At 38.5% G+C, this 72,089-nt stretch overlaps 2 protein-coding genes, 1 long non-coding RNA gene and 1 pseudogene across 4 annotated transcripts; 2 read left to right on the top strand and 2 right to left on the bottom strand.

Annotated features, from left to right (window-relative positions):
* The first annotated feature begins 43,529 nt into the window (after positions 1-43,529).
* On the top strand, positions 43,530-44,566 carry LOC147473715 (uncharacterized). Its single transcript, XM_086587189.1, has 3 exons — positions 43,530-43,692; positions 43,896-44,114; positions 44,232-44,566. Exons 1-3 carry the CDS (start codon positions 43,530-43,532, stop codon positions 44,564-44,566), a joined length of 717 nt encoding a protein of 238 aa, XP_086443315.1.
* Positions 44,567-50,303: 5,737 nt separating this feature from the next.
* Positions 50,304-51,057, top strand: LOC147473714 (acyl-CoA-binding domain-containing protein 4 pseudogene; annotated as a pseudogene). The gene is made up of 3 exons (XR_015210357.1): positions 50,304-50,702; positions 50,800-50,905; positions 51,007-51,057. The product of XR_015210357.1 is annotated as an acyl-CoA-binding domain-containing protein 4 pseudogene (transcript).
* A 13,289-nt stretch (positions 51,058-64,346) lies between these two features.
* LOC147473713 (chromatin modification-related protein EAF1 B-like) lies at positions 64,347-66,406 on the bottom strand. Its single transcript, XM_086587164.1, has 4 exons — positions 66,346-66,406; positions 65,484-65,564; positions 64,676-65,392; positions 64,347-64,411 (listed from the first exon to the last, which is right to left on the bottom strand). The coding sequence occupies exons 2-3, from the start codon at positions 65,561-65,563 to the stop codon at positions 64,750-64,752; spliced, it is 723 nt and encodes a 240-aa protein (XP_086443290.1). The 5' UTR covers position 65,564; positions 66,346-66,406; the 3' UTR covers positions 64,347-64,411; positions 64,676-64,749.
* Positions 66,407-66,571: 165 nt separating this feature from the next.
* Positions 66,572-67,914, bottom strand: LOC147473712 (uncharacterized). Its single transcript, XR_015210343.1, has 3 exons — positions 67,794-67,914; positions 67,592-67,650; positions 66,572-66,700 (listed from the first exon to the last, which is right to left on the bottom strand). It is a non-coding gene; the product is annotated as an uncharacterized LOC147473712 (long non-coding RNA).
* Between the last annotated feature and the right edge of the window lie 4,175 nt (positions 67,915-72,089).

The raw sequence follows: 72,089 nt of genomic DNA, 5'->3' as shown, positions 1-72,089 counted from the left end.
TCATTTCTTGATCAGAGGGTACAACGCCATTGGATATGTTCTGCAGCAATGCTATTTCATCATCTGTTATACCTTCGGCATCAATAATTACCTAATAAAGTTCAGCATCAACAATCAATGTTCATACTCTTATTGGACTATGAACATTCAGTGTTCATGCCTATTTGGGGGTATGAACAATGATTGTTCATAGCCAGTTTAGTGGTATGACAATATTTGTTCATAACTGTTTTTGGATATTAATAATACAAATACTATAGTATATTTATACACTAATACTATAGTGTGTATTTATACACTTCATATATGTTGAAATCTACCTGATCAGAGGGTACAACGTCACTAGATATGTTTTGCAGCAATGCTATTTCCTCATTTGTTATAGCTTCGGCATAAACAATTACCTGATAAAGTTCAGCATCAACAATTAGTGTTTGAAATTTGCACCATGAACAATCAATGTTCATTCTCTTATTGGACTATGAACATTCAGTGTTCATGCCTATTTAGGGGTATGAACACTGATTATTCATAGCCAATGGAGTATGAACAATGATTGTTCATAGCCAGTTTAGTGGTATGAACAATATTTGTTCATAACTACTATTGGATATTAATAATACTAATACTATAGTATATTTATACACTAATACTATAGTGTGTATTTATACACTTCATATAGGTTGAAATCTACCTGATCAGAGGGTAAAATGTCACTGGATATGTTCTGCAGCAATGTTCTTTCCTCATCTGTTATAGCTTCAGCATCAACAATTACCTGATAAAGTTCAGCATCAACAATTAGTGTTTGAAATTTGGACCATGAACAATCAATGTTCATACTCTTATTGTACTAGTAACATTCAGTGTTCATCCGTGAGCGTAGCGAACTCTTGAGGTCAGTTTCAAAAGCCCCCCTAAAATCCACTTTGTTGGTGTCTGTCTGTACCGTACCCCCCTCTCTAATAGTCTCTCTCTCTCTTATCCACCCTTCATCTTCCTTCTCCCATCTCCTCCCTCCTTCATCTTCCTCCTCTCATCTGCTGATCTTCTCTTCATCTCCCTCCTTCATCTTCCTCCTCTTATCTCCTCCCTTGCTACGCTCACGCCCCCACTACTATATATGCAGTTATTCTAGTTATACACTAATACTATAGTGTGTATTTATACACCTCATATAGGTTGAAATCTACCTGATCAGCTTTTAACATGTTGAGTGCTGTGCTTCAGAATTGTCCAATCAATTTCTTCAGATTCCATCTCGCACACCTTGGGAATTTTCTTTTATGATTTTCCACCTTTTTAATGAGTGCGGTGTGCTCACATATCCAAAACTGCAATGTGTGTGATGAAACCTATATTTAGTGCTAAAAATGTTATACAAACAGGCATTTACAAAGATTTCATATATGAACAATCATTGTTCAAACTCCACCAATTGTTATACAAACATACAAACATATATTAAGGAGATGCAATTGAAATACTATACCATAAACATTATTGTGCATCCACTGATCGTCTTTATCTTCGTTTTTTTGTGCTTTTTGGCTGCAGTAATCAATTCGTCATGTATGGCATTGGGCCAAGACAACTTTCTCAATGATTCCAAGTCTTCTATAGCCTTGATTAAGGGCCAAGTTGCTCTGGAATTGGCGTTAGCAAAGAAGCAAGTGGTAAACATGTAAAGCGACATCAGCCTTGAGAAATCTTCAGTTGCATGTTCATCATTTGTCTCATTCAAGGTCTGCAATATTGCACCCCTTATATCAGCCTTGTTGATTATTGATTTCTTCCCACCACCCAAGTACTTTGATATGAATCTTGTTTGTTTATCTTTAGAACCAATAGTCTCCGTTGGATTAAAAAAACATTTCTGTTACAGGTAGCCCAAACATTAAACTTATCTCCTCATAAGTCAGCTTTAAACTTTTTCCATCTATCTGAAATTCATTAGAGTTGTTATCATATTTGTCCAAGAGATTAAATATTTCTTTGTTGGGCTTGTTTACGTTACCTTCTACAATCTCCCCTTCCCACAATGCTTTAAACAACAACCAGAATGGTGTCTTCTTCATTGCCTCAACATAATTTTCTGGAATTCCCTTTAGAAGTTTTACTAGTTTTATCATATAGGAGAGGCTGCTTCGCAGCTGAGGTGCCTATGCCTTGGTCGATACTAGTTCCTTTCCCTGATCTTCCTTCTCCTCCTCTTCACTCTCCTCTTCTGCCTTCTTTTTAGAAACTGTTTTCCTACTCTTCTTTTTAGGAACTACTTTGCTGCTTGACTCTTTCTTCCTTTTCTTGGTAGGAGTGCTACTCGATTCTGGCTTCTGTTGCTTAGTTGTAGATTTCGAACATGCTCTTTTCCCTGGGGACTTATTTTTCTTTGATTTGTTCTTCCTCTTTGATTTGCTTTTCATCCCTTGGAGTAAGTCCTATAAATAAATGAACGTCAGATATCGAAATTAAAAAATAGCAAAGTACCCTATAAACATTAGTCTGTTGATGTATGGTCAGGTATGAACATTCATTGTTTATAGTTCAATGGTATGAACATTGAATGTTCATAGTCCAACAAGAGTATGATCATTCAATGTTCATAGTCCACTAAGAGTACGAACACTGAATGCTCATAGTCCAACAAGAGTATGAACAATGAATGTTCATACATATATTTCCTAACATTCATATCCTAACATGTAAACTGTGCAAGTTACCATGAAAATCCAAATAGTGATATGAACAAATAATGTTCATATCTTTTTCTAGCAAAAAACTCATGAATTTCAATAATTATAACATGAAAAATATAATTCAACATCATTGAAATGTACCCGTAATGTTAGTTCGCCTTCTTCCCCGTCCTCAAGTTGTGAAAATAACACAATTTGTTGGTCTAATTTATCTTGGTGTTCTTCACAATAAATTTGATTTTGAAGACTTAGATTTGTGCAATTTTCAGTGTTGCATGTGTTCTCTTCAGTCCGCAACGGTGATTTTGACATTTTGTTTTGTTTTGATGGAAATTTGAGATTTTGCTTAGGTTTTCGGTTTGTGGAGAGTTTTTTGCGAGGGTTTGTGGAGCATTTTTTTGCGGGGGTTTTTTATTGTGTTCACGTATTCAAGGGCAAACTTGAACTTTCCCCGTCCCTGTCCTTGAGAGTGATTATGAAATAAGCTTGGGTTTGGGAGTGATTATTTCACTTTCGGTCTCTCATTTATCTTTTAAAACTCTTCTCCAAACTCTACCGGCTTTCAAAAGGTAACAAGTATTCTCTTTAGTCTCTTAATTATTTTTCACTCTTCTTGTTTCTAAACATATATATATATATATATACTTGGAATTAGGGATTTGGAGATATCACCTGCGACCATTCCGAACTCCTTTTTTATTTTTTTATTTTCTTTTGTTGCATTGTTTTTATTAACATACGAAGGCATTAACTTATTAACTTATTTGGTTGATTATTTTTCCTCTTATTTTTGTTTGCCCCTGTTAATGTGTTTTTTGTGTTACATACTTACATATAAGCCTCCAAACTGATCGTTCATTTTAAGATAGTTTCATTGTAGTATACTCAATCTTTTAATTATTATTTATTTGAGGTGGTTGCACAGTTTAAACTATGTTTTTATATAAACAGTAAACACCTACAAATGCGATTATGCATCACAAAATTATTTTAAACGTTCTAGTGATGGGAGATGATCCTCACTTGGTTACAGCTGACATCTAAATGATTACGTTGCAGTGCTTCTACTAGAACCAAAAGAAGTGGTCTGCACGAAATGGGAACGGTCATACCGAGGCGGACCAGCAGTCACTTGTATATGCAAGATGACCATATATCGTCATTACTTGTGGAGGGAGTGGTAATTTATTTCGATTTCTACTCTGCTTTAATTTTATTGCACATATCGATTCACAACCAATAACTCGTGTAAATGATAAACAGGATCGTTTAGTGGTTCGTACCCATGAGCACACTAAAAATTTACATCAGTGGAAGTTATCTGGAAACCAAAAGAAGATGGTTTCAAAAATGGGGTTTCAATACCTTAGAAAAATTCAACATTTCCAAGGGGACAGAGAGTTGATATCTGCTCTGATTGACCGGTGGAGACCTGAAACCAATTCTTTCTACTTCCCGTCGTTTGAACTTACAATTACTCTTTAGGATGTAGGTCACATATTAGGCTTGAACATCTTTGGGAATGCCCTTGTTGACAACTTGGACTGGAGTGCAGAAAAGGCTTGCTCAAAAATTTTGGGCGTTTCACCCCCTAAAGACAAAGTAAGAAGGAAAAGCGTTGATATCCGATGGTTGACAGATACCTTTTCCAATGTTGGATCTGAACATCAGACAAGGGCCACAATTGCATATGTCCTGTACCTCATTGGAAGCACCATATTTTCTGAAGGAGGGGGCAACCGTGTCCATACCAAGTACCTACAATTTCGGAACAATACTGAGTCTTGTGCCATGTATGCTTGGGCTAGTGCTGCTCTTGCGTATTTATTTAAGGCCCTAAAAGGAGCATCAATCCGCCGTACACCAAATGAGTGCAAGAGAGGAACAAAATCAAATTTTCGACTCAACTTGTATGGTTCTTCTACAATGTTGTTGGTACGTATTGTTGGGTATAGTTGAACTTTTTTGGATTAATTGTATATTGTGGAATTGATGTACGTAACTTTTAAAATTTTGACTGTAGAATTGGTTTTATGAGAGGTTCCGCTTGTATCCATTGACTCGTGAACCAAAAGTTGTATTCCCTGCGGCTTGCAGATGGAAATATATCAGGGATTGACCTCACAGAAAGCAATCATATCAAGTTATCAGAGATGAGTTGAACACACTCCGCGAGGATCAGGTTAGCGTCTTATCAGTACCAACAATTTATAAAACACATTATGTCTGGCATACTGTTACTAATATTAATTTGTTTCTTAGGTTGTCTGGCAGCCATGGGATAAGTGGCTGAATACTCCTGATTTTGCCTTTTTGTCTTCACTCTTGGTCCCGACACCTACCTGGCTGATCCACTTCGATTATGTAGTGAAGTATATGCCTGATCGTTGTATGAGGCAATTTGGGTTTCAACAACATATACCAGCCCCGCCAGATAGATGGGACCGTGAAGCGAAATCGGAATTCATGGAAAGATGTGTTAGGGAGTGGAATGATTGGTGGATGGGTCATTGTGAACACGTAGTAGACTACCCTCAGGATACGAGTGAAGTGTATCTGGATTGGTACCTGGATCACTGTTTGACTCGAGTTACACCACTGGCTTCTGGCGAGTTGTTGTTCATGGATAGATGGCATCGAGAGGTGATTTTTTGTGAATCTATTAGTTTGCTCTATACCCCAACTTCTACTATGATGTGACGGATGACTTGAAAAAAAATTAAAATTGGTGTTCAAATAAATAAATAGTCCAGTGGTGACCTACCCATGCCCTATTGTTGTCAATCTATGATGGACTTGTCATTACAATAGTCTCATTATTTTTGTTTACTTATGGTTAGTTCTGTAATTGATGTAATCATTAACAGGTTATTGTAAGTTTCGTCTTTCTTGCAGAGGGAGCGCTCTGTTCAGTTTGCAAAGTTGGTTGAACCAATACTGCTAAATACTCGTGATCAAGAAATCCCTCCACAGTTGCGTTCGATGCTTGCGGAGATATTAAAAGATTCCTCAATACAGCAAAACCCACGACATAGTGAGCAATGTGACTGACCGCGAATCATCCCGATTGGTATCAACTTATACAAGCTCCGATAGTGGCGGTGACACGGACGGAGAGGTCAAGATTACAGTGATGATGATGCTCCAACTAGTGGCACTTTAGCCACTCATCTTGATAGCAAATCCATTAGGGCCCATTATGGAGGGATTTGGGTTGGTAAAAAGATGAGAGGGATGAAAGTGTGGGTGTACAATGGTGGTCAAGTTGTTGATTCTCCGAGATGCGAAATAATGAAATGACAAGAGCGAAGTTGTTTAATTGGATACGAGAAGTTATTGAATGTCCCTCTGATGAAAATGTTATTGTTTGTTGGCTGGTTAGGGGCATGAAAATTACAGTAGAGACTGACGACGCGGTGATAGAGTTCTTTGCCAATTCGGCTCCTCACAAAGATGGGCTCGTTCATATTTATGTGGACTTTGTGCAAGATCTGACAGAGACGGTCCTACCAAGAATTCCACCAACCAGCCAAGACGGTGAGTATTCCTTTTCCATCTTCACTTGTTATTGTCACATGATTTTCCTAAGTTCAGTGAGTGAAACTGAGAAGGACTGAAAGACTAAGAGTCTGAACATTCAGTGTTCATAGTGTATGAACACTGATTGTTCATAGTCCAACAAGAGTATGAACATTCTATGTTCTTAGTCCACTAGGAGTATGAACACTGATTGTTCATAGTCCAACAAGAGTATGAACATTCAATGTTCATAGTCTACTAAGAGTATGAACACTGAATGTTCATAGTCTAACAATAGTATGAACATTCAGTGTTCAAACTCCTAGTGGACTATGAACACTGAGTATGAACAACAAAGGAAAGGAAGGAGAGAGAAGAAATGGGACCCATGATTGTCCTTAACTCATTACTAGTTTCGGCTCTTGAGTTCTCGACTCAAGCTCAAAGCCATATTCCTCTGAACAAAGTACATGGCTGTCCACCTAAGCAAAAAACTGGCCATTAGATTAATTGCTCTGACACGCTATTTAGAGTACAAAAGTGAGTAAACCGATCCCTTCCCTATATCTATATTTCTTCGGCTGTTTGAGAGTCAGTTGACTGTGAATTTGTTCTTTACTTAAATAGTTCAATTTGTTATTTCGGTATATTTGAGGACATCTGATATATTTTACAATATAGCTAAAGACAATATAGTGTTCTTAATTGTATTTTATTGTTTTTCACATATACTGATGTTATGAGGCATCCAACTCCATTGCCTAATTCCACAATTGTCAACGAAACACAAGCAGGTGCAACGACAGTGCAAAGGGCATCAGATTTTCAGCAAGAAGGACCCTCGGTGCAGCAACTACAAAGAGATGTAGTTGACGTTGGCAAACAAAAGAAGGAGAATAAGCGGAAGCTTGGTGTTGAAGAGTCAAATTCCACTCCTAAAGTTGCCAGGATTACAAGATCGATGAAGTGTCTGGAAGGCTGACATTTGTGGAGTTTTACGCCAAAGCAATGTTACATTGGCGTAGTGTTTCTATTCATAAACAGACGAGTGTTTCTCTTCATCAAGTATTTTGGCAATGTAAATAATCAGGTGACAAAGTTATAATCTGAGTTTGAAGTGTGTTAGTTAGCAGCCGATGCAAATCCAGAAGATTGTAAGCTTCTTCAAGACTTGGAAACTAAAGAAAGATGTTTAATCAATGCAGAATCAATTAGATTCCATGGCAGCTTAAGGATAGAATCAAATAGATTCCATGGCAACTATGTCCCAATCGAAATTCAATTCTGTTACTATTGAGACATTTGCACAGCCTAAGCCATGAAAACCTATAATCAATCAATCATCATGTATGCTGAATTGTTTGATTCCCGAAGTTTGAAATGGAGAAGGTTGATCAACTTGGATTCCCTGAGTAAACTCAGCAACTCGGTTAATAGACGAACTGGGGCTTGAGCTTGGCCGTCAGTTCGTTCCTTTGTTTTTGCTAATTGTATGTTTCTTCTTTTTGCTTGGTTTCCTGATGCTTTGAATGTGACATTCCTTATCTTGCTGTAATTGTCTGGCCTTGTATGCAACCCTTGATAAGAGTGGGTGAGGCTAAGTAATCTGTAAGCATGAGTGAGCGTCTATAAGCTGAAGGGTCCTCTATTTTAGAACGTATGAAGCGTCCTCTATTTTAGAGCTGAGGGACGTTAGTATCGTTTAGATGCGTCGGGCACGCGTGTAGGAATATGAACGGCTGGTCTCTTTTTGATGCAGGCATATCGGTATTTAACATTGCCCTTGAATCGTGGACGAGGATTGGGCTACCGCAGACTAAATCCCCACCAAATTTGTACAAACTGTTTCAGTTTAATGGTACTATTGCTATTATGTTCAGGTTCTAGGGTGAGGAGAACAATGCTACTGAGAAATTAGAACTTAGAGTTTTACATGATTACAACAACAGGTTGTGGAGTGAACCGAGGACGTATTGGTTGGACAAATTGTATTCACTACTGTATATGTAGGTTATTTTGGGACTACGACCTGATGATTTGTTGGATAGGGAATGGCTGCACTCTTCTTGGGATAAAAGTTGCCTACGTATCAAGTTTCTCGGGGTCAACTTGAATCAAGCCTTATGTAGTTCATCTCTCTCTATTTATAGATGTGTGCTTGAACCGTTATGGATTGCAGATCCACCTTGTATGCTATCTTGATGATTCACCATTACTCTGATGTTACAAAGTAAATGTCTCCTTGATTGTTGCATTGACTGAGCTCCAGGATTGCGCTAGTTAATATCTTTCCATGAATGGCTGTAACAGTTGCTGGTAACGACTTGGGTGTTGGGTCGTTGCTGAAGTAAGACGTCCTGCCTTGTGGACACATGCTCTGTAGTGTAGAACGGAGGGTACTTGCAACTACATTACCGTCACGGCGTCACTCGTATTTTGTCGACCTACCCACAGAAAATATTGCAGTTTTTAAATGCGACGACAGTATCCTTGGGTACGATTTCAGTGAAGAGAAGTTGCTATTTGTCAATAGAATCCCAACCATCGGCAATCACTCCATTCTCCCATTCATGCCAGAGTTCACTGCAACTCAGTTTAACCTGTATGCTGTTGGTGAGAGCTCTACACAGCGTGCTGGTGACGTGGGGAGCGAGTTCAACTATGTAGTTCTACTTACAACTACAATCTCATCTAAAGTACTTCCCACATGGTCTTCATATAACTAAAGGATGATTTAAGTTACTAGGTCAGGAGATCATTTGGTGCCTGCTGTAGCATATCATTCTATAATTTTGATTGTAATGATTACATGTCCAATTACATACTCCCTATTTTCTGCATATATCAGTTAACTAGAACCAGTTACCACGTCCTAACCTAACGCGCGCCCAAAAAGCCAATCCTTTTGACACACACTCTCTTCCTAGTTGAAATCGTACATATGAATGCTCTACTCTTAGCATAGTTCAGTTTGTAATATGTTGGTGATGGCAAAATAGATACTCATGAGACTAGTCAAAATTGAGTGACCATTTCTTTAGATTAAATCGAAGTTATAAAGCGACTAAGCAAGAGTTAGGCATAAGAGGATCACAGGCATTATCTTAAGTTATGCGCACATACATGCATTCCTTCAAAAATTATACATATACATGACAAAATTCAATTGATAAATTCATTTCGAGAAGTAATCGTGTATAATTCGAGATCGATGCTAGGTTTTCGGTTTGGTTTAGGGCCTATTTACAGTCTATAACCTATAGTCAAAATATCTATATTGTACCCTGATATTTCAGGAAATAATATCTGCAGCGAGTGAAATGTTCCATCGCTCTCCTGAATAAAGTAAGTAACAATTTCAACAGAAATCCTCCCCCACCCTCAAATCAACAGCGTGCTGGTGACGTGGGGAGCGAGTTCTACTATGTTGGGAGGACGGGGAAGAAGCGTATGGTGAAACGTTCTGACTGTAGCTTCCACTCGGCATCCATAGTGACCTGCCTTTTGGAAGGGATAGTACTGGATGGTGATAAAGCAGAAGTTGAAGCTGAAACCCTGGAAACAACTCTGAAGACCACGGATTTGGCCTGTTGTTTGGTGAGTTATTTATTTGTACTGGCTTCTTATTGTTTGATTTTCGAACTTTAACATTGATGTGTTCTTTGTAGTTCCTTGCTGGCTACGATAAGCTGAAGCGAACTGTTCAACGTACTGACGAAGGTGATTGTGACAAGGCTGAGTTGGTAAGAAGGATGCGTGCTGCGTGGGCGGCTGACAAGAAAAAATTGAAAGCTTTGAAGAAAAAACACCAGGACGTTGTTGAGGAGAGGTCGGTGCTGGTCAGTTCATTGATTGACTTGCAAGAAAAGATGGCGGGTGTGACGTGTTGGAATCTCGTGTATTTCTAAAAGCTCATTTCTAAGGCTCCATTTCTAAATACTAGTGTTTGTGTGCAAAGTGGATGAGATGAACAAAGGGTGTTCTCTCCACTTTAGTGCATAGTAGATAGTCCCACATTGTATCAAAAAAAAGAGAGTAGATAGTCCCACATTGGTTATCCACCGGGGGCTTGGGCTTACTGTTGTGGGTAGTGGTTTGACCAATTGCCTAAACTTTTTTTGCTTTTTTCTTGAGCAGCAAGTTTCGGTGTTCTATTAGGAGTCCGACCTAACCTCTATAAATAGGACTGTGAGTCCATAGAGGGATGGACTTGAATAGAAACCCATCTTAGAGAAACAGAAACTCGCACCTGCCCTATTCTTTTTCTCTTCTTCCTGTAGCCGCCAGAGAGAGTTATATTGCTGTTCTAGAGAGTAGTTTATTCTAGTGCAAAGTCAAACTGCTGTACACCATTGAATCCTGTGAGGAAGACGCCACTGCTGCCTTTCTACACCATGGAAAGGGCGAAATCTTTCCTTAAGGACAGTCTAATACGCGCCTTGGTGGTTCCCTGTTACTGCTGTCCTTGTCTACTGTTCCTTCTAGCTGTTCTACTCTAGTTGATGTTTACATACAACTATTCTAACATGATGGAGTACGCCAAGCATTGCCAGGGTGTTGCACGCAAGGCGCATACGACCGGGAGTGCGGAAAATATGCAGAGCTGGAATAGAAGTATTTGCAGCTGAACGAGGCGTGTGCTCGTGGGGCTCTGGGTATGAGTATGCGTGTCGTACCTAGAGATGCGAGGAACGTTCCCTCGACCAGTGCTGCTCCCGCTATGCCTGCTGATGATAAACACATTGTTCCAGGCTCGTGATTGCGGTTGCTGGACTTGTCTTTTCGAAAGTAAGTTGTGAAAAGATTTTGAATGTTTTGTCGATCCTCTTCTTTGTAAGAGAGATAAACTATAGAACCGGTTTCTCAGGCTTGCCTGGGCAGTTCGTCTTGTTTTATAGTTACTTTGCTACAGAATGAACTGGTTTCCACGTAAGTGGCATTTCGATATTTGCAAAAGTTGTAAGAATACCGATCTGAATTTCGGGGTAGTCCCAGCAGATCGGTGGATTCGTGAACTGGTTTCCTGAGTTTATTCAGGCAGTTCAATTGATGGATATCTATAGAATGCATGTCATTTGCTTATGCTTAACTGCTTGTATTTACTATTTTGTTCACAATAAATCGGCAATTTAACAGAAGGGACAAAATCGACAAAGTAGGGAACAAGTTGTTGCACGCCCACCAAATCTTCCCAAGTCCCAACACCCATTGTATACTGTAAGCCAATAACCAGTGGAAACTTTTTCACCCTAGCTTTAACAGAAGGGAGAAATAATGAGGGAGTATTTGGAATGGGTTGAACACTAGGAGGAAGTACTTGAAATGCTCACTATGTATATAAATGAGCATCTTTAGGAGTGATACCAACCTAGCATCAAACACCAAATTTCCAACAATTTGGTGTTTTTTCAACTTCAGGAGAGTCACATGTTGATAAAAACACCAAAAAATCACCAAACCAAACACCAAATCGACCAATATTTGGTTCCAGCTTTGGTGCTGTATCAAATCTCTCACGCGGTTTTGCCAACACCGCTTGGGCTTGGGCTAGATTGTGGGCTTCAAGCACGCGGCAAACAAAACCGCGGGAGAGATTGGGAAAGAAAAAAAAATAAGAAAATTGATCGCGCAGTTTTCGAAAAACCGCGTGGGCTTGGGCTTTTAGGATGGGCTTCACTGGCGCGGTGTTGAGAAAGCCGCGTGGGCTATATGGCACGATTTATCCAAAACCGCGTCATTTGATGTCGAAAATTTGATGTTGCTCCTAAAGTTGCTTGGTGTTTTTTTGGTAGCTCTCTTAAAGATGCTAAGTTTTGAGTGGCTGTCTGATGCGTTGAGGGAGGCAAGACAAAAGACTGAAATAAATGACCCAACAGTTACCATAAAGATGGCACTATCAGACTTTGCAAAAATGAGTCTTAACTCTCAAGTAATGTATGCATGAATAAATCAAGATATGAGTGCGAAATCCCTGTAATGAATAAACATATGAATGCAATTTTCTTAGTTTTTAGCAGTCCTAATCAAATAATGCTCCTAATGAAATAGCCTAATCAATGAAATAACAGTCCCAATCAATTTAGGGTCAATTTATGGTCAATAAATATCTATGGGAAGATCTATATATACTTATTCTATATGAAAACCCAATTTATTCTCTGTCTCTTTGGGAAGTGGGAAACGCAGCTCCCCATAACAAAACACAGACCCGAATACCATTTTGATCACCACACCTTCAGTTAACCAACTTATCAACCACAAATTTGGGTACGACAAAAGTTCCTAAGAAGAACTATACTACCCAAAATGTAATAACCCAATACGACAATGTACAGATTAAGTAACCCAATACGAAAACGGTTACAGTAATCGAGACTTGAGAAAACGGTTACAGTAGCCGAGACTTGAGAAAACGGTTCAGTATAAAATCCTTAAACAGAGTCATGGAAACAGTTTATGCCATACATATTAGAAACAACCAACAGATCAAACATAGAATGGCGGCCTCTTCTTCTACTACTCACAACAACAACAACAGAAAGGAGTTGCATACATATATGTGGGCAGAGGTTCTTAAACGTGCTCCACTCCCATTTGTCTAGAAGTCAAAATTTGTGTCCAGAGAATGGGGAAGCCTTACAAGTCGAAATTCCTTTGTAATGGACAACGCGCTACTGACGACAAAATAACCTAAATCTACCCTCCTTCCTCCTATAAGATTCAAGGTCATTTTCATATTTGAAATCCACCACAGCCATTACAATATGACAGCCACAAAATAAGCTAAAAGATAGACGACAATAAAACTTAATTAGGACGACAAGTACTCCCTAGGCATCATTATACTGTAGATATTTGTCCTTCTCCTTCAGCCTTTTAACTTTCAAGAATCTCATCAGCATGCGTTGATGTCTAGCATGAACATTCTTGCTGAAAAAAGCACTTGATTTGTCTAGACTAACATTTTGCCCATTCTTACTCTTATTTAGCACTGCCCCATGCTTTTCAACCCAAACAAGCTATCGCATTGAAATCCCCAAATAATAACCAAGGACCAGGAACTAAACCAGCAAAGCTCCGCGGGTAATTCTCTTGAAACTTCTCTCTTTTTTTTTTCTTTTTTTTCCCTACAAATTGCCTTCTCGTTGCACACACAGCCCTTAAACAGTAAACAGAGAATCTGAGCCCTCTCGGTCTTGAGTCACCCTAGTTTTGTAAAGGGTTCGCACCTACCCCCTCAGGTTCAGCTATTGTGTCCATCCTTGCATCCGGTTCAGGCTCTACACAATCTTGTACCCATTCCTCCAGATGTAGCCCATCCAGAACAGCTTCAAACCTTGATTTTTGCTTCTTCCAAACACGAGTCTGACTCTTCATGGTGCGAATACATACCCACCAAATTGATATTGATTTTAGCATCTTCCAAATATGACCACCCATTACTGCTACTGAAAGATTTGAATCAAGGTGCAAACAATCGAATCGCGAGCTCTAATTTTGCAACAATGAAGGTAATTTACAATAAATTTTGAACATTTTATTGAGTCTATATGCACATATAGATAATTTTGCAACTTATCTGATTTTGAAATGTGGAATTCTTGTACTTTTTTTTTTAAGTACGAAATCAACGTCTGAAGAAATAGTCTCAGAAATATGATAGACTTTGTTTTGTTTAATAATGTTGCACACTTGTTCATTGGAGTTGATATCAATGTTGCTTCCCTCTCCTCTTTTTATTCTTTTTGTTGGTGAGTCCGGATACTCTGTACTTCTGTAGTATAAGAATTTGAGCTATCACATATCGAATCTGAGTATTTCTTTGGGAATGTGGTGGGCATGGTGGTAGTGGCGTTGATGGTGCTATCACTCGGTGTTGGATCCGAGGTGTCGTGTGTGGAAGTAGTGGAGGTAATGAAAGTTGGACACTAGTCATTGGTCTCTCTAGTACATAACTCATAATATGATAATAGAAGCAGACCCAACACACCTAAGACAGCATATTGGTAGGCAATAAGTTTTGTCTTTCCCTCGCCACCATATTCTAGTTTCATGAAGCCGCGACTACACTACTTAAAACCCGAATGTAGTGACCATTTATCTCTCTTTTTGCACTTTTCTTGAGCTTTCATTGATGTGAAAACTTTGTTGTTTCAACTCTCCTGAATTAGTATATATTTGAGTTGTTGACCGCAGGTTGAATGTCAGTTGTGTGATCAACTTGGACACTCAGCTATTGAGTGCCAATTTCTGTGCTCTCCTTGTAAGGAAGCTGCATGTGATGGTATCCGATTGTTGGGCATATTGCAAACAGAAAATAATCCGGGAAGGAAGTACTTGAAGTGCCAGCATTCGACATGTAGAAGTTATCTGCAATGGTTGGATGAAGCTGTTTGTGAAAAAAAGTCTGGGATTGGATCAAGCTCATCAACAAATGAATGTTCTAAGTGTGGTCAAGCAGGCCATTGGATGGCAGAGTGCCCATGGGTAGGCTGTCATTGCATTCAAAATGACTGTAAGGGAAGGAGTACTATAAAAACTACCGAGAATGGATTAAATGTTGGAAAGAAGTACTTGAAATGCAAGAGCTGCAAAGGATTTGAATGGCTTGAAGATGCACTGAAGAGGGAGTCAAGACAGAAGAAAACCACTTTGACTACGGAACCCATCGTTACCCTAAAAATGACTCTGTCAGAATTTTCAAAACTCAATATAAATGGATGGACATGTACTCAAAATTGTATGTAAGGCTAGTTCATTGTATGCAAGACTAGTTCTTCCCGTGTACTCTATTTGAAACTCAAGTCGGTTTACTCCCTTGTCCTTTTTCCTTAGTTAAATTATTTGAGGAAATTAATTTCCTTAAGTTTGTCAGAAATTTTCCTTGTAAACTAAGGAAACTCGAGTATGTCAGAAAATTTCCATCAATTTTGAGCAACCCTAGTCAGTTTACTCCAATTTGTTGTGGTTTTGGACTTTTGGCTTTTGTTGGATTATTTTGGCCTGTTCAATTACATAGCCTTCTATCGAGTAGACTATGAGCGAGGCAATCTAAGAAGGAAAAGATGGAATTGGAGAAGTATGTCATCGAGCTCCAAGTGCAAAACGAGTTGAGCTCGAGCTATTAGTAGCACTGGACGAGTCGAGCTTCAGCTTCAATGTTAAGCTCGAAGTCTAATTCGAGTCAAGCTTCTGCATGTGTGAGTCGAGCTTCAGTATAGCAAAACTCGACTCGGGTACTCGGGTAGCTCGATGACCAGCCCTATGAATATTCTTTGTTCATACCACAATTGGACTATGAACAATGATTGTTCATAGTCATTAGCTATGAACATTCTTTGTTCATATTCCAAATGGACTATGAACAGTGATTGTTCATAGTTCGGTAGCTATGAACACTCATTGTTCATAGCTATGAACAATGAGTGTTCATTGTCCATATTGTACGTACTATGAACAATCAATGTTCATAGTCATGAACTATGGCCATACGAGGCAATAATTCATAAAATATCGATATCGGTTTGCTAAAAAACCGGCATATATCCTCATATTTTGCGGCAGTGCAGGACGAGCGAAATTTTAAAAGCTTGGCTTTCACACGTAAAATAGGATCTTTTCAAGAAACAAAGGTAAAAATGGTTGTTGTCATCAATCTTCTCACAAGTGATGAGGAGAGTAATAGTGAGACGGAGGAGGACAAAACGAAGGCGAAAAAGGCTAAAGGGAAGGTAGTGGTGGATGATCCTGATACCTTGATGAATCAAGAGGGGGAGTCTGGGGAGGACAAACCATGGGAAGACTGCGAATCTGATACGTTCCAGTGCCCTGAGGATTTTCCCCAAGCCAAGATTCTCGGAAAGCTAGGAGAAGGTAGCCAGAGAGTGGAAAGTGGGGGGACTTTTACAATGGCTATTCCTCAACAGCCGCCTCTGTTTTGTGGCTCAGGTTCACAGCAAACTGGATTGTGTAATAGGTAAGTCGACTATATATTGATCACGTTTATCTTATCATTCAACTTTTCCTCTGTCGTATTGTCATGTAAAGTAATTTTTCACTGTGTGTTTTTATTTTGTTCATTCGTATTTAGATGGCCCAATGAACAAGAAACCAAAGAAAGACCTGCAGAGAGAAACAATTACTACTACGGTTAAAGTAGCTCTCCCCAACAAGATTTGCCTTCGCCGACGAGCGGGTCATGTTTCTGATGGCGTTACTCCAGGTAATTTTTGGTCTAAAAAACCCTATATAAATCATCCTAAATGACTGTTATCTTTAGTACTAACTACTTAGGGCTATTATATGCTACATCAAACTTCCCGGGCATCCATATTGGTAGATTTCTTGACGTGTATTCCAAATCCATGCAGAATTGATTATACCTGACAACAACATCACTGTTGAGTACCGTCGTTTTGGACATACTTACAATCGGAAACAAGTTAGAAAAGCAGGGGTAAATGGAGCTTATGAGGGAACACAATCAGGTGAACTATATTGGAACACAATTAGGTTATGAGGGTTTTTAACCCTTTTTTGTCAATTTATGATGTTTCTGTTTCTCCTGTGTAAGAATTGACACTACCAAAGTTGAAGTGCTTATAGAATTGTATGCATTCATCTGTTACTCTAGCATAACAGACTTTGAAAACTCCTTAATCTACCATACCAAGTCTGCCTTTTATGGTTTGGTCGGGTAGTTTGGTTTGATTGGTTTCTTCGCTTTTCTGTTTTAATATTTTTTCAAGATAGATCGATCAAAGGCCTAACATACATAACTTCGTCAGTCGTAAAGTTGATATGCAATTGTTCGAGATTTATCATGGGCGCCGGTATGTACCAGGATCGAGAAGCCTTGAACAACGACTCTTCGCAGCAAAAGAACTACTATCTCCAATGCCAAGAGCCATCTAATGTGGACAAACAAGTACGACCGTCACTGCAGAAACAAGTTACTATACGAGTGCAGCGACCACGAAGAGGCGTACTAGCAAAAAACGAGACCCATGTTGTGGAAGATGCACAAAAGAGCAGGCCCAAATGTCACATTTGAAGTAGGCACCCAAATGCCAAGGCACATTTGAAGTAGGCACCCAAATTGTTGATGAGTATGTAGATTAGATGTAATATATGTTCAATTGCACGAGTACTGACACGTTGATGTAATGGTGTGATGGAAGTTGTTATGAAGGGGAACGAGGATGACTTCACTTTTTTGAGAGGAGAAGGCGACATGTGTAGGGGCTGTTTCGACAATGTACCAAATTTTGTCATCTTGTTAGCATCAACTGGCTTCATGTCTATGCCCATGTAAATATGTAATGGTTGGTACATGTTCATGTAAACGATGTGTATTGTACTTCTAGCCTTTGATGTAGGGGATGGACTTGTAACAAGGTTTGCCTGAATACTTCCCTGTAGTAAAAGCCCCTATTAGCTAATGATTTACCATGAATTGGGTATAACCAAGACATGGCCCATCTGCCTGAGAATCTGCGGGTCTGGCTTAATTAATTTGCTAATTAAAGAGGCACTAATTAAATTCAATTGCTAACTTAAATAATTACACCTACTGAAAGTATTGCACCCATACATTACTAGTTTACTACTACACTAGTGAGTAAAATATATGGCTCACGTTATTGCTATTTATATCCCGAATCAATTCCATATCATAGTTTACAAAATAATATAGGGGATCAAAGTTGCCCGAATTAAGAAAAGCCCTACCAAGTTGAGATTTTAAAGCTGTACTTTCCCATAATCGGATTTTGTGCTATTGCTTGATCCTAAACCTCGTTGCTAGTTATGATCTTCTGTTCGTCATAACTCCATTCAAACCCTTGCTATATAGCTACACTAGCAATATTGCGTGTTATCCATCGTAATTAAGGTCTTCATTTTCTAAGTTACATGACTAATAGTCAAGTCGATCCTTTTCACGCTCTTTTGGTATTGGAAGAAATCTATTCTCATTCTTATCACCTAGAAGTAGCTTGCTATGGAATGTATCGATAAGAACACTGTCCATCTCATTTGTCCATTGCATTGCCATATCTAATTAATAAGCATACAAGTCGAGTTAAGTGAATCAATATATTCGAATGAAAAATAAATTGGCTTTTGAAATCAAATAGTATATAATCAATGTTCATAGTCCAATTGTGGTATGAACAAAATATATTCATAGCTCATGAGTCATGACTATGAACATTGATTGTTCATAGTATGTACAATATGGACTATGAACACTCATTGTTCATAGCTATGAACAATGAGTGTTCATAGCTACTGAACTATGAACAATCACTGTTCGTAGTTAGCTTCCGGTATGTTTCTATTCAAACTCCCTTTCTCCCCACGCATTACAATCAAGAATTCGTTTCTTAATCTCATTACTGTCATTAGAACTAATCAGGCAAGTCCTCATCCTACGAGGTGGAACCAGCAGGTATATTCAAAATAATTTTAGATCTTCCGAACTCCTAGGATTAAATCAAGAATAAAAAAATTCCAGGTTAATTTTCTTCCATTAACCAACGCAGATTTCCTCACCAGCCCTCTGACACTTGATATTTTGCAAAATTTCCTTCCCTTGGAATCACTGAAATTTCACTCCTCTCTCTCTCCAGTCTCCACCACGCCACCAAACTTCTCGAACACAAAATTGTCTCACTCCAAATGTACAAACCCCCAGTCCCTTCCCACCAACCACTACGCTTTGTCTATCCTCCTCCTTGAGCGAAACACCACTACCTAAAAACGCGTCTTTCCGGTAAAAGTTTGCTTTCATCCGAACTAGAAGTCGAAAAAAGCAGTAGTTTGTAGAGCTTTATTATTTAATTAAGTAATATATCATTATGGAAATCATTTTATTTTGGAGCATTTGTACATCTTTATAGAGCTACAGCTTTATAGAGCTTTAGTAGAGGTAGGGTGGTTGATTGGTACCTTAGAGAGTTATAAAAACTTTTTATCTCCCTCAGCTTCCTGTACATGGCCAGAACCTGACAAACCACAAAATAAGTCACATCGGAAAGATACTTTCAAAACATAAAGAAAACAAACTCAGATCGGAAGGACACTCACAAAGCGTGTTCATCCCTATTGGAGCTATAAACAATCATTGTTCATAGTCCAATTGTGATATGAACAAAAAATATTCATAGCTCATGACTATGAACATGGATTGTTCATAGTACGTACAGTATAGTATAAACCATGGTCCTACCGATCCACGTCTTTCAAAAATGGGTTCAAAAATTATCCTAACACAAATCAGGGCCAACATGTAGAGAACACATATTATGGTGTGCAAACCATCAAACTTACTAAGATCTAGGCTAGAAACCAACCTGCAATCACATCTATATAATTGGTTCAAGGTGTTCAAGTGTGCTAACTAGTACTACGCAGCACAGATCGTCAAACAACAATTCAGTCAAAACAAAAGCCATCAAATGCATGCTTCAAGACGACTTCAACAAGTAATTTAAATATTTCTACTTACAAAATCGGTCAGATACTGAGGTCGTTATCCCGGGAAAATGACCTCAGTATCCCCATCAAAAATAATATTGTATCAGTATGAAGAACAAACAGATGTTTAAATATTGTTCAATACATCCCAACAACAAGACAATCACAAAGCACAAGACGTTCAGAAACAGTTCACACAAAGAGAGTATCCACATTCAAAGGGTCCAGATCACCGCCCTCTACAACACCATAACTGGTAGCCTGATCAACAACGACTTCAGAAACATTCACATCAGACATAACAGAAGGAACAACTTGAGCAGCCGGTGGCACAACGACTTGGTCAGATAGCAGATCAGATGGTCTACTAGCACCTACACCAGCATCTGCAGCAGACACTGTGGCAATCCCACTTTCAATGGCCGTCTTAAGGCGATTATACTTATCACACTCCTCATTATAATCAACCAACAGCTTGTACACATTCCCACTCTCCACATCGTCCACCACGCCGTTGTATGCAGTCTCAGCTTGTTCAGCAATAGAGCGCAGCTTCTTGCACTCAGCGACCAATTGCTGAACGTCCAGCTTTGCAAAGTCCAGAGCGGGTTGCCACAGAGCAACTTTACAACCAAGCTCTTGCACTTGTTCCCTCAGCCCTGCAACCTCCGTTCTCTCCACTTGCTGTTCAGCCACCAGCCTGCTAAAAGCTTGCTTGCTGTCATCTAACTCTTTCTTATAACGGTCGGAGATAGACGCCATATCCTTCAGCTTCCTATACATCGCCAGAACCTAGCAAACAAGATAAGAAATACAGACATTAAAAACGGATCAAAATCAACAAAACCCAAAAGGACCAAGCTCAGAACGGAAGAATACTCACAAAGCACAACGACCTTTCCATTTCCACAAAGTTCACGTCCAGGACCTTACAATCCAGCTTGCGCCTATCCCCAGCAAGCGTAATACTATCCAACAACGCCGCACCAACCAAAGGGGACTTGAAGCTACAGTCACCCTTCACAACAAACTTTGGCAACAAATTGCAGGGGTCCATATAAGTAACCGATCTAACAAGGAAATCACCGTCACTCTTCTTACTTAAATTGTCCGTACTTCCCCTTTGCCCCGCTTCAAGAATGCTGCTCTCGGATCACCAACTTTCTCCTTTCCTCGGGCCTCAACCACCTCAACATCAGCAACCAAATCAATAAGGCACATCCTCTGCAGAGGAAGTCGACCAGAAGACGAACACCCTACAACAGCACCAGGTCGGTCTCCAGATTCAGTTTGGACTTTCTTAGCCCCATCCGACTCAACCATTTTGGAACGCCTTTTCAGATTAGGCTTCCGGAACAAAATGGGAGCATCACCCTCCACACCAAAGATCGCCACCTACAAAGACAACCAAAGCACGACCGACACCAGCATCTCCGAGGGAGCGGTTGGATGCAGAATGATCTGCATCACCAGAGGAGAAGCGGTTGGAAAAAGAGCGCCCTCCGTCCCCAAGCTCAGAACGTTGGGACGCCAACCGATTTGCATCGCCCAAATCAGAACGTGGGGATAGCAAACGATTTGCGTCACCCAGCTCAGAGCGTCTGGATGGTGTCACTCCTCCAACCGTCCTCACCTCCCGACCAGACGTCCTAGCTCCAACAAAACAGCTGTCACCAAAGCACCTCCACTCCTTTTCATTCCAGGAACAGGTACTTTCTTGCGACTCTCCCTCTCTATGGCAGATTCCGAGCTAGAATGAGAAAGTTCAACCACCACCTTTCGAGCCCTAGCCTTCTACTCCAGCCTCTTACGGTTGATTTTATTCCCTCCACGCCTCTTAAAATAATGCGCAACCTCCCCCAAAAAAGCTTGCTTATCCTCCAAACTCAAACAAGCAAACCTTTCAATCACACCATTCCTCGTACGAGAAGGGATAGAAACCTCTGCAAAAGCAAACCCGAATAAATCAGAACGTCCAAATTATAATTCCAAACACACAAATTACGACCTACAACCATCGACCTACCATGAGGTTGTACAACACGTTTATCAATCTCCAAACCAGGAGGACAATATCTACCCACAGCCAACAACGGCCTATGATTCCAGTCCTCCTTGCTCACACCCACAGTAACAGAAGACTTCCCCTTAAAAACGTGAAAACTAAAGTTCGTAACACCCGACTTCCTAAAAACAAAGTGCTCAATCACATTGTTGAGACAGATGTTGTAACCCTGTCATTCAACAAGTCCAACACATGGAGAACCCTCCAACTGTTCCCCACGAGCTGACAGGGGGCTTTCCTCAAAAAGTTCAAAACCTCCACAGTAAGACGGGAAAATGGCAACCTCATCCCAGCCTTCAACTGCCCATAACAAACAACAACTCCTCCACCCCAAGGAACGAAGTCGTTAGTATACAAATTCTTCTCCCCAGCCAAATCGTACATGGTCAGGTTGGATTTCACCCAACCAAACTTCCTCCTCAAAGCGGCATAACAATTCACTGACTTAGGCTTCCTCTTATCTACCGTCTCCAACGAGGAAGACGACGAAGCCTCATCACCACTACGAACCCTCTCCTCAACTTCTTCACTTACAGTTCTCTTTCTCCGTTCGTTAACTTCAACCTCAGCACTCAAACTATCACTACTCATAGACATTGCACAATCAAAGAAAAAAAGAAAGCTCAAAGTTTTAAAATTGAAAGACGAACCTGATCGACAAAGTACGAGAAGTTTTCTTTTTTGTTTTTTCTTCTTTCTTTCTCTTTTTCCTTTTCTTTCACTCTGGATTATTTTTTCGTTTGGTTGAAAAGTGAACAAAAAATCCCTCAACTGCCCAAACATCTCGAGACCATCAAAACATTTCGTGTTCCCAAAACTTAAATCATTACTCGCCCACAAATCGCCGTAACTCTGGGCCCACGAATCCAGCCCAACAGTTCTCGAGACAATCAGACACGTGCTTTCAAACTTTATTTTTTAAACCGTTTTTGTTCCACGCAAAATAAATGTCCCAAAGAATGTATTACACGCTTCTACACTATAGAGCGCGTGTCCACAAAGCAGGACGTCTCACTCCAGCTCGTCCCCACAACATCAGATCGTACCAACGACCTAGCACCCAGAGTCCCTAACAGCATCCCAAAGTCTTCATCTTCAACTTCTGCTTTATATCACCGTCAAGTACTATCCCTTACAGAAGTGTTCATAGTCCACTAGGAGTATGAACACTGAATATTCATAGTTCAACAAGAGTAAGAACAATCAGTGTTCGTAGTCCACTAGGAGTATGAACATTGAATGTTCATAGTCCAACAAGAGTATGAACATTCAGGGTTCATAGTCCACTAGGAGTATGAACACTGAATGTTCATAGTCCAACCGTGATGATGCTGACAACGAAAATATTTGTTTAAAAGTGAAGCACTTTTAAGTATGCTTATAATGTACTTTCCAAATGCAATTATAATTGTGGATCATTATATTTAAGAGTAAACATTACTGCGTGTTACATTTTTGGTTTCAAAACTTGGAGTGGTGGGTAAATTTTAAGTGAGACACTGTATTGTACATATGAGACAATGTAGTGTAGGCTGGTTATGAAGCTATTTGATCGCAGCTATCGTTTCATAGCCGTTGACTCAGTCGAGGGGAAAACAACAGGCTATTCTCATGGATGATTTGTACTACAGGTGAAGTAATGCTACACTTGAAGAACTAGGACGTGATACTATCTCTGTACAATTTGGGAGAAACTCGAAACCAATTGTATATGCAGATAAAATATTTTCTCTTTTCTCAGACAATGTAGTTTAGCTGTGCGACAGTGTAGTATAAGGTCTATTCTACGTGCAACTAACTCACATTTATCTTATATACTGTTGTAATTTTTATCCTTATATTTAAGAATTGAGATAAGAATTATATTTTGTTGATACTAAACACTGTCAGAAGTCCTAATAAGGCTGTATTGGCAAGTATAACCGCTCAAACACCAACGCACGAATCAGGTAGCTTTCAAGAACTGGGAATTATACCAACTAACAATAAATAGGATAAGAGCACAAGAACCTGATGATAAGAAGCTTCTTTCTTTGGACATTTTCTGTTTCTTTTGACGAAAATTAGAAGGGTCAAACACGTCCATTTTGTAAAACCACTGAGGTGGTGGCTCTGTGGATAGACCGGTAAGGAAGGCCACATCGGGTTCCAGTAGAAGCCCGATGAAAAAAGCCCAACTGCCCATCCAAAAAGTCCAGCCGCATTTGTTGACTTCAAACAATGATCCAATACTCCTGTTGCCACTTATTATACTATCCACGCCCCATAAGCCCTAAGATCCGCCACGTCATAAACATTATTGAGTAGATCCAAAGGTTAGGGTTGGTTTCTGGGGCCCCACACCACCCTAATTTGTTATATAGATTGGTGGTTAACAAATTCGGACTTAGTTTCTGCCTACTTCATGGGGACCAGAAATCCCAAATATTTATTAGTTCCTTTCCTTTAGTTTTTGGGGGGAAACAAGACGTTAGTACGTTTCTGTTCCTCTCTCCATCTGTCTTTTCGTAAGTTCTCTCTCGAAAGCTTAACATTGAAGTCAACTTTTCAACCCAAATTTCTGTCATTTAAATCAGATTTAAAATTTTGGAACAACGTGATTTGGTTTTTCCTTAAAGGTATGAACTTTACTGAACTATATCGGTTAATTTGACCATATTTGTTTTCCTTAATTGTACCCTAATTTCTATTGTTGAAAATTTGTAATCGACTCGAATATTCGAAACAGAGTATTCCGTTACTACTTTTAATTTTGGAAATTTTCACAGGGCCGTTCTCATATTTAGGTTACAATGTTCGAAATTGAAAATTTAATTTTCTTGTGTAGAATGAAAAAGGGTGGGGACAAAACGAAAGTAGTGCCCAATTGGAACTATGTGGAGAAAGAGAAGGAGGTGAAGAAGAAGGTTGTTTCGAAGAATAAGGAAAAGCGGAAACCTCCTCAGCGAAGAAACATCAAGGTTACTTGTCGATGTTCTCCAAAAATGCTGGAAGAGCAACTGTTTTCCACATTCGACAAAGATGAAACCACACATTTTAGAAAGTCTACATTTGGTTTTCTCCTTGATATGAATTCAATTGATGTGGAAGGCAGTGAGAAAACTCATTTGGTTACCCACCCAAATTTGATTGTTGAGGTTTTGGAAAAGAAGATTTTGCCAATGACTTTCCACATAGGAAACCGATATTTGACTTTCAATCCTTCCATTGTGGCCCTCCTTACCTGTCTATCCACAGAGCCACCACCTCAGTGGTTTTACAAAATGGACGTGTTTGACCCTTCTGATTTTCGTCTAAGGTATTTTCAGACAGAGGGAAGACGCTCGACTCCGCTTGGGGCCATTATGCTCACCGAGTTTTCGGCAGCAAGGAAAAAAGCTAAGAGAGTTTCTGTACGTAGCGATCTGAACACCTGTGACGACATCCACCGACTTAACCGTTTTCTACTTCTTTGGACGAAAATCAGAAGGGTCAAGGTCTAAGGATTGAGTATTCCCCCATGACAAAGTTATTAATTCATATATTATTTAAAAGATATTATTGAAACAGGAAACTCGAGAAACATTAGATATCGAAGAGATGGTATAATCCATCTCAAATGGTTAAATACTCTAAAATGTAATCAAAGAACATGCATACCCTGAGGTGGACTCCAGTGTATTCATTTTGAATGATAATAATGTTTACGACAAAAATGCTTGAAACTTCATAATTTTATGTCAAAGACGAATACATATGACATGCCTTTTATGCGTGGAGTCAATTTGGATAGACCAAGGACACCCAGGTCGTACATTTGCCTTACAATATCAACCATGAAAGTTGTGAAGAACTTTAGAACTGTTTACCAAAATTTAAATAGTGTCTATATAAAATGACACCAAAAGCCGACATGGGTTACACGTAGCTTAGAACGAAGTGACATGAAGGTATAACCAAGGCAATCCTAACAGTTTTCAACAATAATTTTCCACTAAAAAATGTAATGTAAAGCATCCCAATTAGATTGATGAGTACTTACGTTAGACGGACATGAAAAAGAGGGTCATACTTGCTGAGGCTAATAATGCACTCTGTGAGATCCAGTTGGTGTCTTTTGCTTACTGTAGTTCATCGTAGAAACACATAAGCCAACTCTGAAGAGTGTTTGAACCCCCTAAAGAAAAACTCAAAACAGTGAGAAGGTGTAGGTGCCAATAATAATATGAAACAATTGCATAAAGTATTAATGGTACTCATAAGAAATCAAAAGTTGTGTACCAACTATAAGAGTACAACTAATAATATATACTTCCATAGTTCCATGTTTGTTGTGAAGGTATAATGCATGTTTCAGGCCTTCCATTCATCTTTCTTTCTAATAGACTTCTCCTTTAAGTGATCGATGCATGGCAGAACCAATCATATTACCCTTTTCCCTTGATCAACACATTAATGTCTCGATGCAAGGCAAAACCAATCATATTACCCTTTTCCCTTGATCAACACATTAATGTCTCGAATAGGCTTCACCCCTACAAAATAATGGATGATAAATATTACGTCTAACACTAAGGAAAAACTACTAATGAAACTTGTTCAATACCACTTGTTTTGGTTTGTATGGATATGCAGGAACTGTAGAGTGGAAATGGTGTTGTAACTATTGTCTTGGTTACAGTATAGATTACCTATCAAGAATCATCATATACATAAAAAAAAAAAAAAATGTTCCAAATAAATGTTACTTTTTTATAACATATATATATAACCTTACCAATTTATTCTACACACTGCACACATTACCAATTTGCAAATTATAACCTTCCTACACTTAAATGAGAAAAAGGACAGCATAGATAATACCTAAACAATAGTGGACGACATTGAATCCGATCCTTCACATTCAAATAACTCTACAAAGGCGCATCTTTAACTGGAAACAAAATAAATAAATCTTTCAATCACATAACCTTTCTTTAATAGTTTAATTAAGTACAAAATTGTACCTCCAAATAAGACCCACCAACACGCAACAAAATAATAGTTTTATTCTTTTGTTTTGATTGTAGCATCAATTTCTTTACCGAATACTCGAGTAGGAAACAAAGCTAATTTTGTAACCCATAGACTGACTTTGGAATATTTCATGACTCGATGAAAGTTGAAACTACTCAACATTATGCGCACAAATTATTATCTTGTATGAAAAATATATGATTTTACTTATTTTATTTTTTGGAAAAGCAGATGATTTTTCTGATAACGGTAAAAAAAATACAGTGTATATGATAGTATCATGACTACTCCTAAATAAGATCTAAACCAAATTTGAGTAGTTAATTTAGTTAAAATATTAACATAGTCGATGTCATGGTTATAAAACTGGCATAAGTTTCCTACTTACATAGTACTCCGGCATATTATCTCTGAAAGTGCCACTACCATTTTCTTCTTGCTAACCCTATGAGGACCTGTAAATAATAACCAAACACATCACACTACTTGCCATTTTCTCCTTGTGAATTTCTTAAAATATATGGAAAATCGAGAATCTATATAGAAAATTAAGATGAAATTCTATATACGAAAACTATTTAGCTTGAAATATATGGACTTCCAGCATTGATTAGTGGTCTTTATTTGTTCAATATATTCCATCAACTCATATACAATTCCCACTTAGTAAATAGTTTTATTTGCAAATCCATTGCTCTAGTCAGTATTAGCTCATATTTTAAAGAAAAAAAACGCACGTAGGCAAAAGTTGTCACTAAGCACATTATTGCACGCATATGCAATAAAGAAAACACTTAGGTTTACACACTATCGAAGCTGTATCATTATTAACCCACCAATGCATATATATGAAATAAAATACCTTTACTTTAGTCATAAACTTGTTAACCCCTTGACCCATGTAACATAAACTATTAAAGTATATTCAAACCAAAGACAAAAAAATGGCTCACCATCAACAATAGCCTTACGGTTCTCTTGTACGTATCACATATTCATGCTTTTTAGAAGGAAAAAAAATTGCACTCCTTATTACTGAGCTCTCTTACTGGTCCTACCAAATATCTATGTCACCACTCTCTAAGTCTTAATCTATGAACATTATATCTCCTTACATTCATCTATTCTTTGATATAGAATGATGTAGTGCATCTGTCTTAGTAGAAATTTACATGTCATCCGCGATCTTCCTCCATGTCGTGTGATCTTGGAACCTATAAATAAATGGAGAAGGGATGAGATGATTATGAGTTCAGGGTTGAACCATCTGACAACTGCCTATGTATCTGCTTGTTTATTATGGAGAATCAAACCCTATCTTGCGTAGTTCCTAAGAGCGAATCCCCTTTGTTTATATAGGAAGAGCTACGAGAGTCATAAGGTTAGGGCTGTCTTCACCGCTTGTGAGTTCCCTTCCATCTTTGGACTCTGCCTTCCTATTGGGATTTCTCTTCTTATAAAAGTTTGAATCTAGACCATATCTTATGAGAGGTAAGTTTCCCTTGATGATAATAAAGTCCCATCATATATGGGAATATTATATCTCAGAAAGAAACTCCTATAATATGTCATCACGATTCCTTCCTTATCATCAAAGATTGCCATCTTTAGTTTCCTTTTGTTCAAGAACTGTCTACATCAGTTCCTAACGACTGGGTAACTGTTATGCTTAAAGGCGGTCAGTCATGTGCTTGTCACATGTCCACTAAACACTCATGCTGAGCACGTTTACTCATAGAATTGATCCGATGGTCCTCGCCTCATTCTGGACATCTATAGTCTTAAGCTATTTCCCATACATGTGTCATCTGTTCAATGACGGAAAATCCCCCATACAGATGCCCCCGCTCGTGCCAGCTAGCACGTGGGCGCTAGAAGCGACGCTACTTTTGGAGCAAGAATCCTTTTTCCAAAACTGTTGTTGGGAACTGCTGACATACCCAACTAATTATGGTTCTGAAAAAAATGGCTCAAACAGACACGCCACTTCCCAAAAAAGGTAATGATAGCAGTTAAATCTCGAAAAGACGCACCGCTTGGGCTCATCCTAACCATCCATCTTATCTGTATAAAAAGGATCTGGTGAGAGAAACCTCATTATCTCTTCTGCTATCTTTTTCAGACCACACTTTTTGATCTCCCGCTAGGGTTTAACCAAAACTTGAAACTTTTCCTCTTTTCAGATCATGAATCCCAACTGGTCACTCATAAACTTTGAAGATCTTTCTCTTTGGAACAGATCCGCGAGAAGTTCTACATCCCCGAAGATATCGGACTAGAGTGGGGAAGAGTATCTGGCGAGTTGGCCTACAAGGAGGTGACACTCATCACTATCGGTCAACTTAGGGCCGGACTCACACTTCCCCTCCACCCATTGTTGAGAGAGTGTCTGATCCATTTCAATCTAGCTCTTGGACAGGCTGTGTCTCTGTTTTATAGAACTGTTATGTATTCTGCCCTTCTTGCCAAAAGACATGGATTTTTTCTGAACCGTTGGGTGTTTGGTTATTTTTATGAGGTCAGGCGTATTTGAGACCAGTCATACTATTATCTTATGACCAGAGACAAGAACTCTCTGATTGTCTTTATTGAGGGGAAGCAGAGTGACGAGGGCTGGTCTGACCACCATCTCCGAGTGTTGGGTGATGCTTGGGACGTTCGCCCCTCCGATGCTGATGGGGAGCCAATGGGAATTCATGTTCCCATAAAACACACCCATGCTGCAACCAGTAAGTCACTTTTCTTATGAATTTTGCAATCATAATGAAGGTCTTTCAACTTAGTTTCTTTACTATTCTTTCTTTTTCTTAGATGACTCTTCCCCCTGGAATCAACTAACTGCAACTGATGCTGCTATGGTGGACATTATAAAGAAGATCCCCAAGGAACAGAGGATGCCTTGGATGATAGTTCCTGATCCCACCCGTCTTTTTGAGTATCTCAACATGTCTACTGAAAAACTGCTGCAACTTGTTCCTGGCCATTCTCCCTTTGGGATAAATACTGTGAATTCTGGTAGCACAACCCTTCCTCCTCCTGTTGATCAGAATGCCAGACTTTTTCCTCTTCCAGTTTAGGACAAATCCTCTTTGATTACTAGAAGAAGAGGAAACCGTAAGGAGAAGAGTTTGGAGGCCGTCTCCAGTGATGATGCGGCGTCAGGTTCAGTTCAGGAGCCTACTGTCAGTGATGATTGTGTGATCACCGGCGGAAGGGGCCTTCAACTGCCTCATGAACTACTAATAGCCAGCAACTTTAAGAGGGGATTTTGTGGATCCAACCGTTATAAATTGAAGAGATCTGATATAGCTTCTGATGTTGCCCCCTCTGGTAAGAAAATGAAGTTTCGCCTTTTATCTGTTAGTGACGACCCACTTTTTAGAGTTCCTGCTAGTATTCCCCCACCTGTTCAGTCTTGTGGGAATGTAGCTATACCCCCACCAGTTCCAGATCCTTCTATAGGTTATGAACAAACTGGTTATAATGTCCTTCTAACTGTTGACCCCTCCCTCCCTGATAATCGCAAAGGGAAGGGTATTGCTGAAACCACTAATGTAACAGTCGCTCTCCCCCTCCTCAATCTAGTGATAGGAGGGGGTGAGTGACGACATTCCTTATTCACCAAGATATCCCGATTCCCCTGAGAGGGAGATGATTGTGGAGATGAGGCGTTATGGACGAATTGATGAACTACATGTTACCAATAAGCACTCTATTAAAAATGTTGACATCGCACTGGGAGTTTTGGAAGCTGCACGACTTCCTATTGACAAGGCTGAGGCTAATATAGCTGGGACCTTGGACCTGTCCTATTGCCGATCTGCTATTCATCTTGCCAAGGTAAGACTTTCTTCTTTGTTCACTATTCGGTTTCTCTCATTGCGTTACTTACACATCCTATATTCTTTTCCAGTTAGTGAATAACTTTTTGGCCATGAAAGAACCCATCTTTGCGGCCACTGCAGATAAATCCACTGATGTCATGGCTACCGGTGAGCTAATCTGAGCAAAAGAAGCTGCTGAGCTGCAGATCCAGGTTGACCAGCTCTTGGCGAAAGAGAGGAGATCTAATATTGGCTTCAAGAATATGAGAGATACTATCTCCAATCTTTGAAACTCTCTGGAGAAAGCCCAAAAAGGAGATGGTGATGCTTGTACTTGGAAAGTGAAGTTCTTGGAACTGTGCACCCACTTCACCACCCTACAAGCAAAACATGACCAGGTTCAAGGGGAGCTTCACCGTAGGAACACCAGGATGAAGACCCTTGGCCAAGCCATTTCCCATGCGAATGAGGTCATGTCAGGCTATGAGAGAGCTTTGAAGGAGAAACAACTTCATTCTGGTAAGAAAGTTGATGACCTCCTGGCTGAGACCTCCAAGTTCTATTATAAGGTAGTGCAGGAGGTGAAGAAGAGATCAGCCGAAAATGCCATTCGTTTTGCTTTGATGGTACTGGATGTTTCTCAGGAGTCCTTCGATGTGGCCAAGCAAGTTAAGTTTGAGGAGGCAATTGAGGCTACTAGGTACGTTTCTCAGCTGGATGATTAAGGGCAGGTAACCAACCCTTTTGTCTTGTTCCCTGATTTGAAAACCAGCATCTCTACTATTCAAGCTGAACTTATGCATGATGTCGACGATGACCTCCCTCCAGTTCAGCTTCCTTTTCTGCCAGTTCCAGCTTCAGGTGAATGTTCTGTTCAGCCAACCGTTCCAGCTAATCCTACTACATAGTCTGATGGTGCAGCAACAAGCACTGATGGTGAACCAAAGTTTGATCCTACCCCTACTTCATAAGCCTTTCAATTGATGATTCACATAAACAATTTTTAAACAATTATTCTATGGGTCTCTAATTATTGAGCTATGTAGCTCACATACAATTTACTTTACTGAGCTCTATAGCTCTTATATTTTGTGCATGCTATTTACTTACTGAACTCTGCAACTCTTCTATTTTATGTATGCCTTAGAAATATTATGTGCTACATTACATGTACTTGTTGCCCCCAAAGTCCATTTGAAACAACAATAGGTGATCCTAGTATGCTAAACAGATTAAGATGAGGCATAGCCAGAATCTGATCAGGATATCATGGGAGCTGTTTCAACTTAACTGTAACTGAAAGTTCGATCGCATAGAGGCTTATGCCTTTGCGAAAGCAACTTAGTGCCATGAGCACAACACTGTGTTTAATAATGATAGGTCCAATTTATTTATTTTTAAATAAAAAGGGTATCGCATGCACAGCAGTGGAGGAGTCTTCCTTAGCACCATCATGCCGATGCAGTTCCAGGCCGATGATGGTGTGCTAGGATCTGGATCCCACCCAGATCTTGCTAGTAACCCCTGTGTTTGATGTTTTGAGAGTGCCCAGAACTGGCATACAGTTCAGGCTTGCAAGAACACTATCTCTTATTCCAAGTCAAACCGGCATACAGTTTACTGAACAGTTAGCGTGATTATATTCCCTAACGGCTTAACCCATCTAGGATATTTGCAGTTTAAAAGAACTGGCATACAGTTCCAGCTACATGTGGCTGAGAAAAGAACTATCAGCTCGACTTTCCCTTACTCAGTATCCCTGGTTCCAAAGCAAATTGGCATACAATATTCTTGAATAGATAGTGAGCAAGCAAATCCCTAAAAGCTTAGTCCATTGAGGATAATAAAGAACGTGCAAAGAATATATTCGATTGCAAAGTGAAGAACTTTATTGATGGTAAAATATGCATAACAAAGCATGAAATAACAATTTACTGATAGTACTTGCAAAGGTGTTGTCCGTTCCTTGGTTTGACAAGAACGTCACCTTCAACAGTGCGTAGGTAGTAAAAACTAGTTCGACCAACCTTGTCGATGATGTATAGTCCTTCCCAGTTAGGTCCAAGTTTGTCGTTGGGCTCTGGGATCTCACGGAGAACCAGATCACCAGTTTTGAAAGATCGGATCCGGACTCTCTAGTCGTATGATCTCTTCAAAGTCTATTGGTTAGCAGCTAAGCGAAGTGCGGCACCCTCTCGCTTTTCATTTAGGAGATCCATTTCTCTACATAATAGCTCCTCGTTGTCCAGAGTGTGCACCATATATGACTTCTGAGTTGGAGCTACCAGTTCTGGAGGTATGACAGCTACAATTCCGTAGGTCAGTGAAAAGGGAGACTCACCAATTGACCGCCTGGGTGTAGCTCGATACGCCCATAGGACCTTAGGCAGTTCTTCGACCCATAAACCTTTTGTGTCATCTAATTTATGCTTCATGTTATCCAAGATGACCCTGTTAGCGGCTTCAGCCTGGCCATTACCTTGTGGATACCTTGGAGTTGAGAACAGATGGGTGATGTGAAACTCCTCACACAGTTCAGCAACCAGTCCTCCAACGAACTGTTGCCCATTATCTAAAATGATAACTTTGGATATGCCAAACCTACAAACAATGTTGTTCCAAATGAACATTTTGACGTCCTATTCTCGAATGAAGATAAGGGGAACTGCTTCTATCCACTTGGTGAAGTAATCCGTTGCGACCAAGAAAAATCTAACATTACCAATAGTGGGTGGTAGGGGTCCTACAATGTCAGTTCCTGGCCAGTGGGTGCAGTTCTGCTGCTGGAGCATGGATGAAGGGAGTGAATCGTTGACACTTTTCGCACTTGCGGGAAAAAACTTGCGCAACCTTTTGCATATAAGGCCAAAAGTATCCTTGCCTTAGGATTTTGAGAGCTTGAGTTATGCCCCCAGCATGGTTGCCACAAATTCCTTCATGAACTTCTCGCATAACCTGTTCAGCGAGATCTGGGGAGAGACATCTGAGATGGGGTCCCAGAAAGGACTTCTTGTATAGAACATCTCCAATGAGGGTGTATCTTTGTATCTTTGCAAGCAGACGCCTTGCTACATTTTTATCCTCTGGGAGTGTCCCTTCATTGAGGTAGGACTTATATGGATCTATCCAAGTTGGAGTAATGGTTGGAATGACACAAACCGTTGTAATTGGGACCTAAATGTTAGATTTCCCTTGGAACTTGATGGGGATTGAATGAGACTCACTGTTGCCCAACATTGAGGCAACATATGCTAAGGCTTCTACATGTCTATTGGCTGACTAAGGCAGCTGATAGAACTGAATGTTCTCAAACTTGCTCTGAAGGCCCCTTACCAGTTCCAGGTATTTTTCCATTCGACCATCCCTGGCCTCATATCCACCATCGACTTGAAAAACAACCAACTGTGAGTCACTAAAAACTGTGAGGTGTGTTAGTCCCAGATCGAGAGCCATTGTTAGGCCAGCAAGTGTGGCTTCATATTCTACCTCGTTGTTGGAAGCATTCTAACCTAACCGTATGGATTTCTCCAATCGCATATTGTCAGGAGTGACTAACACAGCACCAATTCCTGTGCCTTTGTCATTCGAAGATCCATCCACAAACAACCGCCACCCGGAGCTAGGCTCCCAGGGATCCAATTAGTTTTCTAGAGATTCAGGATGGATGTGATCATTCGAACTGGGGGTAGTTGAGTCGTACCCAGTGTAAGTTATTGGAAAATCTCCCAAGAATTCTGCTAGTACCTGTCCCTTCTCTGAGATTCTGGAGACGTAAATAATATCATATTCTGACAGTTACACAGACCATTTTGCTAGCCTCCCTGACCTGTTCGGTATTTCTAGAACTAACCAAAATTGGTACTCTGCGATTACTCTGATAGGGTGGGGGCATCTGGATGGTCACAACTTCTCTGCTGCAAAAACAAGTGCTAGAGCGACTCTTTCGAGTTTTGGGTACCTTGTTTCTGCTGGAAGAAGTGTGCGACTCAAGAAATAGACAGGCTTTTCAACCTTCTTTTTATCCACGCGTATTAGTACAGAACTGATTCCATAGTCTGACGAACAAAGAAAAAGACCCAAAACTTCTCCCTCAACTGGCTTAAAGAGGATTGGTGGTGCCCCCAGGTATGTTTTGAGTTGATCAAATGCTTTATGGCATTCTTCTGTCCATGCAAATGAGGTATTCTTTCACAGTAACTGAAAGAGGGGTTTGCACTTATCTGAACTCTTGGAGATGAACCTGTTCAGAGCTGCTAACATGCCCGTAACTTTTTGTACCTCTTTCATATTTTTAGATGAGGGCATACCTAGGAGTGCCCGTATTTGATCTGGGTTTGCCTCAATTCCTCTTTTTGTAACTAGATGCCCTAAAAGCTTTCCTGATGAGAGAGCGGAAGCACACTTTGTAGGGTTGAGCTTCATGCGATACTCCCTGAGAATGTCGAATGCACGTACGCTTCAGGTAGAAGAGATGATCTTCTCGTCTTAGGCTTTTTATTAAAAGATCATCTACATACACCTCCACAATGTCACCTATCAATTCTTTGAACATCTTGTTCACCAATCGCTGGTATGTAGCCCCTACATTTTTCAGTCCGAATGGCATGACCTGATAGCAGTACAGGCCATCCTCGGTTGTGAAACTGGCATGCTTGTGGTCATCCTCATGCAAGGGGATCTGGTTGTAACCATATGACCCATCTGTGAAAGACAACAGTTCATGTCCAGCCGTTGCATCCACCAATTTATCAATTCATGGCAGAGGGTAGCTATCCTTGGGACATACGCAGTTCAGATCCGTGAAGTTGATACAAAATCTCCATGACCCATTTTTCTTTCTTACTGGGACAATATTAGAGATCCAAGTGTGAAAATTGATTTCTCTGACAAATTTAGCCGCTTTCAGCTTTTCAACTTTGGCTTTTACAGCTTTGGATCTATCATCACCTATTTTCCTTGGTTTCTGCTTTACTACTACTGCATCACTGCGGACATTGAGTCGGTGACATGCCACATAGGGATCAATTCCTGGCATCTCTACAAACGACCAAGTAAACACATTTTTGTGCTCTCGGAGAAACTGTATCAGAGCCATGCGCTCTTTAGAACTCAATATGGTGCTGATGAAAGTGGTTTTTAGCGAGCTTCCTCCCCCAATATCCACTTCCTCCAACGGCTCCAGTGAGGGGAGATCCTCCCTCTCTCTTGGGACCAGGTTTGGGAGAGAGGGATCTTACTATAATTGTTATTTGGCAGGTGGCCCCACCTCTATTAGTTTAAAAGGGAGTGGGGACCGCTTTGTTACCAAAGCATAGTATGTCTTGGCAGCCACCTGATCTCCTCTGATTGTCTCAATTTTCCCATGATGTGGGAATTTTAGACATTGGTGATAGGTGCTGGGAACGGCTCTGAGTCTGTGTAGTCAGGTCCTGCCTAAAATCATGTGATATGGTGTGTTAGCTTTTACCACAACAAAATTTATGATAAGGGTTACCGGACCAGTGGCTACAGGTAACTGGATCTCCCCAACTGTGAGAGCTTTGTCCTCACTGAATCCATACAGGTTGGAGCTGGTGGCAACCATCTCCGCATCTGGGATCTACAGTTTCTTAAATGCATCATAATATATTACATCTGCTGAACTGCCGGGGTCCACCAATATGCGGTGCAAATCATAATCTCCAAAAGGGAGTGTGAGAACCAATGCATCCTCATGTGGGCTTTGGATGTTGAGGCAGTCAGCTTCAGTGAAAAGAATGAGGGATCTTTCTGGGGTACTGAGTTCACCTGAGCTCCTGTAACGCTCGTTGTTCATGATCCTCATCTGCTTGGCGATGCGCATTTGATATCGTGCACCCTTGTCAGTGACCTGTCCACTTCGTTTACTTGTTTTACCAAAAATCATATTTATTTGGAGTCAGCCATTGAGCGGTCTAGTACCTTGGGGGTCCTGAACTGATGTGCTGATCTCCTCAGGTTGTACTGCATTTGCCTGTTTGTTTGCCACAAATTGCTTCAAATACCCCCTTTCAATCAGATACTGTAGTTCATTTTTTAGGGTCCTGCAGGCTCTGGTGTTGTGACCCTTACTCTTAAGGAAATTGTAGTAGGTTCTTTGGTCCCTGGTACCCAAGGAACTCCGGGCCGCGGCGAGCCATTTGAGGTAACTTTGGTTTTATCGAGTCCGAACCTCATCCGCATTTTGTTCGAGGGGGCAAGTTTCGGCCATTGAGGGAAGAGCTTCTTCAGTTCCTTCCACACGTGGCTTCTTCTGTTGCTTTTTATCTGCACTACTGCCTACATTCTGGTATTGTCCCCTGGGGATTCGGCCCTTTGGCGACCGCGATTGTGGTCCCTCTTTGATTTTCGAGGGGAAGAATTTCCATTCCCCTCTTGAGGAACTCCAGGGACTGTTCGACTAGCTTTATTTTCCTCTTGATGTCTGTTCAAGACATCTTCTTCCCACCCTGCATGAGTTTCAACTCTGTCAAGGAGTTCCTCTAAATCACGGGGTGGTTTCCTAGAGAGAGATCCGAATAAGGTGTTGTTTTCATCCAACCCTTGTTTAAAAGCTATTATAGCAGTCTGTTCATCACAAGACTCTATTTGGATGGAAATTTCCATGAACCGTTGCATGTAGGATCTCAGTGCCTCTCCATCCTTTTTATTGATGTTGAACAATGCATCGATCCATTTAGGTTGATGCTTATTGCATGAGTACATATCTATGAAGGTCCTAAATAGTTCTTCTGAGGACCTGATCTAACGTTCAGGTAATCTATGATACCACTGGAACATAGATCCAGACAATGAGGCTTTGAATACTTGACACATGACATGGTCATATCTCTTGTATTGTTCCATAGTGGCACGATACTTGAATACGTGATCCACCGGACATGACTTGCCACTAAAGACACTAAACTTCGGTTGTCTATAACCACGGGGATATGGTTTCCTCATCACCCGTGATGTGAAAGGAGATCTGCCTACCCCCATTATGGCGGGTTGAACAAGGGAGTCTTGCATTTTTCTCCCCTTGCCTATCATCTGATGCATCTAACGGATCAGGTCATTCTTCTCAGTTTCCCATGCAGTTTCTTTGGTAGAATGCTTCTTGGTCTGAGCCCTTTTTTCTCTGCCGAGGATCGACATCAAGATCTTAGTCTGTCGACGCTGGTTCGGATGTTGTATCCAAGTCCTCATTTGAGTTGCTGTATTCTGACTCAGATGTCTCGCATCGAGCTGGATCCCCATGCCTTGGGTTCTTTGCATGACCACTTTCTAGAAGGTCCTCATCCTCGAGATCGATGAGTGGCTCATTCCCTGTGTTAGACTGATACAAATGCCTCAGTAGCTGTACTTCTCGTTCAAGATTGCTCCTTTGTTGTTCCAGAGCATGTACTGCCTGGCTTGCCTGAACAGACTCTGGGTTAGTGAGGATAGCATTTTCACCATCTTGATGCTCTTCTTGAGTGTTATTCCTGGGACCTGCACCTGGAATTACTGGTGCATCGGTGCTGGTAATGGGTCTCTGGAGGGGGTTGGTTGCGTTGTCGTGACCAGCGTTGTCCCCTCTTTTAGGTGTATCATGCTCTTCTTCTCTCACAGCGACACTGCGTGTGGTAGCGCCACCCTTTGTTTTCTTTGCTCCTGCCATCACAACAATAAGAGTTTTTAGGCTAAATCAATCGTCTGAAACGAATATTTTACCTGTTTTTGTCCCCACAGATGACGCCACTAGATGTAGGGGATTTTTCGAGTTTTCCATGATCTTCCTCCACACCGTGTGATCTTGGAACCTGTAAATGAATGGAGAAGGGATGAGATGATTATGAGTTTAGGGTTGAACCGTCTGATGGCTGCCTACGTATCTCCTTGTTTATTATGGAGAATCAAACCCTATCTTGCGTAGTTCTTAAGAGCGAATCCCCTTTGTTTATATTGGAAGAGCTACGAGAGTCTTAGGGTTAGGGTTGTCTTCACCACTTGTGAGTTCCCTTCCATCTTTGGACTCTGCCTTCCTATTGGGATTCCTCTTCTTATGAAAGTCTGAATCTAGACCATATCTTACAAGAGGTAAGTTTCCTTGTTGATAATAACGTCCCATCATATATGGGAAGATTATATCTCATAAGGAAACTCCTAAGATATGTCATCATGATTCCTTCCTTATCATCAAAGATCGCCATCTTTAGTTTCCTTCTGTTCAGGAACTGTCTACATCAGTTCCTAACGACTGGGTAACTGTTATGTTTGAAAGCAGTCAGTCATGTGCTTGGGCACATGTCCACTAAACACTCATGCTGAGCACAAGATCACTTACTCACATAACTGATCTGATGGTCCTCGTCTCATTCTGGACTTCTATAGTCTTAGGCTATTTCCCATACACGTGTCATCTGTTCAATAACGGGAAATCCCCCATACATAGTAATAGACTGGACTGTCAGGGTAATATTGACGAACCTAGCTTGTTGTACGTCTCAAATATAATAATCAATAATCAATAATCAATAATCAATAATCAACTCATTGTTGTAAGATAATCAATCCACCACTTAGGCTGAAAATCACTTATTTATATAAGTACCAATATAAGCTTAAAAAATTGCACTTACCGTAGGTAAATTTAAGATTCCTTTGCCCATTTCGTTTGTTTTTCAGCAATAGTCTTCCTCATTTGTTTTAACTTGAAAATGCAAAGACTGAAAACAATGATGATCTAAAACTCTCAAAGATACCTAACTGAAAAACAATGGGAAAATAATAACATGAACACACAGAAATTGGAACTTTTGCTGAAATATGAGAGATTTATGAATCAAAATTTGACCATATAACTACAACAAAAGTACAATATCAAAACTACCTATGATAACTAAAAGATCAGTTTAGCCATTATAGCAACTAACCTCACACTCACAACCACTTGCACGTGATCACCACTCCTTATGATATACAGAGGAACACCAAGCAACTTAGAACCTCTAGGTAATTCAAGCTCCAAAAAGCAACATAACTGAACTGGCTATGGATAGGTAGTTTAAATTATAATGACACTGCAAGTGCCCAAAAAATGTCACTCATGTAATTTGAAAGTTGTAAATAAAGAGGTGTAACATTATTAGATGACATGCGAAACTATGCACAAACAAACACATTAAGTTTGTGATGTTTGAATTACACCTCCCATGCATACTAATTTTTTTAACTGTTGGCTTAACTTTTCTAGCAACTCTCCAACAGAATAACGTATATGCTTTAGTAAGGAATGTATATTAAAAAAAATAAATAACATGACTTTATATGGGGGAAAAAATGGTACAGAAACATTCGTTACCTCAAATATTTTAAAAGAATGCTTTCAAATAAGTCTTTCAGCAGAACGACTTCTTTCACAGATGTTGAGAGAGTAATGTGTACCTAGGTAAAAATGCCCGTAGCAATAATGGCCACATTACATAAAAAAAATCAATATTAAGCAACAAATCCACTTCTTTAATCATAGAAAATTGGCATCAAGTAAATACATTCTAAACTCCCTTGCAGCATATTATTGAATCCAATGGAAAATTTATTTTTGTTATCAATTTGTTGTAATTTTGCATTTATCTACCAATGTGGCACGTAAATTTTTAATGTTCATTGTAAACTATCATGAAGAGATTGTCATAATAACCAAACATTGTAAATCCCCTGGTGAATGCTTGCATGACATAAAAGGACATAGTGCCTATTTCTTCAAGGTAAAATACTTCTTTGATGCAGCTCAAAAACATTCTTATGAGATGAAACATAAGCCGAAGCTGACAAATCAAATCTACTTGAACATAAAAGAAATCTCATCTTTTCGATTAGCAATAGATAGTGTGACAAAATCCTTTCGATCAGGAAGAAAGTGCTGAAGAGAAGATCAATCGTGGATTTTTTAAGAAGGGTTTTTGTTTTGGGTAAGTTATTATACGCCAATCGGAATTCTTTTTGGGTTATAGTTGGATCCTAATTAATCGACTTGAATTTGGGATTTTCCAGTTTCCTAACAAATCACTCTTTCTATAAATTTGTTCCTATAGTAGGTGGTTGAAAAAATTCACACAGGTTACTGGATATAACCATCGGCATGTTGAACATCCTTTCTTATCTAATAAACCCCTTGTGATACAAATGAATCATTTAATAAAGCTTATAATGCCAAATAATTGACAGTTAAATCTAACATTCTAACACACATAGCTCAATCAAAATAGATGTAGAAAACATATTATTTATCAAAGCAATTAATGGTGCACTTATTTTTACCTCAAGCAAATAAAAGAAAATGTTTTAGCCAAACCCAAACACTCCAATACTCTTTTGACCTTCAATGCTTCAATAATAAACAACATATTTTATATTGTACTGAGATGCTTAAAATCTTTAGTTCTAGAAGAGCTCCAACAACTCAACTGTTAATAGTTGAGAAATTTGAGTCCTCTTCTTAAAGTTTTGTATTTATTACAAATATATTGAAGTGGCAATTTAAGTACCACTTGTGTAGGTAAAATTTCCTCAGACAGATGATGGTACCCACTGACAGAAAGTTCTTGATAGGGTGTATCTATACATAGAAGGTCCTCCAAAATTAGTGTTGCAAGATATGAACCACTAAACTTAATTCTAGTCACGACATCAAATCCTTATAGTCCTTGTATGTTTATGCCTATATAATGCAAAGGTTGAACTCAAGCAATAAGTTGTATAGTAACAATAGTTAAAAACCATAATAGACCTAAAGCTATATATTCAAGCTTAAAATTGCCATCAAGGTCTATTAACTAATAGTCACACTGCACCAACAATACTTTATATGGTATTTAACACACGCAAAGCTTTTGATGATAAATTCACAATTGCTATAACATGTTAAACTCAAGCAATTAATGTCAAAAACATGTCATTATTTTTATTAATCGTAGTAATGGAGCACTTACATAAGCATCAGGAAAACTCAAACGTCTTATAGTCAATTCCAATTCTATGTCATGATAGAAAGGCGAAGTCCAGCATGCTTGCTCAATTAAGTCACCAAGTCACCACTTCAAACTCTGAAAATTAATTTCTTTGGGCTCCAATTCATGTGTCGAGTTGGTTGAATTGCCTAGATGCAATTCAAACTTCTTATAAAACATGCATGATATAGGCAAAGGAAACTTGAAGTAGATTCCAGCACTGTCTACTCCATACAATGCCAAATTGACAACTTTAATTTAAGCCAGAGGAACAAAGGAATTAACCAATGAACAAAGGAAAAAATTGTAAGAGGAAGGAAGAAATCAAATTTTAAAGAGAACGCAAGGAATCATGTAAGAAATCACAGTAATAAATCCGTATATATTTTGGTGTTAGCTTTGAAAGGCAGGATTATGGTTGCTTGAAATTGTTTGATAGCTTTAAGTTTCAAGAATTATTGTTGAGGCACGATGGATGGAGACTTTTGTAATGTAGGTTTCTCAAGCAATCAATAAAAACTGTAAAAGAGAAAAAGATCTCACCTGAAAAATTCTTCGCCAAACCCCTAGAGTCTAATGAGGTTGAAGAGAGACATTAATAACTTCTCTAGGTGAGTGATTCGTTGATGCAGTGGCCAAACTGTGCCCAAGCTTACAGAAACAACAGATAAATATTCTTCACTAAGTACATCTCTAATGTCCATGCCATATAAGCCATTGACCCAACGGTTGTTTTGCTTCTTTCCTAATTCTTAAACGCCGGCACTGATAAGAGATAGAGTGTGTGCGGGGTGCAAATTCAGCATTTACAGTTTTCAAGACTATGAGACTATCTCTATACGAAACAAATTTCTCTCTGACTCTATTTCTCAAATGATTAGAATAAGTGAAATAAATCAAATAAGTGAGAGTTGGGTGCATCACAAAACCTGTCACTGATTTGTCGCTGCTCGATGTTGGCATCCAATTTGGTTTTATCTTCTTCAGCTAAACTCCCGATATCTACCAAATTGCCACTAATTTTCTCCAATTCCTGACTTAAAAATCATTTCATAACAATTAATCATCGCAAGAAAAACCAGAGAGAATAAAAGAAAAAAAGAGATGAAAAATGAATACCTGGAGCTTTGAGGAAGGACTCTAAATAATTCTTAGTTTCAGAAAATCCCATGTCTCTCTATGAACATGGGAAACCATAGCTAAAATCATCTCGAGACTACAGAGTGCAGAGATACATTCAAGGAAAATCTGAGATCTATTTTTGTGAGAGAAAGAGGCCAGTATTGTTTAAGGGTTTCCATTCTATTAAGCTTCAAATTTCTATTTTGTTGTTGAGAAAGGCGAGAAAATAAATTGACAAAGGGTTGCAAGCAAGGTTTTTCTTTTTTTTTTTGGTAAAGGTCGGGGTGGGGTTTTGAGTTTTGACGGAAGGTTTTTTTTATCTTTTTCTTTTTTTTTTTCTATTGGTTATTAATGTTGTTACGCTAATAGCAAGTCCAATGGGGGTGCTATATGGGCTGATAAATGTCCATATAGCACTCCAACCACAAAAAATGTCATTCCAATAGGGCTGCTAAAAGGGTCTTAAATTTGGAATGAGTAAAAAACCCAGCCAAAGTTAACACCTTCGCTAGTAGTTACCATAATAAGTTGTCGGGAGACGAACGGCATAGTTTTTGCCGTCTGTTAGTAATTGTAGCAAGATGGCAGAAATTATGTCGTTTGTCTCCCATTTTAATTAAATGGATGGACGATAGACATTGTGCCATCCGTACCTTCCAAACACTCAACACGATTTTGACTGTAGCCAAATTCAACCAATTTTTCACTCACATACATTTACTTGTCATCAAAGCCTCAACCCTTAACTCCTCAACCAACTTCATTTATACCATTTCAATCACAACCATCTATTGTTCTAACTCTATTTCTTGTAACCTTTCTTCTCACATTCAAAATGGCTTATTCTTCTCGCTATGTTGAATCAAGCTCCTCATCCGAAGAAGATGAGAACAAGGTGAATGACGATGAGAACATGTTTGTACCTATTTTCTCATTATTGCAAGACATAGCATGCACGAAGCTACTCGTGATCATCGAGGCTCGTTCCCCGATAGAAAGTACATTTATCATGATCAAATCGATGCTCACAATAGGATTATGAGGGATTACTTAGTGCAAAACTCGAATTATCCCCTTGATGTTTTTCGTAAGAGGTTTAGGATGCAACACCATCTCTTCCTTTGAATCTTGAAAGTCGTCTTCGACCATGACAAGTACTTCACATAAAAGGTTGATGGCATTGGAAAACCATGTTTGACAGGTATACAAAAGGTGGTTGCTTGCATTTATTTGCTTTCAGATGGTTGTGGTGCGGATGCGTGGGATGAATACGTTCAAATCGCAAAGAGCACCCTTTTCAAAGGCTTGAGGCATTTTTGTGATGTCGTGTTGGCAGTCTTCAAAGAAGAATATTTAAGGGCTCCAAATGAAGAAGACATTCAACCTCTACTTGCACAAGGTGAAAATCGTGGCTTCCCGGGTATGCTTGGAAGTTTGGATTGTATGCATTAGCAATGGTAAATGTGTCCTACGGCATGGCAAGGTACACATGTAGGACATAAGAAGAAACCTACAATTATTTTGGAAGTCTTTGCAGATCAAGACTTGTGGATTTGGCATGCATTTTTTGGTGTGGTGGGTTTAAACAACGAAGTCAACGTGCTTCAATATTCTCACCTCTTTGACAATCTGATGCATGGTGATGCTCCTCGTTGCAATTACACCGTGAATGGTTGCACATACAAAATGGGTTACTATCTAGCCGATGGGATTTATCTTAAATGGGCTGCACTTGTACAAACAATTCCTCACCCAACAACTCAAATAGAGGGATTCTTTGCTAAGATGCAAGAAGCGTGTCACAAAGATGTGGAGCATGCATTTGGTATCTTACAAGCTAGGGGGATAATCAAGAGGCTGGCACAAATGTAGAGTAGGGATGACATTAATCGGATAATAAATATATGTATAATTTTACATAATATGATTGTCGATGATGAACGAGAGATTGATATCAAAGATTGGCAAATTAACATGGATTGGAAGCCACCAGTCACATTGCATGTTGTCGGGAATCGAAATGAGGAAATTGCAAGAAGACTCAACACACTTCGTCACATTCAGAGTAAAGAAACTAATAATGTTCAACTAAAAGTTGACCTCATCAATCACCTTTGACAATTTTGTGCGGATAAAATAATATAGTATGAGTATTATCTATGTTTGTTATATAGTTTGAGTATTATCTATGTTTGACTTTATGTTGTTTCAATACAATTCAAATTAAAATTGAAATTACAATATTGGAAATGAACTAACAACAATAATGGAAATGAAATAACTAAAATAACATTGAAATTAATCTAAGTAGTATAAGCACCAACCCCACTAAAAGCACCACCACCACTAGAAGCACCACTTGGAGTTCCAAACATTCTACTCTCTCTCTTTTGGTGAATTATCTCCATTTTAATCGTCTTTAAGTATTCAACAACTTCCGGCTCAAGAGTGGAAGTATCTTGTGCTAATATTTTGTTGTCTTATTTCCACTTCTTGAGCTTCATCATCTTCACCCTATCGGCGGCGACGGCATTCGTCATTTGTGTCAAATACTTCTCCATCATCTTGTAATTCTCTCCTCCTTTCTTCAACCTTTCTTTCTCACCCCTTGTTCCCAGTGGTTGTTTTTTCTTGGTTCCATTTCCACTTCCACTTCCACCTTCACCTCCACCTCCACCACCACCACCATTTCCATCCCCAACTTGTGTAGGAAATGGATCAATTGGAACGCCACCAAGAGTTGCCGATGGCGTTGTGGGTGTTGAAGGCACGACTTCATCATTTACATCGAGAATGACGATGGTTCGTCTCCTAGATATAGTTGTGGATTGACTCTCTAATTCTTCATTCTATTTTGGGCTATCCTTGAGGAGGGCCCAACAATGCTCAAATTAAAAGTATGTGTTATGAGCTAACATATATGTTGTTTTTGCCTCGGCCAACCAATCTTAGATCGTTGTGCCACTTCTTGCGGTCCTCTACGAAGATGAGATAATTCCCGCCCATCGGTTGCAAGCTCGTTAGATGTGTCCAAATCGAGTGGACACCGAATCGGTGCTTCTCTTATTATTTTTGCCAACTCTCTCTCGAAATTTCTTTAATATTCTCTCCCAATAGTGTGTGACTCGTTGCCTCGCACCAACAATTGGATCTTCATTAACATATATCCACGCTTTGCAAAGAGCCTCGTCTTCTTGAATTCAAAAATTGGCGGACCTTGTAGAGTTCTTTCCTTTTCATGTGGTTGCATGTTCATTTGGATCCATTGTTGTACTTGGAGTAGTAATTGTTGTAGTTGGAGTAGATATAAATTTTATGAGAATTGGGAGCAAATGGTGAGAGAGTTGTGTGAAGTAGTTGCTATAAATTTACAATTTTAGAAAAACTAGCCATTTCTAGCCATTGGGATGTTTGGACTAGACAGACGGCAGAGTTTATACCGTCCGTTACAACTTAACATACGGATGCCAGCGTTTCAGCCGTCCGTCTCTCAAACTTAATAGCTGCTAAAAAGTGTGATTGGAATGGTTTTTGGAGTTTAGGCTACCAAATTTAGCTAGGGCAACTAAAAGGCATATGTGGCATCTTTTAGCAGCCCATTATAGTAGTTGTAGGGGATTTTCTGAGTATCCCCTGATCCTCCTCTGTACCTTGTGATTTAGGAGCTCCCCTCTCGATCCAGAAGGGATGAGATGATTTAGAGTTCGGGGTTGAACCGTCTGGCGGCTGCCTACGTATCTCCTTGTTTATGCAGAGAATCAAATCCTATTTTGTGTAGTTCCTAAGAGCGAATCCTTCTGGTTTATATAGGAAAAGCTTTGAGAGTCCTAGGGTTAGAGCGAACCTCACTACTTGGGAGTTCCCTTCCATCTTTGGACTCTGCCTTCCTATTAGGAATCATCTTCTTATAGAAGTCTGAATTTAGACCATATCTTGTTAGAGGCAGGTTTTCTTGTTGACCATAACGTCCCATCGTATATGGGAAGATTATATCTAAAAGGTAACTTTTAAGATATGTCATTACGATTCCTTCCTTATCATCAAAGATTGCCCTCTTCAGTTTCCTTCTGTTTAGGAACTATCCATATTAGTTCCTAACGAGTTGAAGAACTGTCATGCTTAGAGGTGGTCAGTCACGTGCCTGGCACATGCCTACTAAACACTCGTGCTAAACACGAGATTACTTATTTGTGGAACTAATTCGATGATCCTTGTCTCATTCTGGACATCCATAGTTCTAGGTTATTTCCCACACGCGTGTCATCTATCCAATGGCGGGAAATCCCCCTTACAGATGCCTCCTCTCGTGCCATCTAGCACTTGGGCGCCTAAAGCGACACTACTTTTGGCGAGAGAATCTTTTTTCTGAATAGTGGCTAGAACTGCTTACGTACCAAACTAATTAAGGCTATGAAAAGACGGCTCGAACAGACACGTCGTTTCTCAAAAAAGCTAATGATGGCAGTTGCATCCCGAAGAGACACAAGGCTTGGGCTAATCGTAACCATCCATCTTATCAGTATATAAAGGATTCGATGTGAGGACCTATATTATCTTCTTGTCCAGCTTCCTCTGCACACTAAACCTCTCATTCTCCTACTATGGTTTACCTTAAAAACTTCAAACTTTCTCTCTTTTTCAATGACGCATCTAAATTGGTCGCTCATAAATTATGGGGATCTCTCTTCCCTGAGCTGATCAGGGAGAAATTCCATATTCCTGCCAATATTGGGCTGGAATGGTGAAGGTTATCCAACGAACAGGCCTACAAGGAGGTGGCGCTCGTCACTATTAGCCAACTTAGGGCCGGTCTTTCCCTTCCGCTCCACCCATTGTTGAGGGAGTGTTTGATCGACTTTAACCTTACCCTGGGTCAAGTAGCGCCCATGTTCTACAGAACTGTTATGTACTCTGCCATTCTGCTGAAGAGAGATGGGTTTGTTCTGAACTGCTGGGTGTTCGGGTATTTCTATGAGGTTCGCCGCATTCGAGACCAGTCTTATTTTATCTCATGACCAGGGATAAGAACGCTCCAATTGTTTTCTTTGAAGGGAAACACAGCGACGAGGGCTGGGCTGATCACCATATCAGGGTGCTGGGTGAAGAATGGGACATTCGTCCTCAAGATGCTGAAGGTGAGCCAATGGGAATTCCTGTCCCCAGAAAGCATGCCCATGCCCCTACTAGTAAGTATGCTCCTTTATAAACTTTACAAATCCTGTGTAAGTGCTTTGGACTTAGTTCTTCTACTATTATTTCTTCACATGACTCTTCTCTCTAGAACCAATTGACTGTAACTGATGCCACAACAGTGGATATCATCACACAGATCCCCAAGGAGCAGAGGATGCCTTGGGTGGTAGTTCCTAACCCCACCCATTTGTTGGAGTATTTCAACATGTCTGCCGCATAACTGCTGGCACTTGTCCCTAGCTTTTCACCTTTCGGAGTTAATACTGTGAATTCTGAACGCACAATACTTCCCCCCCTCAGGATGCTGCCCTTTTTCCTCCTCCAGGTCAGGTAGAACTCTCTCTTATTTCTAAAAGGAGAGGGAACTGGGGAGTGAAGAGTTCTGCTGATGCTACCAACGAAGCTACCCTAACTGGTGCAGTTCCAGAGCCTGATGTCGGTGATGACTGCGTGATCACTAGTGGGAAAGGCCCTGAACTGCCTCATGAGCTATGGGCTTCCAACAATTTTAAAAGAGAAGTACGTGCGTCTGTCTGCTCAAGGTTGAAGAGAAGTGGTCCAGCTACTATTTCTGAGGCCGCCCCTACAAGTAAGAAAATGAAATTCTGTCCTCTAACTGTAGATGAGGAAGCACCTATCCAAGTTCCTATAATTTCTCCCCAATCTAGTAAGTTTTGTGAAGAAGTAATTGCACCGTTACCGGCCTCAGATCCTCCCACAGGTTTTGTATAGGCCGATGAAAATGCACCTTCTACTGTTAATCCCTCCCTTCCTTATGATCGGAAGGGAAAAAACATTGTTGATGCCACTGCTATCACAGTGGCCCACCCTCGTCCTTACTCAGAATATGGACACAGGAGGAGGAGGGGGGATGACATGCCCTTTTCGCTAAAATCTCCCGACTCTCCTGAAAAGGAGATGATTGTGGAGATGCGGCGTTGGGGGCGATCTAGTGAGCTTTCAATTATCAACAAACATTCTGTTAATGATGCTGATATCGCGTTTGGAGTTTTAGAAGATGCACGACTTCCAATTGACAAAGCTGAAGCCGGTATGGCTGGCAGTCTGGACCTGTCATACCACAGATCTGCCATTCATATGGCCAAGGTAGAACTTCTTTCCCTGTGTACTATTTGACATATCTTGTTGCGTTACTTATACACTTCGTACCACTCTTCAGCTGGTGAATGACTTCCTAGCTATGAAACTAGCTGAGGAACTGCAGTGCTAGGTTGACCAACTCCTAGCCAGAGAGAAGAAAGTTGATGCTGGCTTTAGGAATATGAGAGAGACAGTCTCAACTCTTTGAACCTCTCTTGGCAAAGCCCAGAAAGAAGCTACCAAATCTGCCTCCTGGAAAGTAAAATTCTTGGAACTGCGCTCCCAATTTACTACACTGCAAGCACAGAAAGACCAAGCCCAAGGCGCTCTGGATCGTAGAAATGTTGAGATGAGGTCGCTTGGTCAGGCCCTCATTCAATCTAACGAGCTTATGTCAGGTTATGAGAGGAGCCTTAGGGAGAAGCATTTACGTTCTACCACAAAGGCTGATGATCTCCTGATTGAAACCTCTGAGTTTTATTCCAAAGTGGCCAAAGAGGTAAAGAGGAGGTCCTCTAACAACGTCGTTCGTTTCGCTTTGAGAGTTCTTGATGTTACCGAAGATTCCTTCAAAGTTGCTAAGCAAGTTAAATTTAAAGAAGCTGTGGGGGCTGCTGGATACATTCCTCAGGTGGATGAGCAAGGGCAAGTGACTAATCCTTTCATCCTGTATCCTGACCTGTCTACCTGCATTTTGGCCATTCAAAATGAGCTCATGCCTAATGCTTCCTCATCTTCTGAAGAAGAAACTGATGATGACCTACCTCCTGCTCCAGTCATACCTATTCCAAGTGAGTGCTCTGTCCAGCCCTCAACCACTCAGTCAGTTCCTGCAAGTATTACTAAGGAAGATACTATTTTTGATCAACAAACTAAGTAAAAACTTAGTTATTCAGTTCGAGGTACGCTTATTCATAAACAATATTTCTCTAGGTCTGTAATATTGAGCCGTGTTGCTCACATATAATTTCTATTTCTATGGTGTGTAACTCACATACAATTTGATTTACTGAGCTCTGTAGCTCTTCTAATTTATGCACACATTTAATTCAATTTATGTTACGTACAGTGTAACATGATATGAAGTACTATGCGTATTCTACCCCTGATATGAGTCCATCTATTTTTAAATCATATCAAATAATTATGTTCGAGTATAAGTGATAATTTCTTCCAAGTTCATTATATATTTTATTTTGTTTGAAGGATTAGTAGATAGCAAAAAAAAAAAAAAAAAAAAAAAAAAAAAAGAATAAAATGTAGATATATATTTCAAATAAATAAAGTTTATTATTGTCTTCTATATCTGGTTTCCGGCTCCTTTGATAGGTAGAGAGAGAATTGACTCTTCCATCGTTGGCGGGGCAATGAAAGAAGAGTGGGAAGAAATATTTCAGTCAGTGTTCATCGGCTTAATCTTTACATTCCTAGTTGCAAAGCTTTTCTCAATACTTGTCTCTTTCAAAGAAGGAAACTTGAAGCTCATTCGCTTAGAAGATGATGATTGGGATGAAACTAGTACTAGTACTGAGTTATTAGATGAAGAGTTTAATGCTGCCACTACTTTCATTACTTGTAATGTTCTTAAAGAGGGGTTTTTTATTTCTAATGAAGTTATATTGGAGTTATTTGAACTTTACAAAATTGCTACTCATGGTCCTTGCAATGATGCCCATCAACCTTCTCCTCTCAAAGTATCGAATCGCGCAAAGTGGTATTATTTTTTCTGTTCAAGTGCAAAATTTAACTGTTATAGCATGTTATGTGTTTAGTACTGTTTGAAATATCTGATTTTGGTTACATGTACAAAGGGATGCATGGCAGAGATTGGGTGATATGGATGGGGAAGAAGCAATGTGTCGCTATATTTCGATTGTTACTGAGTTATATCCTTCTTGGGCAGATGATTCTACCTCTGTAAGTTCTTAAGTACGTAATTTTTTGTTCTCGGTGTTGTATGTGTAGTTGTGCAATTTGGTACATTCTTTTCTTTTAATTGCTTAAGAATTGATATGCAGAAGAATAAAGATGGCGATTATGAGGCAAGTAGTTCACCGCTAAAGAAATAGTTGGACCAGTTTTCGCATTACCTTTTACATGAGGATTCGACGACTTAACCCGTAAGGTTTTCTTCTTTCGTGATGCTTTGGTAATAAGTCTTTGATCTTGCATGTTTTTCCTCCAACTGGTGATACTTGTTTAGGCTTTGATATTGTTAGTTTCCTGGTAAACTTTTAGAGGATGGATATTGGTGAAATAGCCACATTACTATGTATGGCTTTGTTCTATTCTGGAAGAGTTGTTTCTTCCTTGTCCACTATCTATCTGACTCTTCTTAACAATGTTACTTGACTTCAATGTTTTGGATGCTGGTTTATATGTATGTTACATACATTCTTGTTCTCTTCATTGACTTTTAGTGATGTGATAGAGAATGAAATAAATAATTAACGTGGGTAATGTAATTGTATGTGTGGTTTAAAGTAATTCTAAGTAATGTGCTTCGCAACAGAATAAAGGCGGTTCAAAATTCCAGTTGGATTTCTTTTTTCCTTTCCCAGGAAGCTGCAACTGATACATGCCTCTTCTAGAGAAGGGGAGATCAATAATTTGCTCAAATGTATAGACAGTGGAACTTCCGTGAATCTGAAAGGTTTGTCACTTTGTCTTTGCCTAGTCATTTTCTCTATTGACATTGCATGAAATTTCTATTATGATATCAAAATTCCAGATGCAACTGTTCTTTTCATATATAGTAAGGCTATAGAGTTGCTAAGCGTTGGGACAACATACACATGTAATGTAAAGGCTTGTGTTGTAAAATACATTGACGAAGCTACAAAAAGATGGTGGATCTATATGCAATCTCTGCTACAATATGTTCATGCCAGGTTTAACGCTTTATGAATGATAGAACACTTAAAAAATTGACTTGTTCTGTTTTACATGTCAATTTTAAGAAGTTATAAGACAAAATAATATAGAATCGGATTAGAGCTTTCTATGAGAATTTTCTCTAGTGGGGAAAACTAATATATGAGATATGGAGGGGATTGGCAAAGAAGTTTTTCGAGAATTCAGTATCTGGGATTCTGGTTGTTTTCTCCATTATCAGTTAAGAATGATACTCGGGGCAAAGAAATAACAAAATGGGTTGTAATAGTTCCGGGGTAGAGGTGAAATGAGACTTGTCTATTTTCATAGCCTTAGTGCTTAACATGTGGATGGCTTGTACAGTCTCGAGCCCAACCCACACGAGGTTATTCAAAGATTGAGGCTATCTTGTCCGCCTTGGTTTTTCTTTTTTAATTTGAGATTGTAATGAATTTTGACATTATCTTTGTGTTAGGATGCATTCTTTATGTATAGCACTTTTTTTAAGGATATGGCTTGTATTCTACATTTCTACCCATTTGGATAGGTTCAAGTTTTCTCAGAAATTCTGTTTGAGTGAATTGTTCTCACGTCATTATAATTAATTATATTGAGGATGTGGTATGCTTTGGGATCCCAAGATTCATTCTCGAGACAAAAGGATCGCTGATGTAAGACAACCCCAACATGTGATTATAGGGAATACACTCATATGGGTGTGGATTTGATGAAATCCATGAGTTGGTCATGGTTGTAACACATTGTTTTGTATCGCAACAGATGGATTCTATGTATGTCCAGAATTTTTCTGAAATTTATGGGGTTTTTTACAATTTATCTTTAACCGTGGAATAATGTCTATGTTGAATTTTCCTAATAGTCATCGTGTGGCAACTGTTTGTTTCCTAATAGTCCTAGAATCTATGTTAGTGACTTAGTGCAACATTCTTAAACTTCATCGAGAACTTGATGGCTGAACCATGAGGTTATTAGAGAACATCCCAATGCAAGTCAGTGTTTTTCACCTCCACATAGACTCAATTTTCCCTATTTGCTATCGTTTTGGTGAAAAGCAATGTGAGGGTGCCCAATGCAGAGGTGACTTTGAATTTCGGTCGGGATGTTTGATTCCGTCTGAATGTAAAAATAAAAAAAACACGCCGGAAGGAATGAAACATCCCGTCCGAAGTTATAAAAAAAACCGAAAAAACACACGAGACAGAATGAAACATTCTGTCCGGAAAAAAAACAACACACACGAGACGGAGACGGAATAAAACATTTCGTCCAAAACTCACAACTCAGTGAAAATCTCAGTAGCAAGTGCTACCATCGTTGTGACTTAGTTACAAGTCACCAACTTTGTCACCCTTGCATTGGGCAAGGGTTTTTTGGTATTCAAAAGTGAAAACTCTCAATTTCCCCTCATAGTGACTTGCATTGGGAATGCTCTTAGCCAGAGCTCTCATAAGTCATAATGTAAAGATTTGGATTTTAAATCAACCAAGGTATTAAAAATAAATAAAAACAAAAAAAAACAAAAACAAAAAACATTTTCTATCGGATATCCATTTGTAGCTCTTGATGCCCTTATATACCTTTAAGGAAGGGTTCTAGGGACATATATTACAAAAACACGTAAACAAACTCATGATTGTTAAGGCATTTTTAAGTTTTAGATTTGGCTAATTTCTGGTACATATGATCTTTCAACTAATTTAAACATTGTCCCAAAAAATTATTTGAATCGGAAATTTTTAATCCCATCGCATGCAGTCAACAAATTAAGAAATGTAGATCGTTTATTTTCACAATTATAGATACTATATTTAGCCTAATCTAACACTTAAATATACCATAACGACTATGAGTTTGCATGTTTATGTGTTTTTATAACATGTCTCTAAAGCCCCTTTAAACATTTCAGGCATGTGCATCACACCAACATTTTTTTTTTTTTTTTTTTTTTTTTTTTTTTTTGATTCTTGTTACAACTTATATGAAAAGTTTAATTGAAATGAAGGGAGACTGTAGAGATCAAAGTTTACAGTAGGAGATTGTCCCGAAAAATTTTCTGCAACAAACGAAAGAAATGCAAGTGTAAAGGGGGAAATAACCAAACTTCGTTTAATTTTTTTTTTTTTTTTTTTTTTGCATGCAAGTAGAATATTTTATTAATAATATACTATAAAGAATCCAACTCTGAAGATGGGAACAATAGACTCTAATAACATAATTTCTAATAAATCTGTAGTAATTCCGGTGAGGACATTCTAATGACTCAATGAAAGGAGGTCTATTGAGACTCCAAAATAAAACTCCTTTACTCAAAGTCGATCCATGTTTTGTTGCCGCGTCCACTCCAAACTTTGTTTAACTTAAAATGCATCATAACAATTTTAGGGATTCGATCAGTTTGTAACTAATGTGTTTTACCAATTCCAGTAAATTGTAACAATGAGGCTATGGACTCATTGTCCGATCTTTCAAATATTATGAGCTAATTTTGGCAGGCAGTAACAATGTAAACGACTCTTTTAGTGTCGCTAAATTGTAAAATCATGAGAAAAAATATAACTGAATTACTGAAGCAGTATTTTGCCAATATAACAATAAGTGCAAGAATGATATGTTCACTTAATTTACCATACAATTATTGGAAAAAAAAACTTAATTTATTATACAAAACAAGGGCAAAGGGTACACAAAACTATAACTGAAGTAGTATTTTCCCAAACGACATCCTCACCTGCCGCCACTACTGATAAGGCCACTAATTGATCAGAACCTTCAGGACAGAACCCAAGCTTAGGCATCATTTTACTAATCTTATCTACCCCCATATCCAAACCAACAGATTGAGCTCCTCTGTAACAAGTACATCTCATTGAAAAGCCTTCTCATCAATCCTAGATAATCAGCCATAGTCTCAAGTGCATTCTGTGCCTTATCTAACCTTGTAGCGCCCTCCATTTCCACTTACATCCGTTTTTTTTTTTTTTTTTGAAATAGACGTGTAAACATCAGGGTGGAATTTGTTGTTCCTGATCATATCCTTTAGTAATTTCTCCATATGTTTAAGCACCTCAGCGTATCACATCACTCAATTAAGATATTATAGGTTACAATGCTACACTTGATACCCATATGTGACATATCTTTGAGTGCGCACTCAATCAGATCAAAATGACGAAATTAAGAACAACAATTCATGAGAACCAAGTATGTGTAGATGTTTTTGCAATCAGTAACATACTTCATATCATCGACTGTACCAAAAGCCTCATCAAAGTGCCCAATCGAGACCGTAAACACGATAAGGGAAGGCATAAAACCTCAATAGAGGGTTTAAGCCCTTCACCAAATTTTCTCATTTATCAAACTCGCAAATCCAGGCTGCTAACGCTTCCCAAGAATTCTGAAAAGTTTTGTGAGTGTTTGACATGCTGGTATGCACCAATCTTGCTTACAAAGTAACTTGAGAACCTGACAGGCAAAACAAACGTAGTACCATTTCAAATATTCATCAAAAATAATGAAAATGAATATAAACTCTGACAAACAAATGTAAATATGAGTTTTATAAATGGGTCCAAGATGGATCAAAAGTATATTTTTGTATGTTATGCAGAATATTTCAGAGCTTATAAGCTAATAGTTATTGTGGTCTAGAGATAGAATTTATTGAAAACTAATTCTATAATGATTCTTGTACTACTGCAGAACGTACACAAGTGCTACAAACTGATTTGATTGGATCCTAATTTGTCTCTGATTGAGAAGAGAAAACAACAACTATAAATTACAACTAAACTTAGAAGAAGTCAGTGAGTTAGAAAAGAAAATTTTCCTGGTCTTGATTTCATCGCACCGGAATTATTGTTCAGGTAGGAGGTAGAAATATTGTTCTCAATAAAATACCCATTTTACTTCACATAGAGGAAGATCCTAGAGTCTAAGTGATGTAATGGCTTCTAGAGACGCAGCTTTTTGGAAAGACACTGTAAATGATGAGATAATTCACTGATATCAAATCAAACTTGGACATTGGTATATTTACCAATTGGATCAAAACCAAGAAGTTGTAAATGGATGCTTAGATACATTCTCTTTTCCAATAATAAGCTCATGACATGTAACTGAAGTTCCATTGACCACAACAAAGGTATTCAGAATTTACCCACAAATAAATGTCTTGAAACCATGTAAAAACAATATCCATATCGAGAAAATTTGTAGACGGGAAAATAAACTAACAGCGGTATAAGACATATAATTTGTAGACAAGGTATTAAAAATAAATAAAAACAAAAACAAACAACATTTTCTATCGGATATCCATTTGTAGCTCTTGATGCCCTTATATACCTTTAAGGAAGGGTTCTAAGGACATATATTACAAAAACACGTAAACAAACTCATGATTGTTAAGGCATTTTTAAGTTTTAGATTTGACTAATTTTTGGTACATATGATCTTTCAACTAATTTAAACATTGTCACAAAAAATTATTTGAATCGAAATTTTAATCCCATCGCATGCACGATCCAACAAATTAAGAATTGTGGATCGTTTATTTTCAATGATTATTGATACTATATTTAGCCTAATCTAACACTTAAATATACCATAACGATTATGAGTTTGCATGTTTACGTGTTTTTATAACATATGTCCCTAAAGCCCCTCGCATATTTTTAAACGTTTCAGGCATGTGCATCACACCAACATTTTTTTTTTTTTTTTTTTTTTGAGATTCTTGTTACAACTTATATGAAAAGTTTAATTGAAATGAAGGGAGATTGTAGAGATCGAAGTTTACAGTAGGAGATTGTCCCGAAAAATTTTCTGCAAGAGACAAAAGAAATGCAAGTGTGAAGGGGGAAATAACCAAACTTCGTTTAACTTTTTTTTTTTTTGTATGCAAGTAGGATATTTTATTAATAATATACTATAAAGAATAAAACTCTGAAGATGGGAACAACAGACTCTAATAACATAATTTATAATAAATCTGTAGTAATTCTAGTGAGGACATTCTAATGACTTAATGAAAGGAGGTCTATTGAGACTCCAAAATAAAACTCCTTTACTCAAAGTCGATCCATGTTTTGTTGCCGCGTCCACTCCAAACTTTGTTTAACTTAAGATGCATCATAACAATTTTAGGGATTCGATCAGTTTGTAGCTAACGTGTTTTACCAATTCCAGTAAATTGTAACAATGAGGCTATGGACTCATTGTCGGATCTTTCAAATATTATGAGCTAATTTTGGCAGGCAGTAACAATGTAAACGACTCTTTTAGTGTTGCTAAATTGTAAAATCATGAGAAAAAACATAACTGAATTACTGAAGCAGTATTTTGCCAATATAACAATAAGCGCAAGAATGATATGTTCACTTAATTTACCATACAATTATTGGGGAAAAAAAACTTCATTTATTATACAAAACAAGGGCAAAGGGTACACAAAACTGTAACTGAAGTAGTATTTTCCCAAACGACATCCTCACCGCCACCACTAATTGATAAGTCCACTAATTGATCGTAACCTTCGTGACGTAACCCAAGCTCGAGGGCATCATTTTACTAATCTTATCTACTCCCATATCCAAACCAACAGATTGAGCTCCTCTGTAACAAGTACATCTCATTGAAAAGCCTTCTCATCAATCCCAGATAATCAACCATAGTCTCAAGTGCATTCTATGCCTTATCTAACCTTGTAGCGCCCTCCATTTCCACTTGCATCAGTTTTTTTTTTTTGAAATAGACGTGTAAACATCAGGGTGGCATTTGTTGTTCCTAATCATATCCTTTAGTAATTTCTCCATCTGTTCAAGCACCTCAGCGTATCACATCACTCAATTAAGATATTATAGGTTACAATGTTACACTCGATACCCATATGTGACATATCTTTTCGGTCGCGCTCAATCGATCAAAATGACAAAGTTAAGAACAACAATTCATGAGAACCAAATATGTGTAGATGTTTTGCAATCGATGAATGACTTCATATCATCGACCGTACCAAAAGCCTCATCAAAGTGCCCACTCGAGACCATAAACATCGATAAGGGGAAGCGCAAAACCTCAATAGAGGGTTTGAGCCCTTCAGCCAAATTTTCTCATTTATCAAACTTGCAAATCCAGGCTGCTAACGCTTCCCAAGAATTAGGAAAAGTTTTGTGAGTGTTTGACATGCTGGTATGCACCAATCTTGCTTACAAAGTAACTTGAGAACCTGACAGGCAAAACAACCGTAGTACCATTTCAAATATTTATCAAAATAATGAAAATGAATATAAACTCTGACAAACAAATGTAGATATGAGTTTTATAAATGGGTCCAAGATGGATCAAAAGTATATTTTTGTATGTTATGCAGAATATTTGAGCTTATAAGCTAATAGTTATTGTGGTCTAGAGATAGAATTTATTGAAAACTAATTCTATAATGATTCTTGTACTACTTGCGAACCTACACAAGTGCTACAAACTGATTTGATTGGATCCTAATTTGTCTCCTCGATTGAGAAGAGAAAACAACAACTATAAATTACAACTAAACTTAGAAGAAGTCGGTGAGTTAGAAAAGAAAATTTTCCCCGGTCGTGATTTCATCGCACTGCATTATTGTTCGTAGGAGGTAGAAATATTGTTCTCAATAAAATACCCATTTTACTTCACATAGAGGAAGATCCTAGAGTCTAAGTGAAGTAATGGCTTCTAGAGACGCAGCCTTTTGGAAAGACACATGTAAATGATGAGATAATTCAATCGATATCAAATCAAACTTGGACATTGGTATATTTACCACCTGGATCAAAACCAAGAAGTTGTAAATGGATGCTTAGATACATTCTCTTTTCCAATAATAAGCTCATGACATGTAACTGAAGTTCCATTGACCACAACAAAGGTATTCAGAATTTACCCACAGTCGAAATGTCTTGAAACCATGTAAAAAACAATATCCATATCAGAGAAAATTTGTAGACGGGAAAATAAACTAACAACGGTATAAGACATATAATTTGTAGACAAGGTATTAAAAATAAATAAAAACAAAAACAAACAACATTTTCTATCGGATATCCATTAGCTCTTGAAGCCCTTATATACCTTAAAGGAAGGGTTCTAGGGACATATATTACAAAAACACGTAAACAAACTCATGATTGTTAAGGCATTTTTATGTTTTAGATTTGACTATTTTTTTGTACATATGATCTTTCAACTAATTTAAACATTGTCACAAAAAATTATTTGAATCGGAAATTTTTAATCCCATCGCTTGCAGTCAACAAATTAAGAATTGTGGATCGTTTATTTTCACGATTATTGATACTATATTTAGCCTAATCTAACACTTAAATATACCATAACGATTATGAGTTTGCATGTTTATGTGTTTTTATAACATATGTCCCTAAAGCCCCTCGCATATTTTTAAACGTTTCAGGCATGTGCATCACACCAACATTTTTTTTTTCGAGATTCTTGTTACAACTTATATGAAAAGTTTAATTGAAATGAAGGGAGATTGTAGAGATCGAAGTTTACAGTAGGAGATTGTCCCGAAAAATTTTCTGCAAGAGACGAAAGAAATGCAAGTGTGAAGGGGGAAATAACCAAACTTCGTTTAACTTTTTTTTTTTTGTATGCAAGTAGGATATTTTATTAATAATATACTATAAAGAATCCAGCTCTGAAGATGGGAACAACAGACTCTAATAACATAATTTATAATAAATCTGTAGTAATTCCAGTGAGGACATTCTAATGACTTAATAAAAGGAGGTCTATTGAGACTCCAAAATAAAACTCCTTTACTCAAAGTCGATCCATGTTTTGTTGCCGCGTCCACTCCAAACTTTGTTTAACTTAAGATGCATCATAACAATTTTAGGGATTCGATCAGTTTGTAGCTAACGTGTTTTACCAATTCCAGTAAATTGTAACAATGAGGCTATGGACTCATTGTCGTATCTTTCAAATATTATGAGCTAATTTTGGCAGGCAGTAACAATGTAAATGGCTCTTTTAGTGTTGCTAAATTGTAAAATCTTGAGAAAAAACATAACTGAATTACTGAAGCAGTATTTTGCCAATATAACAATAAGCGCAATAAGCGCAAGAATGATATGTGATATATGCTTGTTACTACTACTTAGAGTTTTGAACTCTCTAAATTGATGCAAAAGCACTCAAGGTTCCTTACTCACGATCTTCGTTTCGTAGAGTTGGAATAAGGATTTGAACTACCTAAAGTTTAGAACAACTACAAATTGGATGTTACAATAAAGGGAACTAAGGAGTAAGGATTAATTATTAATGCTAGGTTTTCCTTCCTACACAAACATTAAGAAAAACATTAACGTTGAAAACATGCACTTAATACCAAAGTAGAGATTTGAAAGAAAAGGTGGAGAGTTAATCCTCCTCATGTGAACTATCATTAGTTGTTGATTTGAAAAAAGTTATTTGATCCTTCCTAGACTCATAGACAAGCCCCTAATGGAAGAAAAGACTTGATCCCTAGCATGTATGGCTCACTTAAGAGCTCACACATGCTAGCAAGTGGAACTAAACAATGACTTATCTCTAAGCTCATTGCCTTGATTCCTAACTAGACACTACACCAACTATCATTTTGGGATAGAGTGTAGAGCTAGTTGTTCTTCCTAACAACCTATCAAACCAACAAAAATTGATTTACCCTCACATGAGTTGGATTAACTCCCCAAAGGGAAAGTTATCTCATGATCCTTGGGACAAGGATTTATAAACTAAAAAAAAAAAACACAAAAGAGAGAGAGAGAGGAGAAAGCTAAACAATCAAACTCACTTCTATTTATTTTCTAGAAGAAACAAGTGTTTCCTCCATTAAAACTATTACAAGCTTTCTAATAAAAACTAAAAACTAACTTATGATTTTTTTCACTAAGGAACTAAAATAATGTCATGTGAGGAAAATAAGTCAAGGGAGTAAATGGAGTATCCCCCACCCTTGTCTAATTTCTTCTCCGTTTGAGAGAAATCTCATTTCCTCCCACGTGAATTATCAAACCACATTAATTCATTTTTATCCACCACATTAAAACAAAGTGACACCTTGCCTTTTTTTCACTATTAACACCTAATCTAATTTTTTACATGCAAGGTGTCAACTTTGCACCAATAATTTGTTATTTTTGTCTTGACATGCTCCATGATTGATGACTCATCCAATCTTGTGGCCCCGCATAGTGGGTCCATGTGCAGTCCAGTGGCGGTCCGGTATTTTGGGCAGTGTTACAACTTCCCGCCTATGCATAGAGTTCATCGCCCTAATTGTCTGAGCAGCTCTCTTGTCGCATTCGGAGTCCTGGTTCTAGAGGTAGGAGCTTTGGAAGTTTGATGCTTCTGTGTGGATTTGGGAGAATTCGTATATACGCCGTTCCTCATGTTTTATTTCAGGTTTAACCAATATTTCCATGTTTACTGCAAATACCTGCAAAAGTATGAAAACATATTTATTTCATGATTATTAAGCACATAATTAACCAAATTTATATGTCTCAATGGGGTTTCATAATACACTTTTGGGTGCTTATCACACTACCCCCAAACAGCACTTTGCTTGTCCTCAAGCAAAGAAGAGACACTAAAATAGATAAGTGGCCAAAAATGTGTAGTCCTAAACTAATTCTCGTTTCGCAGAGTGCGGTTGCATTGACCATATGCAACAAGGCCTTAAACCACTAGGAATTCCCTAGTGGACGAGTTATAGCCTCGTGAGAGTTTTCCAGAAAAGATACTCACAAACTTCATTTATACTACAACGACTTCGGATGTAAACTTCGTTTCCTAAATTAATCTCAGATATCCATACATCTCCTTAGCAGGGAACGAGGATTGATTTCTTTGAAACTCAAGTTAATATGTATTCAATAATTAAAACATCTACATATGATTATTCATGTAGTGAACTTTTCATTGAAATATACTAGCAGGGTTGTTTCGGATCCCTTGAGAGCGCATCCTAAATGGGTTCTCACGCGGTATGTGTCGAAAATACAATTCCACTCAAAATTTTACCACTCGTGGTTTTGTTAACTCCAATGTGCGGTGGGCGACGTTTCCTTACATCTCAATGACAGTCAGAGGAGCCGATGTCGATCAATCACGTCTACTACTTATTATCACACCACCCTACTCCTAATTGAGCTAGAGTTATTTATTAGGTATTGTGGGGCTTAGGTGATAGTGTACAAGAAAATGGAAATGGATAATCAAAATTTACGAGTATGAGAGAATAGGGTCTTCATATATTTACACTAGAGAAATCCTTGTTTCCTTTCCTTCTTCTAACTGAGTTTTTCCAACCTTGTTCTTAAGCCTCTGGATACTAAGGATTTTTTTTTTTCATTTTTTTTTAATATATATTTATATTTATATATATGGCTTAAGAACATGATTCTATTTTCCTTTCCTGAAGCAAGTAACTGACTTATATTTAGGACAAGTCTTTCTCTTTATTCTTCCACATTTCATCCTATTTCTCATACTCATCACTTAGGTAGGTTCTTTTATTTGGTTTAATAGATGGGTAAGGAATTTTTGTGGTGAAAGTGAAAGGTTTGATGAAAGGTTCAGTGGAGTGACTAGTTGTAATATTTATAACAGGTAAGAATTTTTAGCTATGTCGATCCAAAGAAGGCCTAAATTCTCGCTTAGAGTTCGGATGGTGATCAAGTAAGTAGATGCGTGATTTCCTCTAATCGGAAAAACCACTCCTCTGTGTCATCACACACAAATCACTCATGTCATGGCTTTTGGTTAGAGTCTCACAGGATTTATAGTTTAAGTAACTAACCGTTGGTTCCAGAAACTTACTGTTATGTACAATCGATGATACTCAGTACATGAATATTCATGAAAAGATGTATAAACTATTGCATGCATATTATCTAAAGTTTCTTAAAACAAATCCTAATTCGGATACTAATGTGAGATTTCTAGACAATTTTCATCATTCACTACAACAGAACAGCACTTTTGTGACGGCTGGGAGGCGTCAGAATTATTTTTTGTGACGCCTCCAAGGCGTTGGAATTTAGGCGTCTCTATTGGTGTCAGAATTATTTGTGACGCCAAGGTGCCGTCACAATTGCTAATTTCTATCGACTTTATGCAGCCCGTCACTAAATATGCATTACTAACGCCTATCTACCCGTCACTAAATATGAATTATCGACGCATGTGACGTCACTAAACGTGCATTACTAACGCCTATCGCCCGTCACTAAATATGAATTCTTCGGCGACCAGACCGTCACTAAACGTGCATTACTAACGCCTATACACCGTCACTATTGAACTTTCGAATCTCTCCAAAAACTGGCGCTATAACTTGGCGCCAAAACAAATTAACACCTCGCATCACGTCGAATTATAAATTTGCATTTTTTTTTAGGCTTTACCGACGTCGGGCGTCAAATTATTATATATTTGAAAAAAAATAATATTTGTTTTTGGTTTCCATCCTAATATTTACCTTATCCCACCTTCCCCTCCAATTTAATTGTACAAGAGAGGAATCTCATCATCTAAAACACAGACCAATATGTACGCAGCAGCATTTCTTCATTTACATTAAGCCACAATTAGCTGGAGCGACCATTACAAATTTCCCATAACAACTTTACATTAAGCCACATTGGGCATGGGCATGTATGATCTCTGAGTCCTTAAACCCACATGTCCACTCTCCATCCCCTTTTTGTTCCATGAAGATCCATACGCGCACTTCGCCCTCTCGGGAGGATCAATGGGAAAGCCGGATCCAAAGATCCTCTTGTGGATTGTATTTCACCGTTGCTTTTGGGTTTGATCTGTGGCTCACGCTTCTGAAAATGCCATAGAAGTCAAGAGAGAGGTAAAGGAAAGGTAAAATAAGGCTAAGACTTCAATCAAATTGATAAACAAAATATAAAAAAGGGCCAACTCTAATAACAAGTATGAAGACATGGACATACTTGTAATGAGATTTGTAACTCGGATTCACATTTGGATCTGGCTGCAGGCGTTGGAGTTTCTCGAATCCCTCCTCCCATATTCGGATTCACGGCCTTTAACAGTTGCTCTTTGCCTGCATAAATATATCGTCAATTCAAGATGGTGGTAGAAAAATAATTGCATGATAGAAAGAAAATAGTAACACTTTGTGCCTTTTGTGGAAGAGGTTGCGAGTCCTCCAGTTAGTGTTCGGATCTTCCTTTTCATTTTCATATTCAAAACAGGCGTAAGAGCTTCTAGCTACCATCTAAAACCATCTATAGAGGACTCTACCTTTTCATATTCCTTTTCATTTTCATTTCCAGAACAAAAGAATGACATAAGCTGAAATAAATTAATTATTACATACCTTCTAGCTTCCTCATCCCGGAGTTTAGTATCAAACTCCTTGCTCGGTGGATAGTATCAACTTCAATAGCAGTCTTTTTATGGCTTTCCTCTTCCAGCCAAGCCCAAAATTGTGAGAGAGCAGCTGCATCCCTACAAATGAAATATAATACCTTATACTCATGTTGTTAAGATTCTCCATATTTTTTGTACACGTTCAAATCATGGTTCAAAACATCCTAAATATTAGTCAGATACATCTCTCTTTTGTCAATACGATACCTACAGATATATAAGAGAGACATGCTACACCTTTTCTGGGATAAGAATCTCTTTTAATAGGAGTGAGTTGTGTGCATGAACCATGGTTCAAACTAGGATCATATATATCACATTCACGTAAAAGGTATTATGTACCTCAAGTGTGAACTCTGCATCCCTTCCAGTCCAGCTTTGTTTTTCACTGCCTTGGCCCTAGAGATGGGGGAAATTCAGTACACTGCAGAGGGATGTGCAATCCAGCCATTTGGCCTTTCAAGTGCTCCACTTGTGTTCTTACTTAAAAGTTTTGCAAGATATTTATCACAAGCAGATCGGTAGGTGCTGACAAGTCCTCCACCAGCGCAGCAGCAGCAGCAAGCACCAGCAAGTCCATGGCAGCAGCAGCAGCAAGCATCAGCAAGTCCATGGCAGCAGCAGCAAGCACCAGCAGGTCCATGGCACCAGCAGGCACACCTAGATGCAGGGCGAGAACGCAAAACTGAAGAGCCATTACGGTCAGAAACTGAAGTAAAATCAGTGGAGCATCCACGAACACTATCACGGCTAGATCTTGACCTATTTCTCCGAGCATACGCCTGATTTTTCACCACAAACCACAACATCCCCGTGTCTTCTGGCTCCTGTACATTACGATAGCCATCCATCTGGGATACTTGTTCAGATTGAGCAATGTTACTTCTACTACAAGGTTTGGAGTTTCTCTCCCCCTCGACAGTATCATTTTCACCATCAAAAAGCAAGAGGTTATCAGTAGTATTTATGTCACGAACCAAGGCTGCTCTAGGTCTACCACTACTCTCAATAGAATCTCCACGAGGTGAGGCAGTCAAAGGAAAGTTGTCCTTTGCTTCACTGTACAAGCAAAAAATACAAATAAAAATACATATTCATAATTTACTATTTAACTGCTCAAACTATATAGCTATAAACAACATTATCATACCTAGTAACAAACTGATCAGCCACTGACGTAGATTGAACACTAATTGAAGTTGCAGGCCCCAGTTTGAAATCCAAGTCCATACTGATTCAAAATTAGTGACCGAATGAAACAAGGCAGGGTCCAGTAAAATGGAGGACCAAAACTATTGAAAGGAGACAGCATCTTGCTTTGATAGCTCATAGCTCAGTATAACTCCAAAGATAGTGAGAGGCGCGGATATGCAAGAAACAGATGTCGATGGATTTTGTTTCAATAGTAGCACAAGGATGACACCCCAAGCAGTAAACAGGTAACTTCCTTAATTCACATCTAAGTAATTTGAAAATAACAATTTACTCCATGCGTAGCTCTTACCAGCTTGTGTGTTAGCCAAACTTGTCTCAACCAGAAAAAAGACGCAATATAGAGAAACAAACATCCAATGGTGTGCGTTATGTGGAATGAGCACTAGCAATATAAAAAGTGTCATCAAGAAATTGAGGAGAAAAGCATGTAGGCCCTTTACTTGGAATCCTTTTTTAAGCTAAAATATTGTAGCTTTAGAAAAATAAACAGCATGAAAATGGGTTCAGAACCCTTTCTCATGTTTTATTTGGCTTGACATCCAGCTTTAGAAATCAAAAATTCTAGTGCAATTCGCACTTAGTATTCAGTCTTGCCAATAAAATCAGCATTCCCCCTCACCAGATTATGAACTTAAAACACAAATAATTAACTTTAGGAACTATGAGCCATATGAGCGACAAAATATCACAAGAAATAGTCAACTTACTTGATCTTAATCATATGTACATTACTAAATTGATAACTGATAGCCCAGGAATACAAAATCTATGGCTGGGAAAAATGAAGACCGTAGTACCTTCTTTGAGTGCAACTTAAGATAAAAATCCGAGACTTCAATCTATCCACTTGGCTATCCATGTATGAAAAATCAATTGAAACAACATATAAATATATGTACTGGAAGGATAGACTATAGAGTATTGTAAACTTCAAGAACAATTCGAAAACAAATTAAGAGATAGAATAGCAATTTCAAGAAATGATAATTAAGGTCTAATAAAACAACAAAAAGTTAGGAGAGAATACCTATATGCTAGTGGGATGTATGGAACCCAATCCATTTTCATTTTCTTCATGGGAAGTATTTCCTCGGCCTCCTTTTGAACCGAATTAATACCGATCTTATCGGAAGGCGGGAAAGGAGACACAATCTGTCAAATAGAGGTAAATGAAACATTGCATGAGATACAAAACGTATATTAGCTGGAACGCTTTTTTATGTGATCCTACACTACTACATATTTATTGAATGAGTGGAACAAGTAAAACCAGTGTATGTTAAAAGATAAAAGTTATCAGCTACGGTTATTGTCTATATGATATCCCCAAAAGTAGCACACAAGCTTCTTGTGCTCACAAGAGTTATTGTGCAATAGGAAGTTCTGCGATTAATGCTGTTAAATGTCTACAGTTCCAAGTTAGAAATGGTACTGAAGTGATCATGCAGATAAGTCATTTTGCAAGCTTCTACTTCAGCTTGCTTAAGCTATAGAGATCTAACGTCAAAACAAACAAGAAAACGCATTATTGGAATTTTGAAGACAAACTATATTCCAAATCTATATAAGTAAACAGGCCAATACTTATCAGTAAATGCCACCTCCCTCTTTTTTCATTTTAGGTCTTATAAATGCATTTATGAGTATGCTAATACTTACAAGCTACATAATGACGATTAAATCATCTCCAGACTTATAAGTTTATTCATAAGCAGATATCAAGTTGCCTTATTTATTTCCATATTCATTATCAAAAATCATTTGAGTTGTTCTTTAATGCCAAAATAGAAACACATAATACTATTTTAAGCGCATCTTTACTATTATAAGTTTACCCGTTTGTATTAGAAATTATAAGCGTTTCACTAATAATTCCGCAATGATCAAGTAATACCAGTCCCATCACAATTTCCGAAAGTCTATTATAAGCAACAAAAGAGAAAACCGCAAACATCAATTGTCCTATGAAACACTCACATAATTCCAAAACGAGGAGTTAACTCAATGATGTCCATAAAAAGAATGTTTGCAAAGGGAACTTACTGCCACCACCACAGGGATGCATATTACTTTATTTTCACCGTTCACAGGTACCCATTAAGCTGAAAAACAGAAACAGGAGACCATTAGTATGATATAATAATGAAGGTATTTACGATAGATAGATATCGATGTGCATATTAAAAATGCATATAGATAAGTTGGGACAAAACCTAAGTAGATCCGGAAAGACATGAAAACTTACACTCAGTACAACTGAAAAGATAAACTTTGTTGCCATGAAGCACTCCATTCTCTTCAAAGGCATCCTGAACGAAATATGTTTTTATAAGCGTTAAGAAAATTGTTGTTGTGCAGTTATTAAGGCAAAATAAATAATAGAAACTAATCCAAAATATATATATATATATATATATATATATATATATATATATATATATATATATATAAAAATGAAAACAACTCTCCATAAATCTTCCCCGCAAAATGAAAACCGAGGATTCGATTAGATGAATTTCAATATAAAAACGTGGGTATTTGTGAATCTGAAACGTCTCACATTTCCAAGAGAAACACTAAAAACCCTAATTACAGTCAATAAAATTGAATATTAAAGAAAATTATTATACCATGTTACGTTTCTCTTGGAAGAATTCGTCGGGAGTAGTAGGAGCCTTAACACGCTTTACGCCTACTTGAACCAAATTTTGTTCTTCCGGTGGATCTTGTTCAGCCACCTTAACCTTCTTCTTATTATTATTCTCTACCAATACTACTACTTCTGCTGCTGCTGCTTTCCTTTTTGCCCCCCTTGCTTTCCTCATTATTATTCTTTTGTTTTCAAATCGACTCAAGATACAAACTCTATTTATTTATAGAAGGCGGCTTCTTCTCCGTGAAAACAACGCAACCTTCAAATAATAATAATAATAATAATAATTTGAAATTTGGAAAAACTAAAATTCAATCGAAATGGCAAGAGCGATAGAAATGGGGTTTGAAGATATGAGAAGGAGAGGAGAGGATGTGGTTAGATGATTTGTTTTGATCAAAGAGAGTAGAGAGAGAGTGGGGTTATCGTTTCTGAATCTGATGGCGAATTGGGTGGAGGGTTTCGCTTCTTCAGAGAGAGTTGAGATCGAAAGAAACCCGATGTCTTTTCGAGTTTGACGCTTGTGCCGAACACGTCTTGGCGATTTCAATTTTTATTAACTAACATTTCACCTATATGCCGTCACTAATTTTTTCTAGAATTTTCTTAAAAAAATAAAATAACCTTTTGATTTATTGTGACGCTAAAAACCAAATACTGGCGCCTAATTGCCGTCACAAATTTTCTGACGCCATTTTGGCGTCACAAAACCTCAAAAGCCTCTGTCACAAAAATACAGTTATGGTGTAGTGATTGAAAAGGAAACAAGACTTTGTCACTAAGTACAATTATTAATACGAAAATAAAAACTATATATAGGCTACAAGATACCTAATTTTTGCTACAGGTTTAAAGCACCCCCTAACTTAATGATGCTTAGTCCTCGAAAGATCAATAATTAAAGAGAGAAAGTACCTGAGAACCGTGAGCAAAATTAGGGCTAGATTGCTGGAACAGAGAGGTTGGAGATCATAATATATTATTCAGAAAGAACAAGAAAATGTTCAATAGCACACTAAACATAGCACCGCGATACATAGCACCCTAAATAGTAAACCATAGCCGCATTTAAACATGAAAAACAATAGCACACCAAACGAAGGTTTAGCTAGATATATGTACAATGGCAAACTCAAGTTTACCATCCAAAGACGGAAGGTCGGCGCGTCCTCTTTAAGGAAATGCATTTCCTTAGCATCGCTACCAATAGATAATAGTCCAAAATTTCTACCCATTCCTTGTCTCCGATTCCCTCAAATTGGTCTTCATCTTTTCGTCCTTTGGGTAACATCGAACATGCCTCAGGTATCGAACGGGACGCTTCCATTGACGAAACCTCAATGAGCGAATGATTATGTTTGCTGGGCACATGGAATCTACCTTGACCCAGTCATGAAAAGTGGCTGCAAACTGTGGGAAATGTGTCTTCATGATCCGCAAGCGGATCGGTAAAAGTATATCGATCCCGAAAAGTCGCGAGCTCGTTTCAGCCGGAGATAACACAACCTAAAATGTTAAATAATGCATGACCCGAGCTAGTGCAATGAATACAACGCATAAGCGTTCTCATTGGCGAGAAAAATGCCAATCTCCCATAATGTTTAGGAGTACAAATAACATTGCAGTCCCCATGTTCATGGTCATGCTTGCTAATGGAATGGTGATGTTGCGCCATGGCACATGGCCATCTCCTTCTCGTTTGATCTCAAGACTATCACCATAAGAGTCGCGAAACGCTTGCCACTGAAAGGAACGGTAAGAATTATGATAGATGTACTACCAAGATGCAGCGGGTTCGTGGTATGGAAGGTCCAAAGATAGGGCAAGTTGTTCAGAAAAGATATGAGGTGTGTCACCAACTCGGATTGTGAACCCGTCTAAGTAGAAACCATGCGCATGGTTGAATGCTGGTGTGTCTTCCATATTAGCATAAAAGTATGCAGCCAAACTCGGAGAATAAGTTTGGTCAGGTTAAAGAATTAGGGAAGACCACCCAATGTTTGTGATGTAATTATGGAAGAGATGGCCATAGGCATTGGAATCCATCATAGACTGAAAGGATTGCTTAGGAATGAGTTTGGGAGGTACCATGGATGATGAAGATGCAATGTTTGATAAAGATGCCATGGTGGGTGAAGTAAAGAAATGGGTAACGATACCGGCAACTGGATGGAAAAATGAGTATGTAAGAAAATAGACCCTCCTGTAGCACATGTTAAAATTATATTAGTCAGAACGGAAATGATGACAATCCTACTAAGCATTGTATACAAAAGAAGACAAAAAGATAAGACAAAATACATAGTACGACGGAAAAACGTAATAACATATATGATTATATACTTATTGACTTAGTAATATCATGGATTCTTATATTGATCTTGGAGATGCATATTTTGCACCAGACTGTTTAGGTCTTCTATTTGTTGGTCGAGCTGCATCTGAATGTCCCCTTGGCTGGCAGAGAGTACAGTTTGATTTTCCATTAGGAGAGCGTGATTTTGCAAGGATTGAGAATGATTTTCCAAGATCTCCTCCCTCGCTCAACATCATGCTTGCTTGACGATCTTGGAAATCCTGAAAAGTTGTGATGATGATATTCTCGACGAAGCGTGTAGTTCCCTCAAACCCTGATGAAGAAGTTTAATGCCTTCCATGGGATTAATAATGTTCAGCATGGCATTTTCATCAAATAAATGGTCAGAATTTGAGCTTGGGTTGTTCTGCTCATCTATCAGAGTATCAGGGGTCCAAAAACCAACGGAGTAGTCTGTTTGGAGTACCTTTATATATGCTCTTTGAAGGGGTGTCTCTGGAGAAATTATTGGATAACCCCAACGCATCATAATCTGCGTTACTAAAGTGGGTAGGGGTGCTGACCTTTTTGTTTTCTTGGTGATTACTGATATATGCTTGTTTAACACTACTTAGAGTTTTGAACTCTCTAAATTGGTGCAAAAGCAATCAAGGTTCCTTACTCACGATCTTCGTTTTGTAGAGTTGGAATAAAGATTCGAACTAAACTAAAGCTTAGAACAACTACAAATTGGAATTTACAATAAAGGGAAACTAAGGAGTAAGGTCATAATATAAATGCTAGATTTTTCATTCCTACATAAACATTAAGAAAACATTTACGTTGAAAACATGTACTTAATACCGAAATAGAGATTTGAAAGAGAAGGTGGAGAGTTAATCCTCCTCATGTGAACTATCATTAGTTGTTGATTTGAAAAAGGTTTTGATTCTTCCTAGACTCATAGACAAGTCCCTAACGGAAAAATAGATTTGATCCCTAGCATGCATGGCTCACTAAAGAGCTCATACATGCTAGCAAGTAAAACCAAACAATGACTTATCTCTAAGCTCATTGCTTGATTCCTAATTAAACTCTACACCAACTATCATTTTGGGATAGGATGTAAAGTTAGTTGTTCTTCCTAAATCTACCAAACCAACAACAATTGATTTACCCTCACATGAGTTGGATTAACTCCCCAAAAGGGAAGTTAGCTCATGATCCTTGGGACAAGGATTTATAAACTAAGAAAAACATAAAAGAGAGAGAGAGAGAGAGAGAGAAAGATGAACAATCAAACTCACTTCTATTTATTTTCTAGAAGAAACAAGTGTTCCTCCATTAAAACTATTACAAGCTTTCTAATAAAACTAAAAACTAACTTCTCATTTTCACTAAGGAACTAAAATAATGTCATGTGAGGAAAATAAGTCAAGGGAGTAAATGGAGTGTCCCCCACCCTTGTCTAATTTCTTCTCCATTTGAGAGAAATCTCATTTCCTCCCACGTGAATTATCAAACCACATTAATGAATTTTTATCCACCACATTAAAATAAAGTGACACCTTGCCTTTTTTTCACTATTAACA

Source organism: Coptis chinensis, unplaced genomic scaffold, assembly GCF_015680905.1.
Source record: "Coptis chinensis isolate HL-2020 unplaced genomic scaffold, ASM1568090v1 utg1955_pilon_pilon, whole genome shotgun sequence".
In the NCBI taxonomy this organism is placed as follows: domain Eukaryota; kingdom Viridiplantae; phylum Streptophyta; class Magnoliopsida; order Ranunculales; family Ranunculaceae; genus Coptis; species Coptis chinensis.
This window is presented reverse-complemented; position numbering and strand designations above follow the sequence as displayed.

Bases quoted from the DNA above. Each gene is read 5' to 3' on its own strand.
- LOC147473715 (XM_086587189.1), top strand. From the start codon at position 43,530: ATGGCTTATTCTTCTCGCTATGTTGAATCAAGCTCCTCATCCGAAGAA. The intron at 43,693-43,895 runs GTACATTTATCA...CATGTTTGACAG, and splicing joins GGCTCGTTCCCCGATAGAAA to GTATACAAAAGGTGGTTGCT. The intron at 44,115-44,231 runs GTATGCTTGGAA...AAGTCTTTGCAG, and splicing joins TGAAAATCGTGGCTTCCCGG to ATCAAGACTTGTGGATTTGG.
- LOC147473713 (XM_086587164.1), bottom strand. From the start codon at position 65,563: ATGGACTTGGATTTCAAACTGGGGCCTGCAACTTCAATTAGTGTTCAA. The intron at 65,393-65,483 runs GTATGATAATGT...TTGCTTGTACAG, and splicing joins GCTGATCAGTTTGTTACTAG to TGAAGCAAAGGACAACTTTC.